This window comes from Nicotiana tomentosiformis, chromosome 6, assembly GCF_000390325.3.
Source record: "Nicotiana tomentosiformis chromosome 6, ASM39032v3, whole genome shotgun sequence".
In the NCBI taxonomy this organism is placed as follows: Eukaryota; Viridiplantae; Streptophyta; class Magnoliopsida; order Solanales; family Solanaceae; genus Nicotiana; species Nicotiana tomentosiformis.
The window spans coordinates 74,382,377-74,454,465 of NC_090817.1; the positions used below are offsets into that span (position 1 = coordinate 74,382,377).

Genomic DNA, 72,089 nt, shown 5'->3' on the forward strand with positions numbered 1-72,089 from the left:
ATTTCTGTACAGATTTGAAGACTGTCGTGGAAAAGGGAAAGTAAGAATAAGACTGTCTGATGTCAACCTACCAAACTATGCACTACTTTCTTTTATTAAAAGACTCCTATTTTATTTGAGATATTTTATCTTATGATGATAAAAACAAAATAGGGAAAAGGTGCATATACCAATTTACTACGATATATTGTTCGGCCGTATATTGTTAACATTTGCCCCATTATACTTTGGGAAAAGGGCCAAATATATCCCTCTATTTTAATATATTATTTATATTTATTTTTTGTTATATTATCGGGTCATATGTATCCTTACCGTTAGTCAAACTTTTTAAAAATACTCTCCACCCTACGAAAAGCCATCAAATTAATAAAATAATTATTTATAAAAAAATTTATTAACCCAAACCCGTTAAACCCATCATTTAAAAATACGAAACCTAGATTTCTCATACTCTTAACGCATTTTATTCATTTAGAGAGAGACCGAGAATGGTGGTGGAAGTATGATTAGTAAGAACTTATATTTTGGTTATTAGTTGTTCATGGTGGCATTAGGATGTCATGTTATCACTTTCGGATTTTTTTTTTGTGTGTGATTATAATATGGCATCCCTTTGTCTAATGTAACATACTTGATAGTTGGTTTGTAAGTTGGTAACAACTGATATATATTTTAATAATACTTGTATTTGGTTAATATATGAAGGTAGTGTACTTAGGTTGTTAAGTTACTTTTCAACTTGTTGGTGTACTTTCTTTCATTCTTGATGAATTCATTGGACTGTAACTTGATATTAAATTGAATCTTCTCTAATTATTTTTTAATTTTTGTTGATTATAAGTTCAATTGTTACTAAATATTATGAGTATCCCATCGTATATCTTGGAATCTAACTTTAGTTCTTAAGGCGTAATTTGGCAATAATTACTTGTTGCCCAAATGCTTAAAGCAAAATAAGAAAATCATGATGCATGAATACTCATCAACAAAGGCTCACTGTTGGAGGAAGAAGTACTTCGGTAGCTGCCTTAAGATTTTAGAACTGGCAATCTAATAAGATGCTATAAACATTTAAGTCATGGTGGAAAGAAAATCATGATGAATACTCGGTACAACTCGGCATGGTGGAAAAAATAAAGTAAGAAACTAGAAGAAAAAAGAAAATTGAAAAAGGTAGAATATAATAAGGATATTAAAAGAATTGAGACTCAATGTATAAATGAATATATGGTTACCAGTATTTTTATGTTTTTCACTTCTTGAGTTCAACAAGTGAACACGAAGGAGATGATTAATATGCAAGGAAGAAGTGCAGTAAATAAAAGGGGTTTAACGGGTTATTAATAGGTTTTAAGAAAATATGTATTAATTTGGTGACTCTCCGTTAGGTGGAGGGCATTTTTGAAAAGTTTGACTAACGATAAGGATAGATATGTCCCGATAGTATAACGGATGGTAGATGTGAACAATATACCAAAGTAGAGGAGTATATTGGACCTTTTTCCCTTCTACTTTTTGTCCATCCCCCTACCATTAACAAACTTGATATAATTAATCCTAGTTGTAACGGTCACTCCACTATAGCAGTCAACCCCTCTAATTTTTTGTCTGCATCTTAGTCAACAAGTCCTACCAACTTAATAAGATCCATCTCCATAAACTTGACCCATTCTACCTGTTGACCCAATTATCGTTGGACCTGCTTTACACCACCATTTCCACTACCGAGCTACTCATCGCATGAGCCCTTTAACCCCAAAACCTGTTTCCGCCGTAGCACCGCCTCTGCCGTCGAAACTCTAGCATTACCTCTAGTGACCCCTCAGCAGGGGCGGCTCAAGGATATGCGGGGCATAAGGCCAAAGTTTAATATGGGGCCTAAATTTTTAAAAGATAGTTATAACATACGTTTTATTTGAAATATATTCTTCTAACTTTTTGAAATACAAAGTTGTTAATAATCTTTTTTATAATCGATTTTCTCTAATTATCTTTATTCAATTGATAATATAGCCAGCTCATTTAATTTTTCTTGAGATATTGTTGATATTAGATACTCCCTCCGTTTCAATTTATGTGAATCTGTTTGACTGGACACGGAGTTTACGAAAAATTGAAGATTTTTAGAATTTGTGGTCCTAAACAAGTCATAAAAGGGCTCAGAGTATTTGTGTGGTTATAAAAGCTTCTCATTAAGGGAGAATTGTAAGTTTGAGATAAATTATTTCCAAATTTAGAAAGGGGTCATTCTTTTTGGAACGGACCAAAAAGGAAATAGGTTGACATAAACTGGAACGGAGGGAGTAATATTTTATAGAGCAATAGAAGTATAGAATTATTGGAAGTTTAAAAGTAATGTTGAACAGTGGAGCTAATGAAATCTTGTAGAAATAAAGTGAGTAATGAAATATTGAAGAAAGAAGGTGAGTAAGAATATTAAAGAGAAAGACAGAAAATATATAGGGGTTTCTGAAATATAAAGAGAGTGGAGAAAAGAATGATTGACTTGGACATATTAAGAAACGGAGAGTTAATTTTTGTATATATTATCTAATGAAGGAGTAAAACTGAAACGTTGCGAAAACTATTCATCTATCCATTTTTAAATATGTCAAATTATTACTTTATTTACATATCTAAAGAGCTCTATTTTTTTTATATTAAAAACTCTAATTTTTATTAAAAAGTACTAAATATTATTTTTTAAATACCTATAAACTTTTTTTTTTTTTTTTTAAATGGAGCCTTTGTGTGCCTTACCCCTCGTCACGTTAGAGCCGGCCCTGCCCCTCAATTGCCCTTCCTACCTTTTTCATCCATATAACAGTCTTGGAATAATCGGAGGCCTTCGAATCCTTTCTACTGTTTGTGATATTCTTTATGCAAAGTGTAGTACTGTATTCAAGTTAGTGGTGCACTCTCCAAGGAATTTCTGATATATGTAAGACGAGAGAAAAGAGCTCTCCCCCCAACCCCCAACCCCCAGAAAAAAGAATCCAAAAAAAGGAGGAACAAGAGAAGTGTTTCTCTCTTTTCATTGATCTCTAGTCTTCCTAAAATTTACTTGCTTATTCATTTGTTTCCATCTTGTTTTCTGGGTTGATGGGTGAATCACACTGAGTTGAATTTTTGTTTTGCAGCAAATTTCTTCCGTAAGCTGATGGATTCATTTAAAATCTAGAGAATAATGAGAATCTTTACATTATTTTCAAAATAGTAAAAGGAATCAGTTAGTGTTGCCTATTTTTCACTTTCTTTTTTTGTGAGTTCTTCTGCTAAGTAACAGCAGGGACCGTGTACTTAGTTGCTGCAACTTTTAATAGCTCATCTTCTTCATAGGTTTCTTGCTGGGGACGAATTAGTAGCGATTCTGGTGGTGGAAATGGTAGTTTAAGGCATGTCCACCAACTACACTTGGGTCAATTGGGTAGAATGGGTCAAGTTTATGGAGTTATGCCTTTATAAGTTAGTAGGATCTGCTGACTAGGATGCTGACATTGACAAAATATGACAGGGGTCGACTGCTACAGTGGAGGGTCGTTAGGGCTAGGGTAAGTTATAACGAGCGAGAAATATAAACTATATACTATAGTAGAGGGGTAAATTTCAACCTTTTTCCTAAAAAATATGCTACTATTAATTAGCTACGGAGTATTAGTTATACCTAAGTGATACTAACATTTAAGTAAAAATTACTGACACATGATATTTTATTGTATTTGTTTAGATGTTAACTGCAGATAAAAAATTTATTACATGCAATCCTAGGGGTTTAGGCTTTCTGTAGATGCTTAGAAAATGGAAAAGATTATACCAAAGCAAATGGTGTGGTGCATAGTGCACTGAATATAGAGAAAATTACACAGTTTATTTAGAGCAAAAATACTATCAATATTAATTAATTTATGAAATACTACCAATATTAGCCATTACTCATAAAATCCTACCACCATTAGTCCTAAATTCTTTTTTTTTTGGACTAAAAGTTCCTTCCCTGCTTCATTTTCCCCATGATCCATATCAAATCTTATTTGTTGCTTCTTTTACGGAAAAATGAGCGTATAGTATTCAAGTAAAATATATCCTCTTTAGCAATAAAAAGAAAATTAGTATGCAAGGGAAAAGGTCGCATCCCCTTAAGTTCTCAGTATACAAGACAATCATAACAGGGAAAATACATATCTTTTATAAGAAGAAAAAAAATGTGTAATCCCAAACTTTCTAAACGTTCAAGAAATCATAACAGGCCATACAAACCCGGGGAAACAACAGATAACTGTCAATATACCCACACCGATGTTTGTCAATGCCATTCAACTTTGACATATGGGTCTAACCTCTGCTCAATCCTGCTCTTTACGCCTACATGTATCTAGAAATGCTGGTACTTGAAGATCATGACCTAGGGAAGGTACTGCTGATAATACTGTTGTTGACCTTGAAGGCTGAGTAATAACACTTTTGCTCCTTTGTTTGAATTTTGGGTAATTCATCTCCTTGTGGTCAACAACACCACACTGATAGCCTACACTAGAACCATATTGGCATGCCCCTGAACCTCTTTTGTCTTTTCCCACATCGACTATAACGAGATCGAGACGACCTCTTTTGTTTCATACTACTCTGAATCTGTGGGCCCAGTGCCCTAGAACTTTGACCCTGTTTTGGATTTTTTCTGGTAAGATTGGTAGAACCACCTATTTTTCCTTCAAGTAATATTCCTCAAGATTTTTTTTTCCACAAGGGCAACAAACCCTATCTCGGGTACAACAGATGTTTTCTTATTACAATAATAATATTCCCTGCATCGGGTAATAGTTACTGGAGTAGCGCTCCTTACATGTAGCCCAACTTGGGTAATCGGCACGATGAATCTTTTCTTATACTTTTGCTCCAAAAGCAACTCTGCTTGGGTTCGGAATGGTATTAGCAGGAGTGAAACAAGAGCATATCCTTTCGAAACTGGAACTTCAAATATACGTACGGCTCGGTCCATTCTTTCCATGAGTCCCTGTGGAATATGGTCTACACTGGACGGCTCTTATCTAAATATAATAATACATTGTCAAAATTTAACTTTCCTCTTCCTCTCCCTTATAGACGAGGCATATGTGGTAGAAATGAAACAATCACGAGTCTGGATGATCTCTTAAAACATAGCTTTATCGATATAAGACATGAAGAAAGGGTAACATTTTCTAAATACCCGGTAGACTCCTAATTATAAGTATTGCGCCCAACACACCCATAAGTAGCACTCGACTAGACACGGCTTTATAGACTCCCTATGAAACAAACCTACCCTGATACCAAATTTGTCACGTCCCAAATCTAGATGAAGCGGACCGGCACCCAGTGCCTTAACTTGACCGAGCAAACTATCACTACTAGAAATCCGGTAAAAACCGACCAAAAAAACCGACCAACGTTGGTCGGTAATGGCCAAAAACCGACCAAAACGTGACCATTTACGTGTGGCCGGTATTTTTGTGGTCGGAAAGGAATACCGACCAAAGTTGGACGGAAATTACCGACCAACTTTGGTCGGTCAATTAAATTCAAAAAAATATATATTGCAAAAAAAATCGACCAAAGTTGGTCGGTATTTTAATTATGTAATAAAAAGATTCACCATCTGAGAATTGAATCGGGGTCTGTACTGTGGCAGGATACTATTCTACCACTAGACCATTGGTACATTTTGTTTTAAGACTGTCTTTTATTTATTTTATACTCTTTAATTATATTTTCGCACAAAAAGAACCGACCAAAGTTGGTCGGTTTTATTAAAAAGTAAAATTACCGACCAAAGTTGGTCGGTTTTTTTAAATGACCCGCCGAATTAACCGACCAATTTTGGTCGGTTTTTTAATATTAATTTTTATTTATTTTAATTGAAACACCGACCAAAGTTGGTCGGTTTCTTGAAACATAAATTTCGCGGGACTCAAAAATAGTTTCCCGCATTTTTGCGCCAAAGAAAAGTTGGTCGATTTCGTAAAAATAAAAAATAAAAAAAAAATATTTTGAAAAATCGACCAACCGACCAAAGTTGGTCGGTCAACCTTGATCGGTTTTTGCCAAATTTCTAGTAGTGTATCATGTCATATATTTTATAATAATTTCATATGAACCTAGAACATTTATAAAAAGAAGATAATAATATGCTTCTATACAGAACTGTCTGTATATAACACAAATTGAGGGTCTAAATACAAAAGACTGAAACATTAACACCTTTGAAAACTAAGTCATAGCATCTATACATATCTAGAAGTGTCAACATATGTCTATGAAGCTTCTAGAATAGTCTAAAACTGTAGAAGTGTCGGGATATGGCGATCTACCCAAAATATCTATATACATAACAAAACTCTAGACTCGACCCAAGTAGTAAGTGGGGCTTACCAACTGTAGCTTAAGTGTAGCAACTGCCTAACGGGAAGGTTTGCTGCTTTGCGCGTCTGAACCTGCATCGTGAAATGCAGTGTCCTAACAAAAGGAACATGAGTACAGATAGAATTGTACTCATATGTAAGGCAGACATAATAACATATAAAAGTATTTATGAAACAAATAAAGCATAACCAAATAAGTAAAACTTGAAGGGACGGAGCTACGAAACAACATATAGAAACAAATAAAGCACAATCAAATAAGTAAAACTTGGGGGGACGAAGTTACGAAACAACATATAGAAACACATGTCAAGTCTTACAAATGTCTTTTGGAGTGCTTGTTGAGTTATGAGAAATCATACGGTTTGTTAATATGAACTATTACCTAACTTTTAAATTCTTTCAATTATGAAATATGATAAGCCACGTATGACACATAACATGTGAAAGCATATATATATACCCGGGCGGGCCTCAGGATCCATGCGAGGCATGAAATTCCATATATCACGTATAAATAGACCCTATTGGGCTCCGTTCGAGGCATAACCTTCATATATCATATAGTAGATAAATAGACCCTATTAGGCCCCCTGCGAGACACGACCTTTATATATCATATAGATAAATATACATAATGGTAAGTTAACAAGGTTCTTGTTTAACATGTTCATAATTTAGTAAAGTAATTATCTATGTGAATGGTTCGTCGATACAAGTATGTTGCAGATCCTTCATATAAAGAAATCTAAATACTTTGAAGACACTAAGAATTGTTTGAAGTTGTACGAAGGTTCGACACTATAGAATCAATTTCACATGAAGTAAAATGAGGAATATTGAGTATATGAATAGAGGCTTCACGATATTTCGTTCTTTAACATTTCTATTAGGAGGAAACATGTGATATGGACTCATGCCAAGGAAACGGAGACAAGATAGCCATTATATACCCCGATTCCAATCCTTAGTGTATTACACAATCAAAAAACTTCTTTGCAGCTTCAATCTATAACAATAATGATAATAGTAATTCATGTTCACAACCAAACATTGGTTCCAACCATTTAGACAATTCGTCAAATACTTAACGAGTGTAAAGCTCTGAGGTTCTTTAACAATGGTGTTTTACCACACCCTTCCTCTCTCATTACTCACAACAACACACTAAACATCTTATGAGGCCAACCAATATATTCTTTATAGCATCAAAATACAAAAAGCCCTCTAATCATCTCAAATAAATAGCAAAACTTGGACTCACGGCTTTCGATCACCATCTCGTGAGACCTCACCGTAAAACATACTAGAAATACTCATATGAATCCATGTCGCTTAGAAGAAGATTTCTTACCTTGTTGATAGAACCTTAGAAGTTCTTTACTCTAAGAAGTGGACCTTTAAAACTCAAAGATAGATCAAGGTGCGATTCATGTCCTTGATGACGATTTAAGCTAGAGGAGTAATTGTAATATTTACCTTGATCTTGGAGGGTGAGAGAAGAGGAGAAAATGGATAGATTCTACTCTAAAACGTTTAGCAAGTGACTAAGAATGAATTTTTAAAGTTTCACCTTATAAATTATAAAGTTTGGCCAATTTAACTTAGGATGTGTCACATGTCCGTATTTATAGGGTATTGCACGGGTTCATAGTAAAACGCGCATGACTTCTTGTACCCAAATCAGGTTAACCAACAATTTGTTGTGTTGGAAACTAGACCTAATGAACTTTAATCTGATATGTAATTCACTACCTAAATCATCATACACATATAGGTATGCTTGTTTGAAGTTGAATCTTGTGCGAGGTCCTTTTACATACGGATCCGTTGTGTAACTTTTCATTTGACTTTATGCTAGTGCTCTCCTTATACCTTAATTAACTTTTAAAACACTTTATAGACTTATTTTTACAACCATATGATATTGTATCAGTATGTAGCCTTCTTGGCACGCAAAACAATATATCTAACCATTATAGTCGTAGTTTAAAGTCTTAAATTATTTAGTCACTTTTGACTGTATTATCCTTGTTGGTTCCCGCATTTCTAATTTTGGTGCCATTATATCCACATCGTACGGGTCAAACCTTAGCCCGATAGAAAGGGTTGTTACACCCTTGGACCACAATCTTCCCAATCAACTACAATTGTGGTGTTAGAACTCATTCACCACCAACGACTATCACTCAACCCTTTGGTGTTACAAGCTCACCAAAGAAACTCACCGACATAATTTTTCTCCGTTTACTTCTATTCTTATTTTTATAGTTTATACACTCACAATACAAATATTTGATATGTATACGGTCAAAACCGATTTCGACCTTCATATGATTAGTCAAGATTGGAACATAATGGACCGAAGGTCATCCTCGTAATATCAGGTATGAGATCCAAAGTCAGGTTACCGAGCTCAAATTTTTGAGACTGATCAAATACCGAACTCAAAATCATTACCAAGCTCGAATCCAAATCGAACTATGATGCGAAGCGGCGCTATCGAGATTTAGAGCCAGAGACCGACCAATATCGAGCCCAAGTCAATACCGGTCCCCGAGTCAATATCGGGCTCTAAATCTGAAAACCAACCAATACCAAGTCCGATCAAGATCGAGCCATGAGACAAGAGTCGTTACAGATGCACTCAGGAGAGAGAATCTCGATGGGAATTTAGGAAAAACTATTCTATCATAGATTTTCCACTATGTATTTTTAGTTATATCCAAAGTAGGATCCATCCACTATAAGAGGGATGGCTATTATTTCTGTAAGGATCCAACATTAAGGCATACATACACTCTTATATTCAGATATTACTATTGATAGAGAAATACAGTAGAGATTATCCTCTTGTGAGCTTTATACATTGATTCATCTTGCTAGTTCATAAAATTATTTTCTAATTCAATATTGGTTTGTATATCATTCTTTACAAGTCAATATTTGATATATTTCTACTCACTTTTCGATTTGTGCCAAGTTGTACCACGTATCCTTAGAACTACGTATAAATTCAACTCTATCCATTTTTTGGGTAAACAATTTAGCGCCCACCGTGAGGCTAAGGATAACAGTGGTTGTTTGGTACGAATCTCTACATAACACACCATTTTACACTTGCTCTTGGAAGTATCTTTGATTTCAGATTGAAAACGACGAATTCTCAATTAATGGCCCTACCGATCGACAACGAATCTGGCCTTCAAGATAAGAACAACAACTTAACCCCAGGGGCGGAAGGCCACTCGTCGATCCCGTTAGAGTTCGGGTCGAAGAGCCAATAGACATTAATTCATATGCGGCCATCGAGGCGAACCAACAACTTGAAATGGAATCAGTTTACGTATGATCTTCGAGATGTTGCAAGATCAACAAGTAGTAATTCTTTTGCTATGCTTGCAGATTATTTCATAAAAGCACATGCTGGGGCCATAAAAGTCGAGACGAGGAAGTCGGACCTATTCAAGGTAAGACAAAAGGATAACGAGATGCTAAGAGAATGCGTATCTCGTTTCCAAATGGAACGAATGGATCTACCACCAGTCACAGGCGATTGAGTTTTTCAAGATTTTAATCAAGGTCTAAATGAACGAAGCTCGATGGCTTCACGATGGCTGAAGCATAACCTGATCGTGTACCCAGCTATTACTTGGGCCGATGTGCACAATCGGTATCAATCCAAAATAAGAGTCGAAGACGACCAGTTGGGTTCTGGGTCCAATTTTAAAAGGGATATCGACCGAGAACCAAGGTCAAACAAGGATCGATACATGCCGTATAATGGAGATCATAGGGGTAGCGAACATTCATGCAACCCCATACGAGGCAAAAAGAGAAATGATCGAGGCCAAGGGTCTCCGGGGATGATGAACGGGAATGGGTTTGACAGGCATACCGGACCTAAGGAAGCACATCGGTTATCGGAGTATAACTTCAGCATCGATATCCGCTATCGTATCGGCTATCGGACGTATCAAAGATACTAAATGGCCTCGACCTATGCAGACCGATCCTGCCCAGAGGAATCCCAATCAAATGTGCGAATATCATGGCACTCATGTCCGCAGAACGGAAGATTGCAGGCAACTAAGAGAGGAGGTAGCTCGGTTATTTAACAAAGGGCACCTTCTAGAATTTTTAAGTGACAGGGCCAAAAACCATTTCAAAAACAGGAATTTCAATAGACAAAATGAACAAGAAGAGCCACAACACATTATCCACATGATCATTGGTGGAATCGATACCCTAGGGGCCGGTGCTTAAACACTAAGATGACAGTTGTAAGGGAAAAGCGATCCCGGACTCAGGATTACACCCCTGAAGGAATGAAGACACAGAAGGAATCATGCAACCACATAACGATGCACTGGTAATATCTGTACTTATGAATAAAACTCAAGTTAATCGTGTGTTAATTGATCCAGGTAGTTCGGCCAATATCATTCGATCGAGGGTCATAGAACAACTCGGCCTACAGAACCAGATCATGCCCCCAACCTTGGTACTAAACAGATTTAATATGGCATGTGAAAAACTACTAAGGGAAAAATAATCTTGCCAGTTAACGTGGCCGGAACCATCCAAGAAACGAAGTTCCATGTGATCGAAGGTGATATGAGATACAACGCCCTATTCGAAAGACCGTAGATTCACAATACGAGGGCTATACCCTCGACCCTCCACCAGGTTTTGAAGTTCCCAACATCGGAGGGAATCAAAATGGTCTACGTGGAGCAACCGTCCGCAAAAGAAATGTTTGCTGTCAATGAAGTGATTCCGATGTCATCATTATCATCAGCAAAATGATCGGATTCGAAGGAGGAACATAATACCAAATAGCAATTACAAACGTCAGCTTCGACCCAATTAGAGAATCAGAAGACTGATGGAGATGATGAACATAGGATCCCTCGATCTTTCGTGGTCCCCGATGATTCCGATGCCACCCAATCAACAATCGAAGAACTGGAGCAAGTCATACTAATCGAATATCTGCCAGAACGAAAGGTATACCTGGGCACAGGGTTAGATCCCGAGCTCAGGAGAAAGCTTATTCCATTTCTTATAGCTAACATAAACTATTTCTCTTGGTCCCATCTTGACATGACAGGGATCCCACCGGGAATCACCGCTCATAAGCTAATATTAGACCCAAAATTCCACCCGATAAAACAAAAAGGGAGGCCCCAGTCCGAGGTCAAACATGCCTTCATAAAAGACGAGGTAACCAAACTTCTTAAAATAGGGTTCATTCGGGAAATAAAGTATCCCGAATGGCTAGCAAATATGGCGGTAGTCCCTAAAAAGGGGAACAAACTTAGAATGTGTATAAATTATAAAGACCTGAATAAAGCATGCCATAAGGACTCTTTTCCTTTGCCTAATATCGATCGTATGATCGATGCCACGGCCGGCCATGAGACTCTCAGTTTTCTCGATGCCTATTCCAGGTACAACCAAATACAGATGAACCCGGAGGATCAGGAAAAGACCTCATTTATTACCAAGTATGGGACCTACTGTTATAATGTAATGCCATTTGGCCTAAAACATACTAGTGCATTTTACCAACGCCTAGTAAACAGAATGTTCGAAAAGTAAATAGAAAAATTAATGGAAGTTTATATTGATGACATTTTGGTTAAATCCCTGCGAGCAGAGGACCATTTAAAATATTTGCAGGAAACTTTTGACATACTAAGGGAGTACAATATGAAGCTCAATCCCAAAAAATGTGCTTTCGGGGTTGGCTCAGGCAAGTTTCTCGGTTTCATGGTGTCCAATCGAGGAATCGATATTAACCCCGATAAAATCAAAGCAACCGAAGACATCACAGTGGTAGATAATGTAAAGGTCGTGCAAAGGCTAACGGTACGGATAGCCGCCCTGGGACGATTCATTTCGAGATCCTCGGATAGGAGCCACCGATGTTTCTCTTTGCTTAAAAAGAAAAGCACTTTTTCATGGACTCCGGAATGTCAGCAGGCTTTGGAAGAGCTAAAACGGTATCTAGCGAGCCCTCCATTGCTTTATACCCCAATGACAGACGAACAACTTTACATGTATCTAGCTGTCTCGGAGGTAGCGGTAAGTGGAGTCCTAATTCGAGAAGAGCGAGGTACACAATTCCCTATTTATTATGTCAGTCGAACTCTAGGTGAAGCCGAAACTAGATATCCATACTTAGAAAAATTGGTGCTTGCTTTAATAAGTGCCTCTAACAACTTATCCTTTACGAAATATTTTACATAAACCTGAGCTTTCAGGTCGATTAGCCAAATGGGCCATCGAGATCCGCGGGTACGACATCAAGTATCGACCTCGAACCGCTATCAAATCCCAAATATTAGCAGACTTCGTGGCTGACTTTACGCCGGCCTTCGTACCCGAGATCGAAAAGGAATTACTGATAAAATCAGGTACCTCTTCAGGAATCTGGAACCTCTTTACGGGCGGTGCCTCGAACGCAAAGGGGTCCGGACTGGGCATCTTACTAAAATCGCCCACATGTAATATAGTTAGACAGTCTATTAAAACTACAAAATTGACTAACAATGAGGTCGAGTATGAGGCCGTGATTACAGGTCTCGAACTAGCTAGAAGCTTGGGAGTCGAGGTCGTGGAGGCCAAATGTGAATCCTTCCTCGTGGTAAATCAAGTCAATAGGACTTTTGAAGTCCGGGAAGATCGAATGCAGAGGTACTTGGATAACTTGCAAGTGACTCTACATCGATTTAAGCAATGGACTTTGCAACACGTACTTCGAGAGTAGAATAGTGAGGCCGACGTTGTTGCAAACTTAGGGTCGTCGATCGAGGATGACGAACTCAACTCGGGGATTGTCGTGCAACTCATGAAATCAGTAATCGAGGAAGGTCATGCTAAGATAAACTCCATTAGTCTAACCTGGGATTGGAGAAACAAATATATAGAGTACTTCAAGAATGGAAAACTTCCATCGGATCCAAAGGAATCGAGAAATCTACGCACAAAAGCTGCACGGTTCACCTTATCCAATGATGGAACGCTGTTTAGAAGGATGTTTGATGGTCCACTGGCAATATGTTTGGGACTAGGAGATACCGACTACATCCTACGTGAGATTCACGAGGGCACTTGTGGGAATCATTCCGGTGCTAATTCATTAGTCCACAAAATAATTCATAGCAGGATATTATTGGATCGATATGGATAAAGATGCAAGGGAGTTCGTTCGAAAATGCGACAAATGTCAAAGACATGCACCCATGATTCATCAACCCGGGGAACTTCTCCACTCGGTCCTAGCTCCTTGGACATTCATGAAATGGGGAATGGACATCGTCATCCCCCTCCCATCGGTCCCAGGTAAGGCTTAGTTTATTTTGTTTATGACTGATTATTTTTTTAAATGGGTTAAAACACAAGCTTTCGAGAAAGTAAGAGAAAAAGAGGTGATAGATTTTATTTGGGACCACATCATATGTCGGTTCGGGATGGCATCCGAGATTGTATGTGACAATGGAAAGCAATTCATCGGAAGCAAAGTAACCAAATTTCTCGAAGATCACAAAATAAAAAGGATCCTATCAATACCTTATCATCCCAGCAGGAACGGACAGGCCGGATCGACCAACAAACCATCATCCAAAATCTTAAGAAAAGATTAACCAACGCTAATGGAAAATAGAGAGAAATACTACCCGAAGTTCTATGGGCATACCGCAAAACATCGAAATCGAGTACCGGAGCGACACCATTCTCGTAGGTTTATGGCGCCGAAGCTCTTATCCTGGTTGAGGTCGGAGAACCTAGCAATCGGTTTTGATATGCAACAAATGAGTCGAATAACGAGACGATGAACACGAGCCTTGAATTATCTGATGAAAAATGAGAAGCGGCCCTCGTCCGATTAGCCGCCTTAAAATAGTGGATCGAAAGGTATTATAATTGAAGAACCAATCTTCGATATTTTAAAATCGGGGACTTAGTGTTAATGAAAGTTATCCCCAATACCCGAAATCCAAATGAAGGAAAACTGGGTCCTAACTGGGAAGGACCATATCAGATTCTCGAAATCGTCGGAAAAGGATCCTATATGCTTGACGTGATAAATGGCAAAAAAGTACCAAGCAATTGGAATGTGTCGCACCTAAAACGATACTACTGCTAAGGTACGACTCTCCCATGTTCATTTATATTTTGAAACTAACCCTTGTAGGAGTTCGACCAGGAACAAGGATGGATTAGTCAACTCGAAGCCTTCAGGCCCGAAAACACGTGTTGCACTCTTTTTTTCTTAGATCGGTTTATCCCAAATGAGTTTTTCGGCAAGGTTTTTAATGAGACAACCATTGATCGTGCTAACTTAGAACAATTCGACAGTATCCAAGGCCTCTTTACAATCAACCTCGAATACTGGGGGGCATTACCGTCGAATATATCAAGTTATATCAAGTTCGATAATCAAGTTCGATGCAAAGAAGTTACTTCACGTCAACAGGGTTTCGATAGGAAAAATTGTAAGAGCCAAATGGTCAAAACGAACCATGCTCGTGTAGTTAGCTCGATCCCTGGTACAAAAGCATGAACACATGTATAATGGAAAAGAGAAAAATTTCCTTTACCGATATCTCATATCTCAGAATCCATCCCCTATTTCGTGATCTATTATACAAACAAGCTCAAGGACCGACCATTACCCCATAAATCGGTGACTGCCAAACCGAAAAATCAACGAGATCAAGCCCCACATAAAGCCCACGGGCTACATTACTTCAAGTTCGAGCAATCACTCACTCGACTACTAAGCCTAAGGGATAATCTTATTTCGAGTTCGAGCAATCACTCACTCGACCATAAAGCCTACGGGCTATATTACTTCGAGTTCGAGCAATCACTCACTCGACTACTAAGCCTACGAGCTATATTACTTCGAGTTCGAGCAATTACTCACTCGACTACTAAGCCTAAGGGCTAATCTTATTTCGAGTTCGATCAATCACTCACTCAACCATAAAGCCCACAGGCTACATCACTTCGAGTTCGAGCAACACTCACTCGACTATAAAGCCTAAGGGCTACCCCAACTCGAGTTCAAGCAACACCATTCTCACTCGGGGACTATCTACGAAGCCCAAGGGCTACCTTATTTCGAGTTCGAGTAAACACTCACTCGACTACTAAGCCTATGGGCTATATTACTTCGAGTTCGAGCTATCACTCACTCGTCTACTAAGTCTAAGGGCTAATCTTATTTCGAGTTCGAGCAATCACTTACTCGACCATAAAGCCTACGGGCTACATTACTTCGAGTTCGAGCAATCACTCACTCGACTATTAAGCGTACGAGCTACATTACTTCGAGTTCGAGCAATCACTCACTCGACTACTAAGCCTAAGGGCTAATCTTATTTCGAGTTCGATCAATCACTCACTCGACCATAAAGCCCACGGGCTACATCACTTCGAGTTCGAGCAACACTCACTCGACTATAAAGCCTAAGGGCTATCCCAACTTGAGTTCGAGCAACCATTCTCACTCGGGGACTATCTACGAAGCCCAAGGGCTACCTTATTTCAAGTTCGAGTAAACACCCACTCGACTACTAAGCCTACGTGCTACATTACTTCGAGTTCGAGTAAACACTCACTCGACTACTAAGCCTACATGCTACATTATTTCGAGTTCAAATAAGCAATCGCTCGACTATTAAGCCTAAGGGCTACGCTTACTTCAAGCTCGAGCTAACACTCACTCGGTTATAAAGAGTACAAGGTTCGACTTCGATCAAATTGCCTAAGGCCTCGAACTTATGAAAACTTTCATAAGGCATGAATGAAACAAAATCTTCACAAGGCAGAGAATAAAATAGAGACAAGTCGGGAAAGGAAAATATCTTTATATAATGAAGAAGTATTTACAACGTCCGATCAGGACCCTACACAAAAAATCAAAATGGAAAAAACCCTAAGTTCCCTGGTTATCTCTGGGGGCAGTCTCTTCTCCATCGGGCTCCTCTCCACTCTCAGACTCACTCTTGCTCCCATCATCATCATCATCATCATCATCGGAAGCCAAGACTCCGGAATCTTCTTCAAGCTCTTTAGCCTTTTTTATCTCCTCGGTAAGATTGAAACCTCGAGCATGGATCTCCTCGAGGGTTTTCCTCCGAGATTAGCATTTGGTAAGTTTAGCAACCCAATATGCTCGAGTTTGAGAGGTATCGGCAGCCTTTTTTGCTTGTACTTGATCGACTTCAGCATCAGCCCGATACACGGCCACGAATGCATCCGCCTCGGCCATTGCTTTTTCGGCTTCAGATTTGGCCTTGGCAAGTACGGAAGCCAACCGAGCCTCGAGCTCCTCTATTTTTCTTGCTTGAACCGAGCTCTTCTTCTTCATGACTTGAAGTTGACTTTCGGCCGATGATAATTGGGCTCGAGCAGTCTCTTTTTCTGCAGCAAGACGGTCCATGCCTTCTTTCCACCCCAAGGTCTCCTCCCTTATCGTATCGACCTCATCACGAAGCAGCCCGATGGCCTCAAGCTTCTGCTGCAGCTGTGAGATCAAAATATTATCCACCGTTCCCGAATCGAGCCCATGAGTTTTTAAGATTATTATTACCTGTTCGGTAAGGTCAGTCTGATCTTGGTATGCCTTGGTCAAATCGGCTTGGAGATCTTTGATCTCTTCCTCTTTCTACCCATTAAGAAGTTTGAGGGCATTTCTCTCTTCTAAAAGCCCTCGAAAGTCAGCCTCACGTCGGCTCAGTTCCGTTTGAGACTTGGAAAACTCCTCTTGATGTAGAGCTAAAGCCTATATGAAAAAGAGAAAAAGTTAGGCAGAAAATGGAAAAATATGACACCGACAAAGGGAATCTAGACTTACCCGATTCAGGGTTTGTTGAACATCGAAAAACAGACCCGACGCGTCACTCGGGCCGGCAGCATCCTCAATACCGGTAAGAAAATCATGAAAGGGATCCTCTCCCTCATGGGCCTCGTCTACCTCGAGGGTCCCCAAAGCTCGCGCTTCCCGAATTGCCCCTTCGGAAAAAGCAGGGAGAGTAGGCGAGTCTCCGATTACTATTGCTCGCTTGGGGCGTTCTCCTCAGTTCTAAGAGCTTCAGGGCCGGCCCCTTCAGATATACCCACCGTTTGTTGACTTCGGTGGGAGGCATCCTCGATATCTAATGACTCGGGGACTTTGCCCGAGTCTTTCCCTGATATCCCCTCAAATCGAGATGGAGCCTCATCAACCGCCATCGACCCAGCTGCCTTTGGGGCATCGATGGTTTTCTTCACTCAGGCCACCAGTATGGACCCGTCATTTTCTTCTTCTTCGTCGTCTTCATCCCTTAGACGCCGAACAGATTCTTCGGTCAAATGGATGATGTTCTTCCTCGGATTACAAACTGCCCTCGTCTTAAGCTTTGGATACTCGGCAGTAGAGGCCATTTTTCCCTTGTTATCCGTCGCCGATTTTGGAACTGGGGCAAGTCTCTTCCTCACTAGACGAGGGCCTCATGACTGCATCTTTGCCCAGGCCTACACACAAGAAAATTGGTTTAAGTATAGGAAAGACATTTTGTTCGAATTATCGAAGACATGGGAAAGAGGCTTACCATGATTTTTAGCTTCCCATCGGCCCTTTTATAAGTCGCGCCACGAGCGCTCGGCATATGTGGAGGTCGAAGCCAGGTCCCGTACCTAACTCTTAAGGTTAGGAATAGCACCGGGCATCCAAGCAACTGCTACATCACGGAAAAAGATACCGGTGAGAAAGAAACAAAGGAGCAAAACAATAGGAGCTAACATTAGAAATTATACTTACGCTTCATGTTCCACTCCTAGGGAAACGACATCTTCTCGGCAGGGATTAAGTCAGAAGTCTTCACTCAAACGAACCTGCCCATCAAACCTCGATCCTTGTCCTCGTGTATGCTCGAGAACAATACTTTGGTAGCCCAGCACTGGAGTTTTATTAACCCACCTCGATAAAGGCGGGGGTTGTACAATCTAATGAGGTGGTCGAGGGCGAAAGACATCCCCTCGACTTTGTTCACGAAGAAGCAAATCAGAATAACGATCCGCCAAAAAGAAGGATGGATTTGGCCTAGGGTTACTTGATATTGGCGGCAAAAATTGATGACAACAAGGTCGAGAGGGCCCAACATGAAAGGGTAAGTATACACACTTAAAAACCATTTCACATGTATAGTAATATCTTCTTCGGGAGCCGGAACTATCACTTCTATGTCCTCCCAGTTGCAATCTTTCCTTATCTGCTTAAGATAACCCTCGGTTATCGAGCACATATATCTTGATGCTAGCTCGCATCGACCAGGGACCGGCGAAGCTTTGTCGATCTTAAAATCGGAGGTAAGAACATACCTCCCGGGAACACACTCCTCAAGTCGTGGCTCCACCGGTGTTTTGTCGCCGGCGGGCTGCGAAGAAGAAGCTTTTTCTTTTTAAGGAATGACTTTTGACGTTTTTGCCATTGGGATTTGAAGATTGAAGATAGAGGAAGATGACTAGATTTGGTATTCTAAAGAGGGATTTTGCAGTAAAAAACACAAATTTACAAATGAAGAACTCAGAAGATGCGAAAGGGAACTTAGAGAATTTGGAGATGTAAAAGTTAAAAAATGGTAAAAAGAGGGGCTATTTATACGGTTGGCAATGACGGTTCAGTGTCAACAATGGCTGACCATCATCTAACACGTATTTAATGCCTTGGTAAACTAAACCGACGGGACAACTATCACGTATGTCACGGTCGGGCTCGATGCAAACGTCAGTTTGTATCGAGTCATATCGCTTGAAAATCATGTCGTTTCTCGCCATATTCTTCCCGAGAAATGAGGGGACTATCTATATACGGTTAAAACTGATTTCGACCTTCATATGATTAGTCAAGATTGGAACATAATGGACCGAAGGTCATCCTCGTAATATCATGTATGAGATCCGAAATCAGGTTACCGAGCTCAAATTTCTGAGACCGATCAAATACCGAACTCGAAGTCATTACCGAGCTCAAATCCAAATCGAACTATGATGCGAAGCGGGGCTATCGAGCTTTAGAGCCAGAGACCGACCAATACCAAGCCCAAGTCAATACTGGTCCCCGAGTCAATATCGAGCCCAAGTCAATAACGAGCTCTAAATCTGGAAATCAACCAATACCAAGTACGATCAAGATCGAGCCATGGGACAAGAGCCGTTACAGACGCACTCAGGAGAGAGAATCTCGGCGGAAATTTGGGAAAAACTATTCTATCATAGGTTCCCCACTATGTATTTTTAATTATATCCAAAGTAGGATCCATCCACTATAAGAGGGATGCCTATTATTTCTCTAAGGATCCAACATTAAGACATACATACACTCTTATATTCAGATATTACTATTGACAGAGAAATACAGTAGAGATTATCCTCTTGTGAGCTTTATATATTGATTCATCTTGCTAGATCATTAAATCGTTTTCTAATTAAATATTGGTTCGTATTTCATTCTTTACAAGTCAATATTCGATATATTTCTACTCACTTTTCGATTTGTGCCAAGTTATACCACGTATCCTTAGAATTATGTATAAATTCAACTATATCCGTTTTTCGGGTAACCACGATACTTGTTTAAAAACAGAAAGAGAGTAGTCTTTGTTTGAGATGGAAGTTGTGTGTTGTTCAACTGAGAAGATTTTCAGTATTTATAGCACCTTTGTGGCTAGCCGTCATTCTAATCTGATGCATTGATATCGTTCGGTTCATTTTCATATATAAATGAGGGAATTGACTTGATACAGTCCCAAGAGGATGTTGGAACTGATTTTACGAGTGGCCCAAGAGAATTTTAACTTCAGTCAGCCTTGAAGAACGTTGATCTCATTTATTCCTTAACTAACTTGTCTCTTACTAATGAATCACATTAGTTTTGCTTGACTTGAAGTCTTGCGTCAGCTTTAGATCCCGATTCTTATTGGGCTTAGCTTGTCTAGACTCATCATCTTCATTTAGCTGGGCTTGATCTTCATGACTTCATTCTGCGTTAGCTGATTGCATGACTCTTTTAATCCTTCTATCTTTTATTTCCTCCTTTGGCATTATCAAAAATAGTATATGAAAAAACAAGATTTGTAAAATAACATAAAGCACATAATTATAATCTAATCCCTGTTCGCAAGAAGGATCAAAATAAAAGGTTAATCAAGTTTGTGGGTCATCTGCACACCTGAAGCAATTTTTTTTAAATACATCACCACATGGACATTAGTACTTAAAATAGAACTGAAAAGTGTGAATGATAGCCAATGCAAGAGAGTTGAGCCTCTCTAGAATTTCATCATAGGTAGCTGCTCAAACTGTCTGCGGAGCTCCTTTCTGCGAGACTGCGGCACAAACTTCTCTGAAAAGAAAACGGAGAACTCCTGCCATGTAAGTGGTGCCGCACCGATCGGCTTGCACCTCTCATAAGCCTCCCACCATCTGAAGGCAGTCCTAGAAAACTGAAAAGTAGTGAATGAGACCGCACTAGTCTCCAGAATACCTGCTATCCGAAGTATCCACTGGTACTTGTCCAGAAAACCCTGAGCATCCTCTGACTCAGCACCACTAAATGATGGAGGTGGAAGCCTCCCAAATCTCTCAAGTCTCCTCTGCTTATCATTTGCCATAACAGGGACTACAGGCAGCTGCAACTGGCTAGACTGGTAGTGCCCTCGGTATCTGAAGTCCCTGCACTACCTGCTATGGAGTACGGGCAACAGGGGTATGAGTACCTCCCCCAGCCTGAGCAGAAACCACCTGAGCAAGTCCTGTGCAAACAGTCAATATCTGTGATAGAGCCTCCTGAAGGCCTGGAATCACAATAGGCACAGTTGGTGCCTGAGCTGGTCCTGCCGGCTCAACTATATTTGGAATCTGCCCCTGAGCTGGAGCAACTGATGGTGCTACAGGTGCTGCTCCAAATGTTGTACGAGCTACACCTCGACCTCTGCCTCGGCCCCAGCCTCTACCACGATCCCGGCCTCTCGCGGCCCTAACTGGTGGCACTGGTAGCTGACCTTCCGATCCGGTAGTACGTATCCTCACCATCTGTGAGAGAATAGAATAACAGAATTTTTAATTTCCGGAATCAACAAATCCGCATGACAAAATACAAGAAAGTAAAATTTTTCTAAGGGTTCAGCAGCCTCTCGAAGATAAGTACAGACGTCTCTGTACCGATCCGCAAGACTCTACTAAACCTGCTCATGACTCGTAAGACCTATGTAACCTAGGCTCTGATACCAACTTGTCACGACCCAAAATTCTAGCTGTCGGGATGGTGCCTATCTCAATGCTAGGCAAGCTGACAACATCAATAACCCACAATTTCTTTTAAATACGGAAAAACATAATAATTTAAGTTTAAGAGAAAATCCCACAAATAATAGTTATAAATACACTCCCAAAACCCGGTGTCACTGAGTACATGAGCATATACACATTACAAGTCTGGAAAATATGGTCTATAATAGTCTGAGATCAAATACAAAAAACAAAGAGATAGGGATAGAGAGACAAGGTCTGCAAAACACTGCAGCTACCTTAAAATCTCCGAAAAATCAACTGTGCGAAAGAATCAACACCCGTTGTGTCCGGGATCACCTGGATCTGCACACGAAATACACGGTGTAGTATGAGTACAACCAACTCAGTAAGTAACAATAATAAATAAAGAACTGAAAGTAGTGACGAGCTTCACAGCTAAGTTCAAATACAGTAATTTCTAACAGGAAAAGGTAGGCATGCTTTCAAGTTCAATATTTAAAACTCCACAATAATTTCATATCAAATTTGACTGAAACAGAAATAATATCTTTCAGAGTTTTCCAAAACAGTGATATATGACAGCTGAAATGCAGCAATAATGGAATCAATGCATCCTCTCAGAGTAACAGACTCAGTCCTCCCATTCACTCCAATCTCACAGTCACTCTTTCCTCATATTCACTCATTCCTCTCAATCACTCGGCACTCGGAACTTACACTCAGTAGGTACTTGCACTTACTTGGGGTGTGTACAGACTACGTAGGGGCTCCTTCAACCCATGCGCTATAACAAACTAATAATGGCATAAATCAATGAAACATACTGCTGCGTGCAACCCGATCCCATAAATATCCTCACAATTAGGCCCTCGGCCTCACTCAGTCATCAATCTCTCCAGTCTCTCGGGCTCTCAGAAATCATGATAAGCATCCCAAACATCAATGATATGATGCATCAACAATGAACAATAGAGACTGAGATGAAATGTGCAAATAAAATTGTGACTGAGTGCAAAATAGCAATTTAGCAGATAATTCCATAAGTACACGACCTCTGTGTGTCCCAACAATGTAAACACATGGTTTAAACATGATTTATAGTTCGATTTCTCTAAAACATGAAAAAATGTACGAATATCAACAGATTATTCGACTACACAGTTCCATGAAAATGACCAAGTCATAATTCCTACGGTGCACGCCCACACGCCTGTCACCTAGCATGTGCGTTACCTCAAAACCAACCACATAACACATAATCTAGGGTTTCATACCCTCAGGACCAAATTTAGAACTGTTACTTACCTCAAATTGTGTAATTCTTTATTTTGCAATGCCTTTGCCTCGCGAATTAGCCTCCAAACGCCTCGAATCTAGCCACAAATAATCCGGTTCAGTCAATAAAAATTATAGGAATTAATTCCATATGAAAATATAAATTTTCCATAAAAATCCGAAATTTCAACCAAAAATCGCCTGTGGGCCACGTTTCGGAACCCAACAAAACTCACAAAATCAGATAACTCATTCAATTGTGAGTCCAACCATACTAGTTTCAGTCAAATCTGACTCCGAATCGACATCGAAATCTCAATAATTTGTTTTATGAGATTTCTACAGTTTTTCCCAAATTTTCATCTAAAAACACTAATTAAATGATGAAAATAATGATATACTCACGTATATTGACCAAATCCGAGTTCGAATCACTTACCCCGATATTTTTCCTTGAAAATCTCTAAAAATTCGCCTCTCCCCAAGCTCCAATTTGTTAGAAATGAAAAATGGGACAAAGTCCCCTTTTTATAACTTAAAGTTTCTATCCAGGCGCTGCCCTCAATCGCTGCCCCCGATCACTGCCCTCGATTGCTTCCCCCCATCACTGCCTCGATCGCTGCTCCCGATCGCTGCTTCCATCATTGCCCTCGATCGCTGCCTCCATCGCTGCCTCCATCGCTTCTTCGATTTCTACCCCCAATTTCCAGCAGAAAAATTCCAGCAGCTGTTTAAGTCCAAATTTTAATCCGTTAACCATCGGAAACTCAATCGAGGCCCTCGGGACCTCAACCAAATACACTAACAAGTCCTAAAATATCATACGAACTTAGTCAAAACCTCAAATCACATAAAACAAAGCTAAAATCACGAATCATACCCCAATTCACGCTTAAGAACTTAAAAATTTTTAACTTCTACATTCGATGCCGAAACCTATCAAATCAATTCCGATTGACCTCAAATTTTGCACACAAGTCATAAATGACATAACAGAGCTATAAAAATTTTCAGAAGTGGATTCTGTCTCCGATATCAAAAAGTCAACTCCTCGGTCAAACTTCCAAACTTAAATTTCTATTTTAGCCATTTCAAACCTAATTTAGCTACGGGCTTCCAAAACTATTTTCGGATATGCTTCTAAGTCCAAAATCATCATACAGAGCTATTGGAATCATCAAAACTTTATTCTGGGGTCGTTTGCACATAAGTCGATATCCGGTCACTATTTTAACTTTAGCTTTAAACCTTGAAACTAAGTGTTCCAATTCATTCCAAAAACCTCACCGGACCCAAACCAATTACCCCGAAAAGTCACATAATAACTGTAAAGCATAAATTTAGCAGTAAATATGGGAAACGAGGTTGTAATACTCAAAGCGACCAACCGGGTCGTTACAAGAACCATTCACCAAAACGTTTTAATCCCTTAAGTTTTGATGCCTCGAGGATGTTGAAGGAATGTCTATTGCAATTTCAAGCAACTACTTGGGCTGATATCCATAATCTCTATGATTCAAAGATTAGGATTGAAGATGATCCGGTTGGTTCTTCGGTGTCTTTCAAGGGTCGAAACCATGATCGATTTCATGAAAAATTCAAGAGTGATCTTGATACGGACAGGAGATTATCCAGGAGCCGTTTTCAACCTTATGTGTCAAACAATAGGTCGGATGCTCGATCAAGTCAAGGGTATGGAGTTATAGGTTTTCAGTTGTCGAAAAGACTTGGACCAGACAGAAGGAGAAATCGCGGATGAAGTAATAGAACCTTGCAAGATAAAGAATCATCGGGGTCCCCGAAATTAGGATATCTCCGGTTATCGGATTATAATTTTAATATCAGTTTGTTGGAGTTGGTTTCATCTATGAGAAAAATTAAGGAAGTGGGGTTTCAAAAACCATTTCGATTAGACTTTAGTGAAAAAGATCCTAATTTGTGGTGTGAGTTCCATGGTACTCATGGGCATAGGACTGGGGACTGCCAGAAACTTCATGAAGAGGTAGCGATGTTTTTGAAAAATGGTCATCTTAGAGAACTTTTAAGTGACCGGCTAAGAGCAACTACGGTCGGAGTCGGGATGCAACAGAACTAGAAAAACCAACCACAGGGTCTCCCCGCCTAACAATAAACATAATTTTTGGTGGGGTTGAAGTAAATGGGGTGACATTTTCGGCAGCAAAAAAGACAAAGATATAATTTATTCATGGCAAGAGAATTTGGGAAGCGTGAGAAGATGATGAAATCACCTTCACGGAAGAAGATGTAGATGACCTTATTTTAACGCACAATGATACTATAGTAATATTTTTAAATGTTTTAGATTTTATAATTAAGTGTCTATTGTTTGATCCAGGTACTTCGGCCAATATTACCCAATTAAGGGTCTTGTAACAAGAATAACTGACCGAAAACATAATTGCGGCGACAAAGATTTTTAGTTGGGTTTAACCTAACAAGCGTAACGACTCGAGGAGAGATCATGTTTCCTACCTATGCTGAAGGGGTGACAGAATCCATTTTGTTTGAAGTTGTGGATATAGATATGGGTTACAATGTGATTCTTGGTAGACCATGGATCCACGAAATGAAGGATGTACCATTTACTTATCATCAATTGTTAAAACAACCTACACCAGATAGAATTCAGTAGATTAGAGGTGATCAACCTGCTACAAGGGAAATGAATGATGCCACTTTGTCTAGTAGTAAGGCGGAAGGAATCATTAACTATCAATTACAGGAACCAGTGTCAACGTCTGTTTCAGTCCCAGTGGAATATGATAATTAGGAGGAGACATCGGATATTTACCAGGTGCCTAGATCATTCCAGGTATCGGAAGAAACGGATGCAACAAAGTCAATTGCAAAAGATCTTGACCAAATTTCTTTGTTCACGGAATTCCCGGAAAGAAAGGTTTACTTGGGAATGTGGTTGAGCCCGAACTCAGGCTTAAAATTGTTAAATTTATTAAAACTAACACTGACTCTTTTGCATGGTCTCATTCAGATATGACATGTATTCTACAAGAAGGGGCTGTCCACAAGCTATGTTTGGACCCTAATTTTCCTTCGATAAAGTGAAAGAAGCAGCTGATAGTCGAGTTCAAATAGGTTTGTCAAAGAGGAGGTAACCAGGTTGCTAAATATACGTTTAATACGTGAAGTAAATTATCCTGATTTATTAGATAACGTGGTATTCGTACCCAAAAAGAATATTAAATTTAGATTGTGTATATATTATAAGGATTTAAATAAGGTTTGCCTTAAGGATTCTTTCTCATTGCCGAACATCGACCAAATGATCGATGCCTTGACTCGACATGAGTTGATGAGTTTCCTTGATGCACTCTCCGGGTATAATAAAATTAGGATGAACCCAGAGGATCAAGAAAATACTTCATTTATTACAAGTTCTAGTACATATTGTTATGATGTGATGCCTTTTGGGCTTATAAATGCTTTCACTTATTAGAGACTTATTAATAAGATGTTTTAATGCCAAATTAGTAAAACCATGGAGGTCTATATTAATAACATATTGGTTAAGTCTCTCGGTGCAGGGGTTCATTTGACCCATCTTCAAGAAATATTCGACAGCTTAAGGAAGTACAACATGAAGCTTAACCAGTAGAAATATGCCTTTGGAGTTGGATCCAGGAAATTTCTTGGCTTCTTGGTTTTCCAAAGAGGAATTAAAGTAAATTCTGACAAGATTATAGCCATAAAAGATATTCCTGACCAACTGAAAAGTGTAAAGAGGTGGAAAGGTTGACCGACAGGTTGGTGGCCCTTAGCAGATTCATATCAAGGTCATCAAAGAAATGTCACCGATTCTTTTCACTATTAAAGAAGAAGAATCACTTCTCGTGGACACCGGAGTGTCATTAAGCATTAAAAGACTTGAGGAGGTATTTGTCTAGTCCTTCATTAATGTCTAAACCAAAGGATGGAGAGAAGTTGTTAATCTATCAGGCGGTATCGAAAGTTGCAGTGAGTGCAGTTCTAGTTCGGTAGCAAAAAAGTACACAATTCCCTATATATTATGTTAGTAAAATACTGTCAGGTGCGGAAACACGATACCCACACCTGGAAAAGTTAGCTCTAGCTCTTGTAGTCGCATCTCGAAATCTTTGACCATACTTTCAGTGTCACCCAATAGTCATTGTGACAACTGTTTCTTGAGGAACATCCTTCATAAACCTGAGTTATCAGGTCGATTGGCTAAATAGGTTGTTGAAATTAGTGAATTTGATATTGAGTATAAACCACAGACTGTGATTAAGTCACACGTTTTGGCCAATTTTGTGGCTGATTTTAGACCAGGGATGTTGCCTTTAGGTGCAAAAGAAGTAGTTCTGATATTTGGGACTATTTTCAGTGTGTGGACCTTATTTACGGATGGCACATCCAATATAAAAGATTTTGGTCTTGGAATAGTATTAATCACTCATTCAGGAGAAATTTGAGATTGGCCATTTAAACTGTTCCATTGACTAACAATGAAGCCGAGTATGAGGCTATGATTGCATGACTTTAATTAGCCCGGGGACTTGGCTCTAAGGCGATTGAAGTAAAGTGCAATTCCCAATTGGTGGTAAATTAGATATATGGGAACTTTGATGCCAAAGAAGAGCGCATACAACAGTACTTGAATAAAGTTCAAATTTTGCTTTGCCAGTGGAGGGAGTGGTCAGTGATCCACATTCCATGAGAGTAAAATGTGGAAGAAGATGTGTTGGCTAATTTAGGTTTGTTTGCAGAGATAAAAGGCGCAGATTCCCATGCAGTTGTTCAGTTGTTGCATTTGGTCCTAAACGTGGATGGCTATTGCAAAGTTTACTCAACAAACTTAGTTTGAGATTGGGGAAATGAGTTTATAAAGTATTTACGGCATGGTAAACTGCCTGATGACTCTAAACCCTCTCGGGCATTGCGAATAAAAGTTGCCCGTTTGGCTCAATTCTTAGGACAAACATAAGCTAATTATGTGATTAGGGAAGTTTATAAAAGAGTTTGTAGCAATCACTCTAATGCAGACTCATCGGTGCTCAAATTAATTAGACCCGATCATTATTGGTCGCATATGGAGCAAGATGCAAAGGCGTTTATGCAAAAATATGATAAATGCCAATGTTATGCTCAACTGGTACATAAACCGGCAAAACTATTGCATTCAGTGGTGTCACTGTGGCCGTTCAAGAAATAGGAGATGGATATAGTTGGTCCTTTGCCATAAGGACCCGGACATGTAAAATTTATTTTTGTTTTGAGTGATTATTTTACTAAATGGGTTAAAGTAGGTGCTTTCAAGAAGTTTGGAGAACGAGAAGTGATTGGTTTAATCTGATATCATATTATTTGCTGGTTTGGAGTGCCGAAAGAAATTGCTTGTGACAATGGGTCACAATTTATAGGTTCCAAGTTTATAAAATTCTTAGAGGAATTGAAGATTAAAAGGATCACTTCCTCCCCATACCACCCAAGTGCTAACAGTCAAGCAGAGCCGACTAACAAGGTGATAATGCAAAACCTCAAAAAGAAATTAGAGCATGCAAAAGGCAGGTGGCCTGAAGAGTTACCTGTAGTATTGTAGGCATATCGAACAACGATAAAGTTGTGCATAGGAGAAACACCTTTTTCCCTTGTGTACGGTGCGGAAGCTTTGATTCCGATGGAGATAGATGAAACGACCATGAGGTATTCCTGGATAAACGAATGGGAGAATGATGAAGCAATGATAATTAAGTTAGATTTGCTTGAGGAGCATCGAAACTTGGCTTATGTAAGAATGGTGGCACAAAATAAAAAGGATGGAAAGATACTACAATCGTAGAGCAAATCTCCGTTATTTTAAAGTCAAAGACTTGGTCTTACGGAAGGTAACTTGTAATATTTGGGAAGTCAATGCCGGAAAGTTGGGACCGACCTAGGAAGTACCTTACCGAATTTTAGCTATAACCGATAAAGATTTATATCAACTGAAAAATCAAGATGGAGTAAATTACCAAGCAATTGGAACGTGACTCTCCTCAAAAGGTACTACTGTTGAAGATCCTTGATTATATTGAAAGTACGCGCTGCACTCTTTTTTTCTTCATCCAGTTCTTATGTCAAATGAATTTTTCTGTCTAGGTATTTATTGAGGTAGCAACGTAAAGCATACTCTGAAGAATGATTGTTGATAGCAACAAGAACTCTAGTGTTCAAATTCTCATACTGTGCATCTGAACACTGAGGAGGGAGAGACTATGAAATACTGTATATCAGAGCACTTAAAGTGTCAATGCTAGCCTCAAAAAGAAAATGTAAAAATGATACCGGAGACTGCTAGAACCGGGAACTATTTCTTGAATGTGAAAGTTTAGTTGTTATGAAAGACCTCGAGTCAGGTCCAGGGAATGTATGTCTAAGTACAAATTAGCGGCTGCATGTATGCAGTTTTATTTACTTAAGCTAATATATAAATTCTTTTGGCTTATGTAAATGTACTTTTGGAAATAGAAGGAATAAGTAAGAGTCCTTTTGTTTTTATATCTTATTTCTTGTCCGAATGATATGGATTTTCTTTCATTTGAATGTTACTTAAACTTCAAATGCAAGTGAAAGAATGAACGACGCCCTCTTCAAGATCATCATAAACATAAGGTCTTTCTCTATGAAACCTTCATAAATAAAGGTTAAAAATCGAAAGTATGAATGCCTGATATTAAAGTTAACTGGAAGTAAAAATTCCCGGACTTTATCAACAGAAAGATAAGAGTTCAGAAAAGATATCTTTTATTTCAAAACCTCGCACCCAATAGAGGTTCTGGGATAATTACAAAGGATAAAAAAAATAAAGAGGAAAAATACATTACTCTGCTTTATCAGCAGAAGTTGAAGGATTAGAGATCTTCACTGCATCTTTTGAAGATGAAGGTTTCTCAGCATCGGGTTCAATATCTTTGCCCTTATCTTCATAATCTTCAACTTCTTCCTTAGTTTCCGAGCACTCAAAGCAAGTGCTCGAGAAGCTTGAAGCAGTGAGCTGAGCAAGAATATTTTCGAAGGCAGTTGTCTCTAAGGCAAGAGCTTCAGCGATGCAGTCGTCTATAAATGCCATTTTCTGGCATCCTACAATGTCTTCCTCTTCATGTGATAAACAACATGTGTTTTCTCAAGCAAGAAGATGTCTTCTTGGTAATGGAGTCTGGCCTGGAGTCTTTGGATTTTCAATTGCAACTGCTCGTTGTCAATCTTCAAGATATCATAAGCCCCGGAAAGGTCAGTATTAGTCTTAGCATGTTCACAATTTTTCTCCATGACCTTTTTAAGCCTCTCTTCCATTATGTCCCTCTTCTCTTCAACCGCGAAAGCTTCCTCGGTTTTGGAGAGTAAGTTCACTTCTAGGTTGTTAATTATTTACATGAAAGTAGACTTACATTTTGACGCCAAGTTTACGGCATCATGCAGCTCTGCCCACTTGATCTTAAATTCAGCAAGCTCAACACGAAACTAAGTGGCCTCTTGGCTATGGGCCATCTTTCAATGCTCCGTTTGCTTCAATCAAGCTTTGAGTTCACCCATGTGAGCAAGCCATGCCTCTTGAGCTAGGAAGTGCTCAACAAGCTGATCCCCCTCAATCTTAAGTGCCTCTTTATCCAGGATCATCTTCTATAAGCCCTTAGAAGCAAGGAGATTAGCTTGTAAATTCAAAGATTAAAGTTATCAAAGATAGTGGTTAAAAAATATAAAGGGAGGAGAGAAGGATGAAAAGATACCTGAGCTGCCAGATGCATGTTGTTGTTGATAAGACATTTAGCAGAGAGAGCATCCATTTTTTCCCAATCCTTATCCGAAGCTAGATGCTTCAAGTTGTTGGCTACCCCCACCGGCTTGGAAATTAAGTGGAACTCATCCGAAACTGAAAAGGTAACACTACATTAGCATTTTTTATGTTCCCTTAATCGGGGGAACGTACATCTTCATTTTATGTTCCCTTAGTCAACAATTTACCACCATTGCAGTTTATAATATTTACATTCAGATAAATCATAGTAGAAATACATTCACATTCACCGATTAAATCACAGTAAAAACACATGCACATTTAGATAATCATGAAAATAATAATATACTTCTAAATTATTTGTATCCATAAAAACAACCAATATATATGCAGTTAAGCCACCAAATTGTTAGATCCACATCTAAACTATTTGTATCCATATCCACCAACCAAAATATATGCAAAACTTGAAAATCAGTTAGTTGTTGCACACCCCAGGGACACATATTACATCACTATTTTAATGATCCATCACCCACTTTTTCTCCAACTTTCTGTTCTTCAATATTAGCCACAATACCTAAGACATCAACTAGTTCACTGCCAAGCTCTATGTTGGTTCAACCCAAGAATTAGCTCCACTAATAACTCCACATTTAACTTCACGATCAATATCATAATTTGCTTCACCACTAACACCAGAATTAGTGTCACCAGTCTTGTCGTCCTAGGACAGTGCATGGACCTCACTTTCCTTCTCAGGAATACTTGGTTCTTGTAACTCAATCGCCATCTTCATATCTACAGCTGGATCATGGAATTCAGTTGTATTCTCATCAGCACCAGGTTCCTCATCTAAATTAGTTAGCTTGTCATCAAGAGCAACCAAGCTTGGCTCAGTATCTACATTTTCAATCATAGCCTTTTCATTCTCCTTGTTGATGACATAATCTTGCGCCTCATCAACGATACGTTGAGTTGGTCAACTACGTTGAGTAGGAATGGCTACAGATGAATTGATTGTATAGGCATAAAAATAATTACCATAAATGTATTTGACATTAAACACATACCAAAAATATTACACATTTTTAAATTATTTACCTTCTTGGTCAGTGTGGATAGAATCTCACGGCTAATTTTTCTATCCTCCTTGTCATAATGGAGAACCTTCATTGACTTATCCTCAATTCATACCAATTTAATCAACATTTCCTCCAAGGATAGTTTCGATTTTGGTCCCGCATAATCCCTCAAATGCTGTTCACCAACTTTTCTTTCCCCTTCATGTCTCTATGCTAAAACATACCATGCATTGTCACCTATATCTTTAATTTTTTTTTATCATCAATAAAATCCTCTATTCCCAAACTCATACGAGCTCGCTTTGGTATGATAATGATAGTTACTCCATTTAGTTATGTAACGACCCAACCGGTCGTTTTGCTTTCTAGATCCCCATTTTCCTAAATAAGACTACCCGTATGTGCTTTTAATATTTTATGACCTGCGGGGATGGTTGGTTCGGGTTTGGAAGGGTTCGGGTTGAAATCGGAACTCTTAGTTCCTTAATTGGCTTTTAAAAGGCTAAGTTTGACTTTGGTCAACATTTTTAGTAAACAACCTCAAAACCGGGGGTTTGACGGTTCCAATAGGTTCGTATGATAATTTTGGACTTGGGCGTATGTTCGGATCAAGTTTTGGATGATCCGGGAGCGTTTCGGCGCTTAATGTTGAAAGTTGCCTCATTGAAGGTTTAAATGTTCTTTAAATTTGGTTTGGAGTAGGTTGTGGTTATATCGAGGTCCGTTTGGGATTTCGAACCTGAGAATAGCTCCGTATAGTAATTTAAGACTTGCACACAAAATTTGGTGTCATTCCGAGTAGTTTAGGTATCATTCGGCGCGTTTAGAGCGAGTTGGAAGAACTTGAAGTTCATAAGTTGATCCTATTGGTTTTAGGTTGCGATTCTTAGTTCTAATGTTGTTTTCCACATTCTGAGGGTGCGAGCGAGTATGTTTTATGTTTACGAACTTGTTGGTATGTTTGGATGAGGCCTCGGGTGCAATCCGGACTATGCACGGATCGAATTAGAACTCAAAAGGGTTGCTGGTGCACCAGTTCTGGTGTTCCTGCACCTGCGAGCTTATGGCCGCAGGTGCGAGCCCGCATATGTGATCTTTTGTCCGTAGAAGAGGCTTTGAAGCATTTTTCCAGAGGCAAAAGAAGCGGAGAATCACGCGCAGAAGCGGCCTTGCTTCTGCGATGACTAGCCTGCATGTGCGATAGGGCCGCATGTGCGCTTGACCAATCACAGAAGCGGGACTGCAGAAGCGGTATGCTGTCCGCAGAAGCGGCCAATGATGGGCCTGGGGAATTTCGCAGAGGCGGACCTTTCTCCACAGAAGCGGTGCCGTAGATGCGGCCCATGGACCGCAGATACGAAAGTCTTGGAGGCAGTGAGGTCCATTTATTTCGGACTTAGGTCATTTTTGGTTCATTTATTTCACTTCTTGGGGCGATTTTCGAGCTTCCTAGAGAGAGATTTACACCTAGCTATTGGAGGTAAGTAATCTCTATGCAATGTAAGTTTAATACATAGATTATGGGTAAATTTTAACGTGAAAATTTATGAAAATTATCTGTTTAGATGAACAACCCTAGGTTTTGATAAAAATGGGATTTACCCATGAAAATGGTTATAGGATTGAGTGAAAATTATATATTTGTGTTCGTGAGATTATGGTAATAACGTTCTTCGAAAATTTTCGGAATCCGGGCACGTGGGCCAGGGAGTGAATTTTAAGAATCTTCCAATTTGGGTTGGGTAATTACTCTAATAGTTAAATTATAAAATTTGAAACATATATTGATTAATTTATACAAAATTTGACTAGTTTCGGATTTTTTGGCATCGAGTTGAGGCTTTAGAGAGAATTTGATATCGGAAAGCGAGCTTTGAGACAAGGTAAGTCTCTTTCCTAACCTTGTAAGAGAGAATTTACCCCATAGGTGATTTGAATTGCTATTTGCTTCTAATTGTGGGGGCTACGTACGCACGAGGTGACGAGAGCCCGTGTGTAGCTACTAACTATGCTTATGTCCGGGTAGCTTAGGACCCGAATCATAAAATACTTGTAATGTTTGCACCCTACTTGTCAATTAAAGTGTCTAAATTATATCAAAACTTATTAGATGAATTATAAAAGACCGAATTTCACTTATTGAGTTTTGGCGGGTTGCTTGACCTTAATAAAAGAAATTGTGTTTCATTGTACATTAGCCTTGTATTAGCTATTAAACCGGATGTTTATAAAGTATCCTCTCTTCTTGTGGAGCAGGCCGAACGCCTTGGCAGTAGATTGCTGCATCTATGGTTCATACCGCTCGACCCTCAGCAGTGTACATATTATTCTTGATCGGACCGTACGACCTCGGCATAATCGTACGTGATAACACTCAAAGTGTAATCATATATTTAATATCTTTTCCCTCGCTTGAGAGGCTAAGATTATATAAGACAAAAATTTATTTGGGACTTTCCATGCGTGAAAGAATTATTTACTTTATGCTTGTTATTGAGTTATCATTATTATTTACATAACCCATGCTTATTTGGATTTATGTATTTCTTTAATGTTAGCCCATAGTAAGTGTTGATGTCGACCCCTCGTCACTACTTCTTCGAGGTTAGACTTGATACTTACTGGGTACATGTTGTTTATGTACTCACGCTACACTTCTGCACTAACTATGCAGGATCTGAAGCAGGTACATCTGTCGGTCACACCGGCGCGCATCCCCGATACCCTGAAGACTAGTGGTGAGCTGCTTCCTCATCCGTTCTGCAGCACCTAGAGCCTTTCTTTTATACTTATTTTCTGTCCATGTTATTTCACACAGTAGTTAGAGTTTTTTATATTCTACTAGTACTCATACACTTGTGACACCAGGTCTTGGCACACACTCTAGTAGACCTTATGGTTTTGAAATATTTATATATCGATGATTGCACTCAATTGTTTTCATTTTATTTATTAAACTCCCTACTTCTTAAATCTCTTAATAAATAGAATTTAAATTACTTGGAAACCTATTAAAAAGAGTAATCACATAGTTATTTTATCGTTGGCTTGCCTAGCGGTGACGTTGGGCCCCATCACGGTCTATAGGAGAAATTGGGTCATGACAAGTTCAGTCTTTAAAGCGTCCACTAGGGGGTGCACGATCGGTACTTCAGTACAGTATTTATGAATTACGGTTTGGTACTTTGATATTCGGTTTATCAATTGTGCATATCAAATACCGTACCAAAGAAGTTCGGTACGATTCAAAATTTTCTTATTTGGTTCGCTACGATTCAGTATGGTTTCGATATCACACTGTCCCTATCTAACGTGACAAGAAGTGGCAGTGGCTAGTGGAAACCATCAATGACGTAAACCAACTCTTTTGCCACTTATCCTTTAAAAGTTCATAGTTAAAATGACGAAAGCATAATTAAAAGCACTGTGTTATAATTAAAAACTATAGTCTTTTAATGAAATGGACAAGGAATATTGTTAAACATTGTGAACTCACCTAAGAAGGTATATCCATATATAGACAGCAGAATCAAGAGCCCTATGTATGTTCTGCAGTCCAAGTTGATTGATCTGCTTTGAGGGAGCACTAAACATTAAAGATTCGATCACAATGCTTGCATTTTACTTTACGAACTTCTTCATTATCTTCTACTACCTCAAAGTATTCCCAAACATGTGAGCACATTTTAGGAGCACGGGGCATGATTGAACTTGAACCTAACAAAAAATAAGATAAAATCATAAGTTAGAATATAATTTTTTATGATAAAAGAACAAAATTACAAAAGTATATCACCAAACAAATAGAGTATTCAACTTACCACTCAAGTTGCAACTATACTTCAACAATGCTAGCAATGCTTCCATTATTTTTCATATCTAAAAGATAATTCAACCAAATATGTCATACAACATAAATAAGTGGAATATATTATTTTGAACTAATACACACATAAAATATTAAAGCTTACCAAGTTCGATTTTCTCAAGATATTGCCGCTCTTGTTCAACGCTAATAAGATTCTTCTCTTCTCTAAGCCAATCTTGAACATAAACAAGAGCTTGCACGCATTTAGGAGTCAATGAAATCCTAAATGAATCAAGAATACGGCCACTGGTGCTAAACGCATATTCCGACACTACACTAGAAATTAGAATGGCCAACACATCACGAGCCAACTCTGAAAGAATAGGAAATCTAGGAGCATGTGTTTTTCACCAACTTAAGATATCAAATTCTTCACTATAAGGCTCTTGTTCTTCACTAATGTATTTATCGAACTCCGATTTAGCATCCCCCCCTCCACTGTCTTCCTTTTGTTTCTTCAAATGAAGTTTCGTCCTTATTGATGATGCAGTTATAACACTCCCACTAGATGTATTAGATATTTTATCATATGAAGTACATCTAGATGGCGACTGAGGACAAAATCCTGTTGAATACGTTTTTAGATACTCTTCAAACAAAGAATTCATATAAGTATACACCTTATCATTTATTTTCTTCCCTTTTTCCTTCCCAAAAAGTTCATCAAGTGCAAGGCTAATATATTCAAACTTGTTACGTGGATCTAAGACGGGAGCAATAAAAATTATTTTATTCATCTTTTCAGGCTCACCCTAATATTTCTTGAACTTTTCTTGCATCCGCTCAATTATTTTCTTAAATTCTCATCCTCTCTAATTAAAAATATTTTCAAATGACAATAAAGTTAAGATACATCCTCAAAATGAACATTAGAAGTGACATAAACGTGAACCTGAAACTTTTTTTGGTGAGCTCGTGAAATCTTGCAAGAAACTTTATTATGTTCCTCACATTCACCGCATCATCAGATTCAAGAGGACCTGCACTACTATCGTCTTCACAAAGATAAGCAGAAAATCCATTATCAAAGAGATGAAACTTGGTCTTTTTCAAAATTTTGCGCCGTATCCAACATCAAATAGGTGGAATTCCACCTAGTAGGAACATCCAAACACAATATTTTGGTACATTCTACCTTTACAAGTGCACAACACAGTTTAAATTTTAAGGTCCTTGCAAGCGACAATCTCACATACCTCACATATTTCTAACACGTGTAACAGAAGCATTAATTTATTTCAAACCATCTTTCATAATTAGATTAAGTATATGAGCCATGCATCTCACATGAAGATACTTACCACTCATCATATTAATTTTCCACATATCTAACGTTTTAGACAATTCTTTGATTGTGACATCATTTGAAAAAGCATTGTCCACGGTAATAGTGAACACTTTATCTAATTTTCATTCAAGCAAACAATTACAAATAGCTTTAGTCATCTCTTCACCCTTATGACTAATGATAGGATAAAAATTTAGTATTCTTTTTTGTAATTTTCAATCCCTATCAATGAAGTGGGCTGTCAAACACATATAATTTATTTTTTACAATGAAGTTCATGTATCTATTGTGAGGCAAATTTTTGGTTGTGCTTCTCTAAAAGACATTCTTAGATTTTGCTTCAATTCACCGTAAACATCATAAAAATCCCTTGTTATTGTTCTACGAGAAGGAAGACGAAATAGTGGTTGAGCTATTCTCATAAACTTCATAAAGCCTTCATTTTTTACAAAGCTAAATGGTAGTTTATCAATAACTATCATCTCAATTAAACCCCTACTAACCATTTCTTGATCAAATTTTCCAATTCTCCATCATTTTAGCAAGATTGAAAGTTTATCCTTGTTTGAGTATTATCTTTATCAATGTTAGGTGGGTATTCTTTACATCTAGTCAAATGATATCTCAATCTTGTTGTTCATTCCTAGATGAATTAGCCGCATAAGCTTGCTTACAATATCTATACCTCACTTTACCGACCCCATTTTCCTCAAATTTATCAAAATATTTCCAAATAGTGGATCTAGGTTCTATGGCTTTTTTTTTTCTTAGAATCCTGAGTATCAATTGTGTTGGCATTGCTATCTTCAGTAATAGGTAAGCTTTCAGTTGAACCAACATCACTTACTCTACTTTCATCCTCCATCTATACAAAATTAAAACAGATACAAACACAAATTGAGATTCCAAGTGGTTGTCAAGTTCAGTTGCAAGAAAATGAAAGGTTATTAAAGCTTTATGATAAGATTTCTTAGTTGCTTATTATTTTTCATATTTGCTAAAACTGGCTTGTTTAATTACCTGTTATACCTGATATGGTGAAGAATGTAGCATCCTGTCAAGGAGAAGTATTTTATGCTAAATTGTACCAGTTTTTTTCTTGTCCATGCGTTAGCGCGATAGTGTTCTCTCATGTCTCAGAAATAGTCAAAGCTATAGTTGACGTGCCTTTTCTTATTAAATATATATTGAAGTTTGGATAGTGTTATGTATAAGTAGCTATTTTGAATGGAATAACCTTATCCTACTGTAGAATCTTATTATGAAAATAAGATGTGTAGATGAAAATGAGCGACAGAAGTATGATCGTTATGCATCAATTGCATACCAAAATTGTTATGATATTGCCTCACTAGATCTGATGCAATGTTTAACCTCTACCACATTCTTAACTTTTCATAAATCAAAGTGGTGTCATTTTATTAAACTAAAAAAGAAACTAAAACATGTTACACAAGCACATTTCAACAAGTCTAAAACTCAGATCTTTTCACTAGCTAAAACCCCAAAAATAATGATTCTTTAAATGCTCAAAAACTGATTATAGTCAACATAAGAAACTAAATAAAATATAACAACTTCAAACTAACATAAAACATGAAGATTGAAAAATGAAGAATGAAGAAGTTGTGAACCTGTTGAAGACTTGAAGATTGAAGAATGAAGGTCAACAATGTGCAAACAAGCAGTCGCCGAGGAGAGGAGTCGCGGCTACCAAGGTCATGAAGTCGACGTTGCTGTCTCTGCTATTGTAGTCATGAATTACAGTAGCAGCCAAGCAATTGTTTCAATTTTTGAGAGAAATTTAGGGTTAGAAAATAGAAATAAGGGAAAGGGGGTAAGCACTAAGCAGAAGCTATTGCCGACGTCGTAACTCTAAGTCTCTAATCCTAAGGGACTAAGGCCTAACTGATTAGGGAATTAGGGGGCTTGAAGTGTTGGGCTTACGCTTATTGGACTGGAAAATAGAAATAAAGGTGGGCTTATACTTAAATATTTTGGTATTTTGGTATACCGAAATATCAAAAACTCAATATCGAGTACCATACCAAAATATTGAAATACCGAAAAATCTATACCGAAGAATACCAAAATACCGAATAAACTAATACTAAAATACCAAATTATTTCGGTCCAATGAAGAATTCGGTTTTTTGAATTTTATGCTCACCCCTAGTAGCACCTTCCAGATCTAGTCATTCCATGAGCGATCGCGGTTTCTGTGATCTTTCCCTTTCCTTTCGACTAATAAGTCCACGAAACTGCCTTATACTCTTGATTCCCATCCTCTCTAATGGCTACGATGGGCCGTTGTTGATATGTGAGAAGCATAACTGGCAGCTTTAATTGTACGATGATCAATGGGGCTTCCCAAGGAGTTGTCCTTGCTGCTTTGGCATTCCCAATAGTAACAATAGTCCCCTTTAAGTCATAGTCCTCATCCAAGGTAATCATGTTGACTCCTTGGGTTTTATGATTTGGTAATGGGTTATGGTTTACTTTGGGTGGATCTGGGGTACACTGGATATATCAACTTTTGATCAGCATTTCAATTTTGTTCTTCAGACCATAACAATCCTCGGTGTCGTGTCCAGAAACACCTGAATGTTAGGCATAACATTTGCTTGTGTCAAAATACTTGGTGGGTTGGTATGGGATTCTTCCTTCAATCGGGTATATCAATTTGGATCTTCTCAACCTCTTAAATATTTGGGCTAAAGGCTCAGCAATTAGGGTGAAATTTTTAGGGTTTTGTGCTTCAAAGTTTGGACGTGGTCTGGGACATAAACATGTCTATTTTGGTAGGTGGTGGTTTGAACGAGAGAATATAGCCGTGGTGGGTTTGGATGTATATTGGCTCGGGTTGGATTGTAGTATAGTTGGATATTGTAGTATGGATGAGCATTGCACACTTGGGTATAAGTGGGTTAGTTTGGAGGATGAGTGTCTGCGGGGTAGAGATTGGCTCGACAAGGAGGACTTGGTTGATAATAAGGGACGATTACCGTCACCTCTTCTTTCTTCTTCTTCCCACTTCTGATGGAATCGGATTGTATAGCCTTGCTAACAGCATGTAACACTGCTTGATTGTATCTTCCCAGACTTAATACCTTATTCTAGGAAATCTCCTATTTTGACCAGCTCGGGGAACTTCTGGCCCATCATTCCCATCATCTTCTCAAAGTAGGTTTATTCTTGAGCATGAATGAAGTACTTGGTCATCTCGTTGTCGTCCAAAGGGGGTTGTGTTCTAACTGCTTCTGATCTCTAGTACCAACTAATTCATTCGGGCGAGACATACAATGAGCATACTCTTGAAATGACTTAGAGGTCTTCTTTTGTAGGTTCACCAAAGCGAATCTATCCGGGGTGATCTCAGTATTGAACCTGAAGCGGTTCATAAAATTTTCGGCCATCTCTTTCCATTCTCTCCAGTTCCTGGGGTCCTGCCTAGTGTACCAAGTGAGTGCTTCCCCAGTCACACTCCTTATGAACAGTTTCATCCTTAACTTTTCATTCCTTCCCACTCCCACTATCTTGTCACAGTATGCTCTCAAGTGAGCATGGGGATCGCCTGCTCTATCAAAGATATCAAACTTTTGAGGCTTGTACCCTTCGGGCATATCAATATCCGAGTGTATGCATAGTTCCTCATAATCCAAGCTCTCGCTCCCTCGAACAACTTACAAGTTCTTTATTTGTTTCCTTAGTACCGTAGTTGTTCAGACATCGACTCATCTTCATTGGATTTCGCTCCCTTCTCCATTTTAGCATACTAGCCTATCTCATAAGGAATTCTGACCATGACAAGCATGGTAAAAGTGGGTTCTGATGCGGTATATACAGGTGGAATATATCGCTCATGGGTGGCAGTATGTGCCACAGGTATATACTACGTATGTGTGTTCGTGAAAGTGACATTATCATGAGAGGGTTTTGGATCAAATTGGTGGTGGTTGGTGGATTTTCTGGAGCTTGAATGTACTTGGGAACATAAGGTGTGTGTATAGGAGGATTTGGTCGGTTTGCATGAGTAACTGGCGGTATGACTTGGGTTATGGCAGGGTTTGTGGTGACAGTAATTGGGGTATTAGTAGGTTGTCGTATTAATGAAGGAAAGTGGTTGGGGATTGAATCTACTGATGGAAAATGGAGTGGTTGTGGGAGTTTCATGACGTCTAGATGTTCCAACTCCCTGATCTGTTGTACCTCCTCCCTTAATGACTCCATTTCTTGTTCCATTCGAGCGACATGTTCATCATTCCGATTTTCATCCCTTCCCTCTTGATCCCCCAGGGTTATCAGCTACCACCAGAGCATTTCCGTCCGGGTTTTCTGTAGTAGTCATCTTCCCTTTGGACCTTAGGTTATACGGTGGCTTGGCCAGTTTAGATATCAACACAAATCAACCTCTGTTTCAGGGATAAATAAATAATGCAATAAAGCGGGAAAGCAAAGAAAAAAAGAATTTAGCTCAGGGATTGCACAAATATAATCACATAGAGCATTTAGTTCACAATATATGCATTCCTAAATATTCATGGACCTCTCTTTGCCGGAGGTACGCCTATGTCGTAAGCGTTTGACAAATATCCAAATTTTGACACATTCGAATCCGGAGCAAGTTTAATTTTTCATTGATGGAAATTCACTAATTATATATGGGTTGCAAAGGCTTCATTAACGATACAAAAGATGGGGTAAGTTTCCAATGGCTACAATGTGGTTTTCCAGGATTTAAAAAGGTAGCATGGGCTTATAGAATTGCCCTTAGGAAATTTAAAAGTACAGAAAGGAAATCAACCAACAACTTAATAGTCATCCCCGGAATCTCCTCCCAAGGTCTCCTTATCTATATCTTCTTCATGATCTTCCTCGAATTCTCCCTCAACGTCATCTAGATTGTACTCCGCCTCCTTTTCCGGGTCCTCCTCCAATTCTTACTCAGACTCAATCTATATGTACTCCACTACCCAATTGTCATCATCCGGCTTGGGACTACCTACTAATGCATGGTATGGGTGACAAGATAATGAGGTAGGATCTCATGATATATCTGCAAAGCTACTCTTGAGTCTTCCATCCCAGTTAACCCTTCCCTACTGAGCATGGCCAGTTGATCTTCATCGGTAATCCATACGAAGTACTCGGGAGTGCACCATGAGTTTTTCCCCATACCCATTGTGTCCAGGTCACTCCACTCATCTTGAAGCCATCTAAGTCTCGGCGTTGGAACTTGACCACTGTAGTTGTCCTCATATAAAGCCATTCGGGATCAAAGAAGTACATCTTGAATTAAGCCAAACTATTTGAGGACCCTCAGCGGTGCATGTGGTTGAATCCCTTCCAACCCCATCAATTCGATGAAATACTTCTCTAGACCTCTGACAATTGCTCTATCACTTAGCCAAGAAAGTTTCCAGTTGATAAATTTTCCGGTTAGGTGAGTTAGGAGCTCCCGCCATTCTTCTTGACCATGTGGTATTGCCCAATGTCTCATCCTCTCTTCGTGATTGTGAATTGTGTTGCTAGTGATGACAAAGTAGTCGATGGTCGGATCCCTTTGGAAGAAGTGATCTGTAGCCCATATTTGCAATAACAGGTTACAACTTGTGAAGAAATCATACCCTCTCAAACACGCTGATAGTTCCCTGAACATCTCTACCAATAGCATCAGAACAAGAGTGACCCGTAGATTCCCTCGAAATATAGACAAGACCAGAGGTAGTATGTTAATGTTGATCCAACCCTTCCATTATGGGAAAACAGAAGTCTCCACTATACTAAAGAAAAGGTCAGGGGGCGAAGGCTCTCCCATATTGCCTGGTCACACTGAGATTTCTCAAGATTCCAATTGTAGCTTTCCCGATGCCAAAATCTATCAAACAACTGGTCCAGGCTTACCCATTCGTCCTCAACACTTCTCAAATTCTTATTACTCTTCAAACACAGTACGTAGAGAAACCTATGGCCCGACATGATGACCGGCAGTATAAACTTTTGTTCGGCAAATGGCAACTCAGTAAAGATGGTAACTTTCTCAAGTGTTGGCATCATCTCACAATCAACAAACTTGAAAACCGCCTTAGCTAGATCCCAGAACTCTATTAAAAACCTGGTGAGTACACCATCAGCTAGGACATTCATCAATGTGGTCAGTGCCCTGAAGTGTGTTCTGATTGCGTCTTCGTGCTCTCGTTGGATATTTCTCCACCACTATTTCAACTTGTGCGGTGCTCTCATGACCATGCTAATTTTCGGGATGTTGGGGTTGATTTCCATCTAGCTGGAGAGAAAGGGTTGGGTGAGTGTTTTTCTCTAAATCCTTGATGTCTTATCTGGATTGATTTGTCGTTCTACAGAAGGCATGTTGTTAGGTACATAACCCATTGACATTAGGGTGTCTTTCATACTCATGAATCAATACAAAGGATTGACCCACCTAAGGTTTATGCAGCATGACCTACGTTTGCTAAGAGTAGAGTATTTCCTAAATTTTGGAGTTTGACTGAATAACTGCGAGACGATATGTTAGTTGGACTGAATAACTGCGAGACGATATGTTAGTTGGCCTGATAAGGTCGTTCTCTGAAACTAGAGAGTTTTGAAAAGAAGGTTCGGAGGGGTGAAAAGACAACCCTCGCATGACTTGTGTGTGATTTTGTATGGCCAATACTCGATAGAAAAAATATGATGGTAGTGTATAAAGCAGTAACAAGTAATTGCGGTGAAATAGTGATAATATTAAGAATAAATAGGTAAACACATATTAGGAGGTTATAAAGTCATGTAAAATGCAAGAAGATAGGACAAAGCAGGTAAACACATATTTGCAGGTTAAACACACAAATAGGTAGAGCAAATATCCTCGAGTTCAAAGTCTAGCCTAAGTTCGCTAAGGTCAGAAGCTAAGTGAATGTCCCCAACAGAGTCGCCATGTTGCTTCACCCTATTTTGCACATGATAAAACAAAATACAACTAGTGGTTCCTATGAAGTAGATAAAAGAAAGATTTGCCACCTAATATTTAAGATATATTAGGGTACCTATAAGTCTATGAAAATCATTATCCTAATGGTCTACTAACTAGTGAGATTCGGGTAAGGGTTCTAGTTATTCTAAGGGAAAAGTGTTAAGCATCCCTTAAAATTTACCTAATGTAGCTCCTTAAACATTAGCTAGATGCGGGGAAAGAAATGTTTATATCCTAGCTGATTAGTGGTTAAAATTATTAAATGGAAATCAGTGAAAGTGAGGAAACGTTTTAAAACTTGTTTGAAAACTTATCCTTGTTTTAAGAAAGGAAGTACAATTACTTTAGAAAAAGTAATGTTTGTTTTCAAATCTTCTTATTTATGTTTTGCAAAGTAAGAAGTTACATTCATATTATATGATAAAGGAGTGTACCTTGTCTGTTTATCGAAAGTTGTTTTTGGCGGAAGAATCCGTATATTTTCAAAGCGTTTGGTTTTTCTAAAACAACATGGTTTGCCTAATTTGTTTTGAAACAATTATGTTCATTTTTGAAGACCTTTCAGAGGAGTTATTTCCGTTTAGACTTGTTCGGATTTTGTTTCCCTTTAAACTCATCCAGGTTCTGTTGATGCCTAAAACCAAAACAAAGCTCATTAAAAGATATGCAAAGGAAAGAAAGATTAGTTTCCAAAAATGTTAGTTTCAAGAGCGTATAGATTTCAAAAAGCATTAAAGTTGTTTTAAAATGATTAGTCTTTGAAGTTACAGTTACCTTTTTGTCAATTAGATTTTGATTTACCTAAAATCAGCCTAAACAGTCAAGATAGCAAAGAATATCTATTAATAGTGTTAGTTGTCTCAAGAATATATGTACAGAAGAGAAAACGATAACAACATCAATTATTTAGATAAAGGGAGGAAAGTTGGACATTTCTATTGGGCTGACCAAAGCAGCCAGGCACAGATTGACTCTAAGCAGCAGCAGATGACCAAGAAGCGACCCAGTTTCCTGAACCTGGGCCTGAGTTTCAAAAAACTCAGCAAGCACAATTATCATGCAAAGAAAAAGAGAAAACATTAATTAGCATATGCAAACATAAAGGGTAAAGTAAGATAAAATTATAATGAATAAGAATAGGACCTAAAGAATATAACAAAATCAAATTTCATTTGTGTTAATCCTGTGAGGATTAGCCAAGCTCAATGACTATGGACTTAGAGTAAGCCGTATTTATTTATAAGGTTCCCCTATGAACCCCTAACACTTCAGAGTTTATGAAGGTCTCATGGACCCCGAGCAATGCTTGTGCCAGGGAGGTTTCCTTAATCTTAAGGTCAAGCTCACACCAAAATACCCTTAAGCATTGAACCTCACTCTTCTTCAAAGGTTTAAGCACAAGCAAGTATTAACTTGGCATTTCAACCAAACAACAGACTTATACGGTCAACATAAACCACACTAACAAAGGCATAGAAGGTTCTATAATGCAATCAGGAGGTCGAATCATACAGATGCATCAATAGTTCAAGTCAGACAACCATTTTGTAAAGTGAAGTCAAGCGAGACAACCATTCTATAAAATGAAGTCATCACTAGCATGTAGAGTCACAAATAGCCAATGATTAATACTCATATCTAAGATCTAGACTATGATCATATACATGAACTCCCAAAGTCTTAACAACTTAGAAGGTTTAAAAGCTAATTTTAAGCCATTCTCTATGGCATGTCATTCACAGAGTAATCACACTTAGGAAAGGTCATCAAACACAAATGACTGACTATGTACTCCTATAGGTAAACTTTATATGCTACTTACAAATTCATGTCCATGAAGGTCATATTAAGTAGTTAAGGCATCCAACAGTTAATAAAGATAAACATATACACTTATTTTATTAACTTCACTAAAGGTCCAACACTTCAGAACCTTCCTAAAGTAGGTTCAAATCACTAGAACATGTCATAGAACATTATAACGGCTTTCAAAACAGGTTTTCTATGCAGGTATGCACACAACTAGGACTTTACTACATTGAACACCTGTGGTAATAGCCTTACTCAGAGTTCCCAAAGAGAATACCAGTCAACTAAGTCAATAGAGATGTTAACATGAATAGGAAGGCTTAGTTTAGTTTCATTTAAACCTAAGGGGCATGGTATCTAATCATGACAATGCACAGTGTATCAAACTTTCAAATTATCAGAACCAGCAATACTCAGGTTCATGAGTGAGGGCCATCTAGACAATGTTATCAAATGGTCATGAAATAACAAGTAAAGACACTAATTTTACAGTTGACCATGGCAGGACAAACAGAATACAATAAGTTATCATTTTAGGCAAGTAAGCATGTGTCACGACCCAATTCCCGCAATAGATCGTGATGGCGCCCAACGTCGATGTTAGGGGTGAACTATCATCTGAATTATTCATTTTATTACTTTTGAAATCATTAGATTTTATTAAATAAAGAAATCTATGCATTGAAAATTACGGGTACATACATTATTAGTAAGACATAAAAATAAAAGGTGACAATATTATACAAATCCATAAACATCTACCAGAATATCCCAAAACCCGGTGTCACAATTGCATGAGCATCTACTAGAAATTACAAACTAATACAACATCTGTCTGGAATGTAAAATAAAAAAATAATATAAATAAATATGATGGAGACTCTGTGTGTTGTGGGTCGTAACATGGGATGCATCTTACCGTAAAGTCTCCTCAATAGTTGCGCCCTTGCGCCCAAATGACCTCCATAAATATACATGCACAATAAGTGCAGAAGTATAGCATGAGTACGTAAATTAACGCGTACCCAGTAAGTATCTAGCCTAACCCTGGAGAAGTAGTGATGAGGGGTCAACATCGACACTTACTAGTGGTCCAATAAATTAATACATTAAATTATAAATGAATAAGAAACATAAAAGTAATAATGAGGTAAGAACTGTAACTAGCAAAAATCCTCCAACACTATGACAATATAAATTTTTCAAATCTCATATTTTATCTCAACAGATACGAAATGTCAAGTGCTATCTCAAATAGATAAGGAATATCATATAAATGCCAGGTCTTAATCAAAGGAAAATCTCATGAATATTCGGACTCCTAGCGATATTGCGCACGAGTTATGCCGAGGTCGTACTACCCGATCCAGAATAGTGTGTACACTATCGAGGGTCAACCAGTGCGAACCATAGATGCATCCCAATATACTGCTGAGGTGTTTGGCCCGATCCACAAGAAGAGAAGAAATTTATCGAATTACAGGCCACGTGTTTGCAACACAAGAACAGGAGCATAAAGTAAACATGACTTTTACCAACAATCAAATATCTTCCCAGACAACTCAAGGTAATGAAGCTCGGCCTAACATAATCCCAAATCAATTTTCAACTATAAATTCAATTAATAAAACTAACAAATTGAATTCAAATAATACAAATATTACATGATAAAATCCTAAGTCTACCCGGACATAAACATGTTGCTAGTTATGTACGGACTCTCGTCACCTCGTGCGTACGTAGCACACACAACTAGTAGCACATAACAATTTAATACTTATGGGATAGTTTTCCCCTCACAAGGTAAAACATGAGACTTACCTCACTCTGAAATCCGATAACCCGCTCTGACGCCTTTCTAACACATCAAACTGATGCCAAACTATCCAAAACTAATCAAACAACGTGCAAACTAATCAAAATATACTCTGATACTCATAATTTAATAATTAAAAATAAATTCCCAACTCCTCACGAAATGTCAACAAAGTCAACCCCCGGGCCCATGCATCCGGATTCCAAATATTATCGAAAATAAATATTACCCATAAATTATATAGTATATATCCAGAAAAACATCCAATTTTGTCCATGAATTGGCCCTCAAATCAAGTTACTATTTCATAACTTTGGAGCTTAAAACCCCAATTTCTACAATCCAAACATGGATAAATATGATAGCCAACAAAATTATCATGAAAAAATATCAAAATAAAGGTTAGATATTTATCCCCCTGTTGAGACGAGAACAACGCCGCAAAAATCACCCAAACGAAGCTTTAGAACTCAAGATATGCTCAAAATACTAAAATGCCCGGTATGCCCATTTAAAACACTTTCTAGGTGATTTTTGTTCTTCACCTTCACGGGACACCTTTGTGTTCGCAAAGTTTAATTTTTCGCATTGAACAGTCAACCCATAAATCCTTCTTCGCGTTCATGGGACCTCTCTCGCATTCACACCATAAACTAACAATCTTTTCTGACACGGTAATGGGCATAACTCTCTCATACGACCTCAGAATTCGATGATTCTTATTGCTATGGCTCCGTAATTATGATACGGATCTAATGGTTCAATCTAATCACAAATAAAAGGTCGTTTGATAAATATAGTACCCTTTATGCCCAAAGAAATGACGCTGAAACATCAAATAATAGTGTGACACACCCCAAACACATCTGAAATACACCCGAGGCCCCCAGACCCTGTCCAATCACACAAACCAGTCCCAAAACATAATACAAACCTATTCGAGGTCTCAAATCATACCAAACAACATCAAAACCATGAATCGTACATCAATTCAAGCCTAATGAACTAATGAACTTTTAAACTTCTAAAACTTATGCCGAACCATACCAAATCAACTCGGAATGACCTCAAATTTTTCATGCAAGTACCAAATGATACAACGGGCCTTTAACAATTCCCGAAACCATAATCCGAATCCAATATCAATAAAGTTAACTCTGAGTTAAACTTATCAACCTTCTAAACCTTCAATCTTCCAGCTTATGTCAAAAAGCATCAAATCAACCTACGGACCTCTAAATCCAAATCTGGTCATACACCTAAGCCTAAAATCATAATCGTAACAGAACCATCAAAAATCCGATCCGATGTCGTTTACTCAAAAGTTAAACCTTGATCGACTCTTCTAACTTAAAGCTTCAAAAGTGAGAATTATTCTTCCAAACCAACTCTGATCTTCCCGAAAATCTAATCTGACTACATGTTCAAGTCTGATCGAGGCCAAACCTACACCACTATATAGTAGCAAAGAGTGGTCGATGAAGTTTTACCCGATGAGGTCGGGATAGATTTCCACAGGGAGTTAATTTGGTTTGGAGTCGGGTATCTAACTAATCTAGATGTGCGTGTTATTTCTAATTGCACTTCCAAGCATTGTTGTGATTGGTTCTATTCTAAATTTATACTATTGTATGCCAAGTGTAAGCTAAGTACAATATTTTTGGTGAAAGTTTTCAAGTGTTAAAAGGCACTAGGGTAGTGACTTTCGCCTAGGTGAGTATCTAATGGATGTCAAGAATTTAGGACAATCTTGTTACAATTGGGGTCTTGATATAACCATCACACATAAGTGCTCACTCTATACCTCTCGGTAGTTTGAGTGACTTTGCCTGATTTGGCTTTCTCAAGCCCAAATGGGTGTTCGCGCAATCCAAATAAAATTGGCTCAAGTCGGGTATTACTATCTCTAGGTTTAACCCTTTAATCGGGGCTATCAATCTCTTGAGTTCACTCCAATTCCTTGTTAGCCTAATTTTCCTAGACTTATTCTCTCTTTCTCAAGAAGAGCCTAAGTCATAAAGGTATGAATCAGTGTTTGCAACCACTAATTCTACAATTTTAGCATGAATTAGGCTAAATATCACTAACCCATAAATAATTAAGCCCTAAAATTCAAGACCCATTAAATACCCACACTAGGATTGGGTCACCACCCTAGCTATGGGGTCTAGCTACTCATAAATACAGCAGAAATCAAAGGTGAAGATGAAATATGAGCCATAATATTAAAGTACAAGATGAAAATCTAAAGTTTGAAGGTAAGGGGAAAAACCAGCCGTTCGCGTGCTCTGCTCTACAAAACTTGACCTAAAAATGTCAAAAAGATCTATTTATACACAACTAAAATTTCTGGACAAAAATGCCCCTGCGGAGTATTCACAGACGCGTAATTCTGACCGTGTCCGTGCTTGAGCTTTCGCAGCCGCATAATAATAAGCGCGGTTCGTGTTTTTTCAATACTGGGCTTGGACTGGATTAGGTTTCGCGGACAGCATAAATACATTCGCGTTCGCGTTAGCTTCAATCGTGGCCACGATTATATTCGCGGACCGTGTTCTTCAGTTAGGTTTCACTTGCCAAGTCCTTGAACCTTTTATCACGCTCCCGGCAGAATTTCCACAGCGTCCGCGCCTGATAACTTTGTGGCCGCGTAATGTAGACGCGAGCAGCAGTGGTGTTTCTCTGGATTGCAGCTTCTCTGAACCTCTATCTCGCTGACCGCGGAATATTATCTGCCTCAGCGGTGAACCCTACGCGACGGCGCTTTTCCATCGCGGTCCGCGGTTCAGTTTTAGCCTTTGGCTTGTGCAAGTTTGACTCCTTCATGAGCTTATTTTGGCTTCTTTGCCTCATTTTGACTAAACCCTGCAAGCAAGCATATTATGTTTGTTTTTGGGACTACCTTTAGCATTTTTTTAACCCAAAACCAAAGCAAAAGAGAGCAAATAATAGGCTAAAATACCTAGGTGTCAACTCCCCCAAACTTAAGCTTTTGCTTGTCCTCAAACAAACAAGGTAATTCCCACCTCCATAAGAAAAAGAAAGGAAAATCTCAGCTGTCCTAAGGTGACTTCATCAACATCAATTGGAACTAACAATTACCCTCAACACAAATGCATTATCAACAACATTATGCTACGACTTTTTGAGTTTCATAGGTCTAATATGACACAAGAGCATCAAGAGTTGACTCAAGTCATCAAGGAACCTCGCTCTCACGTAGGTCGTTGTGGATCCTAGAATTCTTCTCCTCTAATCTCTATGAGCTCATCTCACCTTATAGAATGTTACACTCAAAACCGGGATTGTAAAGAAGTGCGCTCATCACTCTCAAAAGAATGCCACAAGTCCGACTCTAAGTACCATAGGCTTGCCCCTCATGTAAATCACCACTAATGTAAGCTCACTCAACTTGAAATCCTATAGGGCTTTAGCGAGATGTAATGAAGGCTTTTTGGATCAAGGTCAGACCTAATGAACTACGATGGTGTCATCTTTCCTTAAACACTCTATTTTCTCAATTCGGCTCATGCTTTCTTGACTCTTTGAGTTATTTTCTTCTTCCTTGCGGGAACTAGAGAGATACTTTGTCACTCTTTCTTCTTTATGATGATCATTTTTCTCCTTTTCTCATCATTCTAAGCCTTTCAACATTGTTTTCTTGAATCCTTTCAACCTTTGCTTTTCTTTTGACATACTTTTTTTTAATCATCATTTTTATATCCTTTTCTTTGCCTTTCCTTTTCATCAATTCCTTTTGTTCTTTGCATTATTCATCACTTTGAGATTCCTCGTCTCTCCCCCAAATTTATATTTTTTTATTATTGTTCATCATGAATGCTAAGGAAAGATTGGGTGCCAAGAGAGGGTCATTATAGAATGGATGGAGTCTTGTAATATGGTTATTGAATGAAAAAGGCTTAGGCTCAAAGGGGTTGACTAAGGACATCATAGTGGCAGGATATGGAAGTTTCTAAATTCACATGGAACCAAGGAGAGACTATAATCACTTCTCAAGTCGAGCTACACTTAGAATTTCGCCTAGAAAAATATCCGGGGCAAGTTCTAGACTTGTTGGCACGGGACTTGGACTTGCAATGCAATACCTCACCTCTCAAGCTACTGGATTATTAAAGAGAATAGAGTCGATGCCCACAACAACCTTAGCTAAGATTGAAGATCACAGATGGCTCACAAAAACCATTTGATGATAGTTTTAGTCAACTCAAGAGTCTAAAGGTCACAACTAGAGCTAATCTCTTCAACCAACTTGTCTCTAACCATGAGGTCAAAGGTAAATGTGTTGGTACCAAGTGAAGCCTGCTTGAGACACTTTTATTCATTACTACTATATATCAAAACAGAAAAAAAAACAGACTCAATCCCTTAAGAAGGTTATCACGCCATCTATCGTTGGGAAGAGCCACCCGGTTCACACAAATTCCACCTTTGGAAAGAACCGTGGCATTAAGAAAACCAAAGGCTTATTGATCACGAAAAATTGTAGAAAAAAGCTACAAATTCAAAAAGAAACTACTAAATGAAATAAGAAGCTAAGCTATTAAGGATAATTTCAAAAGAAGTTATAAAGTAAAATATGGAAAGTAAACTGAATATGTACAATAGGGGATTGAAACGAATATACACAAAATGGGGATGAATATATACATGGAATGGTAATTTTATATACATACCAAAAGTGAAAAGTACGAAAATAAAAGTAGAATAAGTAGAGAATAAAGAAAAATAGTATCAAAGTTATTACAGACTAATCATAAAAATCATCATATCAAAATAAGGCCACCCCCAAAATAGAAATTAGCATTGTCCTCAATGCTAAAAGCAAAAATAGAATAGGGGAGGGATAGAGAGTAAAGAGAACTCCCTATGAGGCCTCTGTCTGTATGGGGTCACTGGTGGGGTCCTGTGGCTGGCCAGACTCATCACCTCCCTCAGGGTCCTCCAGCTCAATCTCCAAGTCCTCCGTCTGGGGTATCACCACTCTCCTCACCGGCTCTCTGTCAGCCTTCTGCTCTGGTACCTGTGCTGGCTGAGCTATCTGTGCTGCATGGGCAGTCTCTCCCATAAGGAGAGCTAGAGGAATATCGCTGGCGGAAGTGAGCTTCGCCACCTCCTTCTTCAACTCTTCTTGACCCTTCTTCACTTTCCTCACCTATTTACCCAGCTTCTTGATTACCTTATCATGCACACCCAGAGACTCCAGAATCTTCTTTTGGTTTTCAAGAATACTCTTCAATGATTCCTCCACTGATGGAGGCATCTAGAGCTGTGTTGGAACTGCTTGAGCTGCTGCTGCACTGGATAAGGCAGATAGCTTTGATGTAGCTACCTGTATCCAGTTGTTGATGCCGGCCAAAGTTTGATTTACCCTCAGTGCAGTCTGAGGGTAAGCTGGTGAAGAAGGCACTGATGGTGGGATAGAAGTGGATGGCCTGGAGGATGGATGTGACATGGCAGCAGATGACCCCTCGGCTGTGGAAGGCACGGACCCGGTGGCCACTACCCCTGGCTCTTCAAACTGGCCAGTAGAGGTGGTGGATTTGCCCTTGGACTTGGGGTTGCCTGGACCCTAAAGGTTGTACCAGGAGAAGGGACTTTTTGGCTTCACCTTCGTATCAAAGTGTCTCCTCTCAACCCGCTGGTCCTCTAGGTACATAGTGATGAAATTGGGGTAAGGGTAAGACCATTCTTCCTTCCCGGATGCCTTGGATATATTCTGGGCCATGAGGTTCCCCACATTTATCGGGTACCCTTCCATGATGGACGCTATGAGGATCGCTCGGGAAAGTGGAATGTCACTGTCATGCTAGCACAGAACAAGGCGGCTGCAGACGAAGGTGGACCACCCTTTTGCTTGAAAGCTAAGGGTGTTTCTCGCAATTGAACTCCCGGTGTAAGCCAGGGCGGTGTTGTCCCTGGTATGGCTATTACCTCTATTAACCATGGATGGACTGCTTCATCTAATGCCAACTTCTGTATGTATAGAGCAGCGTCTACATCATCAAACCCGGCATATGTATTCAAAATTTTGCCATCGAACCGAATCTTCTTGTTTCGTACCTTAGTCACATGGTTGCCCTTTTTGGTGTGGGCAACATTGGCATAAAATTCCTTGACTAGGTACTCATTTGCTTCCGGCAACTTGCTAGTGAAGAATTTCCTTCCCACTCTTTCATCAAATTGTCTCTTCTCATTCGGTCTGTGAGGGAGAAGGTCTCTTTCTATGAAATGACGCTCAAGGGTGAGCGTCCTTTGTGGCCACCATTCCTGAAATTTGTGGTAGGCCTTCTCACTCACAAACCGATCTTGCCACACTGCCTGCTTCCTTGATCTACTCAACCCCCCTCATGTGTATCACCTCCTCTCTCGTCATCCGGAACCTCTTTTTCATCATCCATATCAATAGGAGCAGCTGTTGAGGCCGGAGTTACAGCAGGTGGGGGAGGAGGTGCTGAAGTCTCACTATCTCCTTCTGATCTATCATCCGACTCAGATGCGGAGGTGGGTTGATCGATGAGACGGAAAGGTTGAGATTGCACCTCGGGTTATTGTTCAGATTCTCCCTAGGAAATCTCCCGGGAAGGGAGGTATTCACTAATGTCCTAGGAGTCAGCCTGAGGTCTCACAGGTGGTGCTTTTTTGCCAATAGTCTTATGAGGTGCTAAGGATGCAATCTGCTTCTCTTTGCCTCGGCCGCGGGAGGATTCTCCCATCCCTTTGGATTTGTCGGGACTATCACGAGATCACACCATTATCTGCACACATATTTAGTGAAAGATCATTAGTATTGTGGTTCAATGAATTGGCAGAGGATAGCAGATGAAATGATCAAAGTGTTTCTCAAAATAGGATTCCGCTGACAGCGTAAAAGAGGCGCGGCCGCAGAAGGGTCAACGCGGTCCACGTAAAAATGAGCGCGGTTCGCGAAAGAGTTGGGATCAGACTACCAACTCTCTGAACATTGGATTCCACTGATAGCAAAAAAAAAGGGCGCGGCCGCGGAAAGGTCAGCGCGGTCCGTGTAAAAATGAGCACGGCCGCGAATGAGTTAGGATCAGACTACCAATTCTCTGAACAATTAGCACCAAACGGAGTCACGTGCACTACCTCAAAGGGGCCACTCCAGTTTGACTTGAGCTTTCCCGGAAACAGTCGTAACCGGGAGTTGAATAGAAGAACCAAATCACCCTCTTTGAATTCTTTGTTCCGGGCATATTTTTCATGTAAGTACTTAATCTTGTCCTTATACAAGGGCGAGCTGGAATAAGCATGAAACCGGAATTCATCTAGTTCATTGAGTTGCTCTATCCGAAGGTTGGCTGCTACGTCCCATTCAAGGTTTAACTTCTTGAGCGCCCACATGGCCTTCTACTCTAACTCAACCGGAAGATGGCATGCTTTCCCAAATACCAACCGGTACGGAGACATACCAATTGGAGTCTTGTACGCAGTTTTATAAGCCCACAAAGCATCGTCAAGTTTCTTTGACCAATCTGTCCGGTTTGCATTTGACAGTTTTTGATAATATGCTCTTTATCTCCCTATTGGAGACCTCAACTTGTCCACTAGCCTGGGGATGATAAGGGGTTGACACCTTATGATTAACACCATACTTGGAAGGCAAAGTGTCAAAAGCCTTATTGCAGAAATGAGAACCCCCATCACTGATGATTTCCCGAGGGGTGCCAAACTGTGTGACGATATTTTTCTTTAGGAACGCCACCATACTCCGTGCCTCGTTGTTGGGCAAAGCTACAGCTTCAACCCACTTGGAAACATAATCAACAGCAACCAGAATATAAGTGTTACCACAGGAACTCACAAATGGCCCCATGAAGTCTACCGCCCACACGTCAAAAATATCGATCTCAAAAATAGTGGTGAGAGGCATTTCATCCTTCTTGGAAATTCCACCAGCTCTTTGGCATTCATCACACCTCTTAATAAGCTCACTTGCATCTTTATACAGGGTAGGCCAATAAAATCCACAGCTAAGAACCTTTGAAGCAGTTCTCGCCCCACCATGATGACCACCGTAGGGCGAGGAATGGCAAGCATCAAGAATATTCATTTGCTCCTCTTTCGGGACACATCTCCGAATCACACCATCATTGCAAATCTTGAAAAGATAGGGCTCATCCCAATAATAATCCAAGTTGTCCCGTTTGAGTTTCTTCCTTTGGTTAGAAGAGATCTCACTCGGGACAATGTCGGTCACAAGAAAGTTAGCCACATTGGCGAACCAAGGCATACCATTCAAAGACACGGAGAAGAGTTGTTCATCCGGGAACGAATCATTGATTTCGAGGCCATTGTGGGCCCTTCCCTCCTCTTCTAAGCGGGACAAGTGGCCCGCCACTTGATTATCACTTCCTTTTCTATCAATGTTTTCAAGGCCAAACTCTTGAAGCAGAAAGAACCCATCTCATCAACCTAGCCTTTGAGTCCTTCTTGGTCATCAAGTAACGGAGTGTCGCGTGATCGGTGTGCACAATCACTTTGGCACCCATGAGATATGGCCTGAACTTTTCCATGGCGAAGACAATGGCTAATAACTCTTTCTCGGTCACCGTATAATTTACTTGGGCATCATTCATCGTTTTTCTTGCATAATAGACTGGATAAAATATCTTGGTGACCCTTTGCCCCAAAACATCTCCTACCGCAACGTCACTAGCATCGCACATGAGCTCAAATGGTAAGTTCCAATTGGGTACAGTGATGATGGGAGTGGTTGTCAATTTATACTTGAGAAGCTCAAAAGCTTTCATAAAATCTTCATTGAACACAAACTTTGTATCCTTTTCTAGCAGCTTGCATAAGGGGTTCACCACTTTTGAGAAATCCTTAATGAACCTTCGGTAGAACCTCGCATGCTCAAGAAATATACTAACTCCCTTAACGGAAGTAGGAGGAGGGAGTTTTGAAATAACTTCAATCTTTTCTTTCCACTTCAATACCGTCCTTTGAGATCTTATGGTCGAGGACAATGCCCTCCTCAACCATAAAGTGACATTTTCCCCAATTAAGCACTAGGTTGGTCTCTTCACATCGGGCCAACACTTTGTCAAGATTATCCAAGCATTCTTCAAATGAGTTCCCCACAACACTAAAATCATCCATGAACACTTCGAGGACGTCCTCCACCATATCCATAAATATTGCCATCATACACCGCTGAAAGGTAGCCGGTGCATTACACAAATCAAACGGCATCCGTGAGAATGCAAATATGCCATACGGACATGTGAAAGTGGTTTTCTCTTAGTCCTCCGGTGCAATGAGAATCTGGTTATATCCTGAGTACCTATCCAAAAAGCAATAGTAGGCACACCCGGCAAGCCTGTCCAATATTTAATCAAGAAAAGGCAATGGAAAGTGGCCTTTGCGGGTCACTTATTCAGCTTTCTATAGTTCATACATACCCTCCATCCGGTGATAGTACGAGTGGGGATCAACTCATTTTTCTCATTTGTGACCACAGTCATACCCCCCTTCTTTGGCACACATTGTACCGGTGAAGTCCATGAACTATCTGAAATTAGGTGCACAACCCCTGTATCAAGCCACTTGACAATTTCCTTCTTGACAACCTCTTGCATATCCTCGTTCAACCTCCTTTGATGCTCCACGAAGGGTTTGGCATCATCCTCTAGTATAATTTTGTGCATGCAAAAGGCGGGGCTTATACCCCGAATGTCAGCCAAAGTCCATCCAATTGCCTTTTTCCTTCTTTGAAGCACCACAAGGGTGGAGTCTACCTGCATGTTAGTTAGGCAAGTAGAAAGAATAATAGGTAATATGGAAGAAGGGTCTAAGAATTCATAGCTGAGGTGTGAAGGCAAAGGTTTCAACTCCAATATTGGTGGCTCCTCGATTGAGGGCTTTGTTGGTGGAGTCTTTCGGTTTTCCAAGTCCAATGAAAGTTTATGGGGCCCATATAAGTAGTATCCCATTCTTTGCAACACATTTGCACATTCAACCAAGCCTTCATTTTCATCATCCTCATGGTTTAGCAATACAACTTCCAAAGGGTCTTCCACATTGATCATGGCATTCGTGTCATCAACTATCACCTCCGTCACAAGATCCACAAAAGAGCAAACTTCATTGCTATTTGGTTGCCTCATTGATTTGCACACGTGGAATATAACTTTTTCATTGCCCACTCGGAAGGTGAGCTCCCCTGCTTTCACATCCACCAATGTCTTCCTTGTTGCTAGGAAAGGTATCCCTAAAATTATAGGTACCTCATAGTCGACTTCGCAGTCGAGAATCACAAAATCAGCAGGCAAAATAAACCTGTCGACCCGGACTAGAACATCATCAATAATACCAAGCGGCCTTTTCATTGACCGATCCTCCATTTGTAATCTCATGGAAGTAGCTCTTGGTTGCCCAATACCTAGTGTCTTGAACACGGAATATGACATCAAATTAATACTTGCTCCCAGATCCCACAAGGCTTTTGCAAAATCGGCTCTACCAATGGTGCATGGAATTGTAAAGGCATCGGGATCTTCAAGCTTTGGAGCCATCGAGTGCACAATGGCACTAACTTGATGAGTCATTTTGATGGTTTCACAATTCATATATCTCTTCTTAGTTACCAAGTCCTTCATGAACTTGGCATATCCCGGCATTTGTTCAAGAGCTTCCACCAAGGGCACATTGATTGATAAACTTTTCATCATCTCAATAAACTTCTTGAATTGGTTTTCATTATTTTGCTTTGCAAGCCTTTGAGGATACAGTGGAGGAGGCCTTGGCAAAGGGGCCTTGGCTTTAGGCACTACCGTTTCCGGTATGTCTATCACGTGTTCCCTAGACGGGTTCACATCATTTTGAGTCTCCTCCATGTTGTCATTATTATCGATCCTCACTTCATCATTCACATTATCATCATTGGCTTGAACCTTATCATCTTCTTGCAACATAACATCTTCATTCACAATCTTCTTTAAATCAGAAGTACTTGCATCTCCACCTCTACCGCTTCTTATGGTCACTGCTATAGCATGGCCTGTATGGTTCCCTCCCTTCGGGTTTACTACCGTATCACTTGGTAGTGCCCCCTTAGGGCGAGTATTCAATGCTTGAGAAATTTGACCCACTTGTACTTCCAAGTTGCGAATAGAGGTAGTATGGAAGGCTATTTGGGGATCAGAGTTAGCATTCCTTTCCAGCATTTGTTTGAACATATTCTCTATTCGCCCCATCTCATTGTTTGAAGAACTTTTCCCTTGAGACAAATATGGAGGAGGATTGTTTGGTTGTTGATACATCGGGGGCCTTTGGACACCCGACCCCCGGTTGCCTTGATTATTATTATTCCAACCCCCTTGGTTTCCATTTCCGCCCCAATTGTTATTGTTGTTCCCCCAATTCTGATTATTGTTGTTTCCATTATTCCAATTCCCTTGGCCTTGGTTGCCCCAATTTTGATAGTTCCCTTGCGATCTCCATTGTTGATTTGGAGCATTGCTCCGTTGACCTTGGTAGTTATTGACATATAACACTTCCTCACTTTGATCATCATAAGAATCATCTTGATTGTCCCCACTACCACTTTGCTCATATTGATCTTGATTGTTTTGCACTTTTTGACCACGTTGTTTCCTCCTGTTGACCATGACATTTACCTATTCCATGGAATTTACTTGCTTTGTCCCTTGAACTTGCTGAAGTTGGGCCTTTGCTAAGTGATTCATAGTAGTTGTCAACTCGGCTATGGCTTGTCCGTGATCATGAAGTTCCTCGTGAAGATGGATGACATTAGGGTCACCCTGAGGAACATTTGCCCGACTCTGCCAAGCTGAAGATGTGTCAGCCAACTCATCAAGTATGTCACAAACCTCGGCATAAGACGTCTTCATAAAATTTCCCCCAGCTAGCTGATTCACCACACACTGGTTGGTCGTGTAGATGCCCCTATAGAATGTTTGCTGAGTCATTGCTTCAATCATATCATTATTTGGGAATTCCTTGACCATTTTTCGGTATCGCTCCCAGATTTCATGTAGGGGTTCATTAGGTTCTTGTTTAAAGGCTAAGATCTCATCCCTCAATGCTGCCATATGACTCGGTGAGAAAAACGTGGCTGTAAACTTTTCTGCCAACTCATCCCATATGTGTATGGAGTGGTTAGGTAGCCTATCGAGCCAGTCCAAAGCTTTCCCTCTAAGTGAAAATGGGAAAAGTCTCAATCTTAGAGAGTCCTCCGACACATTCGTCTGCTTGCTCCCCCAACATGTGTCTACAAAACCCTTTAGATGCTTGTATGCGTTCTGATGAGGAGCTCCAGTGAAGAAGCCCCTTTGCTCCAATAGGGTCAGCATGACATTTGTAATTTGAAAATTGCCCGCCCAAATTCAGGGCGGGACAATTGCACTTGCGTAACCTTCGTTGGGTAGCACCTGGTGTGCTACTCGTGGAGGAGGTGGGGGAGGGTTTGGAATGTTTTCATTAGCCTGGCGGCCTCTTCTTTGGACTTGAGGTTCTAGATTAACCTCATCCTCACCATTCTCATCTACCTCCTCCCCCGGAAGAATATGTCCGAGAGCATCATTATGAGCCATTTGGTACCTAAAGCGATAGATACACAAAAAATAGAAAAACAGAAGGAAAGAGAAAAACAAAACAAGACATGCAAATAGTTAGATAGATAGTAAACACCATCTAACTCCCCGGCAACGGCGCCAAAAAGTGATCGAGGCCAAACCTACACCACTATATAGTAGCAAAGAGTGGTCGATGAAGTTTTACCCGATGAGGTCGGGATAGATTTCCACAGGGAGTTAATTTGGTTTGGAGTCGGGTATCTAACTAATCTAGATGTGCGTGTTGTTTCTAATTGCACTTCCAAGCATTGTTGTGATTGGTTCTATTCTAAATTTATACTATTGTATGCCAAGTGTAAGCTAAGTACAATATTTTTGGTGAAAGTTTTCAAGTGTTAAAAGGCACTAGGGTAGTGACTTTCGCCTAGGTGAGTATCTAATGGATGTCAAGAATTTAGGACAATCTTGTTACGATTGGGGTCGTGATATAACCATCACACATAAGTAATCACTCTATACCTCTCGGTAGTTTGAGTGACTTTTCCTGATTTGGCTTTCTCAAGCCCAAATGGGTGTTCGCGCAATCCAAATGAAATTGGCTCAAGTCGGGTATTACTATCTCTAGGTTTAACCCTTTAATCGGGGCTATCAATCTCTTGAGTTCACCCCAATTCTTTGTTAGCCTAATTTTCCTAGACATAGTCTCTCTTTCTCAAGAAGAACCTAAGTCATAAAGGTATGAATCAGTGTTTGCAACCACTAATTCTACAATTTTAGCATGAATTAGGCTAAATATCACTAACCCATAAATAATTAAGCCCTAAAATTCAAGACCCATTAAATACCCACACTAGGATTGGGTCACCACCCTAGCTATGGGGTCTAGCTACTCATGAATACAGCAGAAATCAAAGGTGAAGATGAAATATAAGCCATAATGTTAAAGTACAAGATGAAAATCTAAAGTTTGAAGGTAAATCTATTATAAAATTGCCCAAAAGGGGAAAAACCAGCCGTTCACGTGCTCTGCTCTACAAAACTTGACCTAAAAATGTCAAAAAGATCTATTTATACACAACTGAAATTTTTGGACAAAAATGCCCCTGCGGAGTATTCGCGGACGCGTAATTCTAACCGCGTCCATGCTTGAACTTTCGCGACCGCATCATAATAAGCGCGGTCCGCATTTCTTCAATACTGGGCTTGGACTGGACTGGGTTTTGCGGACAGCGTAAATACATTCGCATCCGCGTTAGCTTCAATCGCGGCCGCGTATTATGTTTGCGTACCGCGTTCTTCAGTTAGGTTTCACTTGCCAAGTCTCTGAACCTTTTATCACGCTCCCAGCAGAATTTCCACCGCGTCCGCGTCTGATAACTTCGCGGCTGCATAATGTAGACGCGGGCAGCAGTGGTGTTTTCTCTAGATTGCAGCTTCTCTGAACCTCTATCTCGCCGACCGCGGAATATTATCCGCCTCAGCGGTGAACCCTACGCGGTCGCGCTTTTCCATCGCGGTCCGCGGTTCAGTTTTAGCCTTTGGCTCGTGTAAGTTTGACTTCTTCATGAGCTTATTTTGGCTTCTTTGCCTCATTTTGACCAAACCCTGCAAGCAAGCACATTATGTTAGTTTTCGGAACTACCTTTAGCATTTTGTTTTACCCAAAACCTAAGCAAAAGAGAGCAAATAATAGGCTAAAATCCCTAGTTGTCAAAGTCATAATACATGAAGTGAAGCTACGCAAGGTCTCAAACCGCCGAACGACATGCTAGAGCTCAAAACGACCGGTCGGGTCGTTACATTCCCCCCACTTAAACATACGTTCGAGGAGTGCAATCTTTGAGGTAACAGAGGTGGTGGCCTCGCAACTATTGGTTGTGCTTGCTTTGCCACCGCCTCTTCAACTGGATTTTCTGACACCTTTGCATTTTCTGATTCCGCTTCTATGGTAGCCTGTTTTTCATGAAAAGTCACTTACTTTCTCTTTTTCGATGGGACTTCTTCTAACTGTCTCCCATTCCTCAGTGACACAACATTAATAGATGCCTTAGGATTAGCCTTAGTTTCGCTAGGAAGAGCTCCAACTGGTCGAGTATTTTGGGCACAAGCAAGTTGCTCCATTTGTCTCTCCAAATTCTGAATAGCTGTTAAGTGGGCTACTGCTTGGGCCTACTGGTCAGCCATCAATTTCTTTGGATCTCCTCAATGTGACTCATTGAGTTCGTGGGTTTCTTGGCCTGTGGTGGTCTATATTGTTGTTGAGGAGCTTATGGCCTGTACTGATTACCTTGATTTTAACCCCAAGAAAAGTTTGGGTGGTTCCTCTAGTTAGGATTGTAAGTATTCTCATACTGATTTTTTGGCCCCTATTTACAGTACCCACAAAACATACAAACTCTGGATTTGCTGGGCATAAATCACTCGTGTGACCCTCTCCACATACTTCACAAAATATCTGACCATGTTGCACTGGCTGAGCTTGTTGCTTATTAATAACCAAGGTCATCTTATCGACTTGGTTGGCCAATGTGGCAACCTATGCTAATAATATAGAAATAGTGTCTAACTCGAGAATCCCTGCAGATTTTTGAATTGTGTGTCTTCCCCTCTCTCCTTGCCAGTCAGGATTACTTTTGGAGAATTTGTTCAATAATGCATAAATCTCATCAAAGCTTTTCTCCAATACTTGACCTCCCGCTGCAACATCTACCACAAATTTTGTCTTTGGATATAGCCCTTCTATGAAGGTGTGAGCCAACGCTTCATTCGTCTGGTTGTTATAATGACAATCTCTGAGCAGCCCCCTAAAACTCTCCAATGCTGAATATAAAGACTCACCCGACTTCTGTTTGAAGGCTACTATCTCACTTTTGATCTTTGTAGTTTTGCCTGAAGGAAAGAACTGTGCGAAAAATTTTCTTGCTAGTTCATTTCATGATGTACTGGAGTTAGCCGGTTCCGCCTTCAACCACCTTTTTGCTTCGCCCAACAGAGAAAATGTGAGTAGTGTGAGCCTCACATAGTCTGTAGTGACTATATTAATGATATAAGAATCACTAATCTCTAAGAAGATCAAAATGTGTTGCTGTGGATCCTCATGTGGAAGACCCATAAATTGCCCGTTTGCATTGAGCAGATGGATCATGCTCTGTTTCAGCTTAAAGTGCCCAATGATTCTGGGCTTCACAATGATAGAAGTGACATTACCAATGCTAGGCATCGCCATCTCCTGAACAACTATATGTTGCTCGTCTGCCATGTCCACAGGTAATTGAACAAGTTCCTGAAGATTATCTACGTCCCTTGCTTGTCTCAACCTCCTGTGAAATGTCCTCTCAAGTTCGTGGTCGAAGCCTTGAAGTCTATCTTGGCTCCTTACCATTCGCATTCAAACAAAGTTCCTGAGAGCAAAGCAATCAATAACAAACGTTAGACTTGATGAAATAGACAACAAAAGTATAAGCTAGTAAAGTAGGCAATATTCAAGTCCCCAGCAACGGCGCCAAAAACTTATTGCTCCCAAATGCACACGCAAGTATACGTTGTCGTACAAGTAATAAAATGATAAGTCGAGTGTCGAATCCACATAGACTTGTGTTAACAACCTACTAATTTTACCAAGAAGGTTATTCAGTAGAGTCAATCAGAGTTGAGTAGTTTGATTGTAACTAAGCAATGAATGTAATAATTAACTAATTATTCTAGTAGAAAATGGTTGTTGAAAATTCAGTAGAGATGAACATTCCAGGGTTGTGATCGATTTACCAATCCTATTGCGTTCTAATCAACTCCCCTATCATATAGTTCTCTCATGGTTGCTTATTAATTGAGTAATTGCTTTTGCAGTATTCTCCCAAATTACTACTTGCCTATTCAAAATAGATTAATGCCTATATTCCTATGGAATCATTCTATTAAGAACGCATTGAGATTACAATATTTAATTAAGCATGGTGACTAGATATATTTCCTATCCTAACCACAAATCCCCCTCCCCCTCCCCCCCCAACTCAGAGTTAAGATCATGACCTCTTCAATTCTTCTCTAATCTAGACGTAGCTTTCCTAAGCATAGCATAGATAGTAAATAAAACCTAACTGTTGGCCAGACAATTAAGAAATTAATCACAGAATTAATGAAACAACCATATATTAGCGAACTACAATCAAGGTCAAGTCAATTTCAAACAACAATACTCATGGCTAAATCACAACCCCATAACTTATGAGTTTTAGCCACTCATGATAAAGTTAAACAACTTCACAAGTGTTTGAATAGTTGAAAATACTAAGAAAAATGAAGAAAAATTGAGAATCGTTGCTCCCGAGTGTTCTGTGTGCGTGTTTTCCTTTCAAAGTGGCGTCTCCCCCTCCAAAATAGGTTTAGACTTTTTTTATATGAGTTGAGGTGTGTAGGGCCGTCAAAACCTTGTCCCGGACTAAATAAGAGCGAAACACGTCACCCACCGCCCAGGGTAGCGCGTCGCGCTAGCCCTGGCATTGGACTGTGCCAGAAATGTTTGGGAATATAAGTTGTGCCCCGCTGCACTGTCCGGTTGTTTTCTTTTGTTCTCTTTTTGCTTCAATTCATGCACTTTCATCCCACATTGCATTCGGGTGACTCTTACACATACAAATACCATGAATTAGAATAATTTATTATATTACATATTCGAAATTCACAAAATATAAGTAAAATGTGAGGTAATATGCATATAAATATACATACTTTAAGCCCCGAATATCACATAGTATCATCTCTTTCAGAATTTTCTTCATGAGGACTGTCATGACCCGGAATTTCCACCGTCGGGACCGTAATGGCGCCTAACATTCCACTTGCTAGGCAAGCCGACATTAGAGAATTATTAAGCCAATCCTTATTCAATTTAGTAAATAACAACAAATAAGCTAAAATGAAATACAACGAATGCGGAATAATATAAAAACTTTATTAATTACTACCACCCGGATCCGGAGTCACAATTCACGAGTTACTATGATTTACTGCAAACTAAGTCTGAAAAGGAAAAATACAATGTTTTGAAGTAAGAAAACATTAAATGATAACACTAGGAAGAGACTCCAGGGTCTACGGACGTCAACAGATCTACCTTGGGTCACCTGACAGCAAATCCAAGCTGCTAAGCCTCACGATCAGCTAGCGCCGGTACCAAAATCTGCATAAAAAGTGCAGAGTACAGTATCAGTACAACCAACCCCATGTACTGGTAAGTGTCAAGCCTAACCTCGACGAAGTAGTGACGAAGCTATGACGAGACACCTACATAACAAACCTGTGCAATTTAACAATATATGTACAAATAACAGCTAAACATGTACTATTGGGAGGGGGAAACTTGCTGAGGGGAATACGAGATAGAGAACTACAGCAAAATGGTAACTTGAACAGCCAATATACTATGAACCAATAAGAACAAGTAAACATAATAAAGAAAAAATGCGCGGCATCACCCTTTATGCTTTTACTCTCAACCTCACCATAAGATCAATAGAAATGGCACGACATTACCCTTCGTGCATTAACTCTCATAACATGGCACGACATCACCCTTCATGCATTAACACTAACAATGTGGCACGACATTACCATTCGTGCATTAACACTCACAATATGGAACGACATCACCCTTCGTGCATTAACACTCACAATATGGCACGGCATCACTCTTCGTGCATTAACACTCTCCCTTATCATAATGAAATAAACAAATAACAACAGGGAGATAGAATAACAAGTACAAGCCTTACTTCAATATTTGGTTCCACAATATCAACCTCAACTTCGAAATCAATACTCAATTATCACCAGAAGATCCGTAAACATGATAAGAACGATCAATTTAACAATACTAGTCTAAACATGGATAACATGAACAAATGAAGTTATAATTGCAAGAAACCAAGCCCCGCCTGCATGCTTTAACCCGACTACAATGCATAAGTACTTGTCACCTCACATATACGTTGTTCCCCAACATTTAAACATGTAGCAAATAGACAAACAAGTCCTATTCCCTCAAGTCAAGGTTAACCACGACACTAACCTCGCTCCAAAAGTCACTCAATGCTCAATTACCATTTTTCCACTAGAATCCACCTCCAAACAACTCGTGTATATATATATATATATATATATATATATATATATATATATATATATATATATATATATATATATATTCACAAATGACTCAATAATATCAGATATTGCTAAAGAAATTAATTACATTGCATAAATTTAGATTCTCCAAATTTTCTCCCAAAAAGTCAAAAATCGACCCCGGGCCCGCTTGGTCAAAACTCAAGGTTCGGACCAAAATCCATTTACTCGTTCACCCCCTGAGTCCGATTATATAATTAGTTTCAGAATTCGACCCCAAATTGAGGTCTAAATCCCCAATTTGCAAAAAATCCCAATTCTTCCTAAATCCCTAGTTTTCTACCATGAAAGAACAAAGATTAGGGCAAGGAATTTAATGGGTGATGATAGAAATGGAAGAAAATGTGTTAAAGAGTAAAAACCTATGAATTGGTGTTGAGTTTTCCCTTCAAAATCGCACCTAGGCCGAGTTCTAATGGAGAGTTTATGAAAAATGGGTAAAATCCCGTTTTTGAAATGTTTTAAGGTCTGGACGTCAGGCCTTCTTCGCGTTCGCGATGGGCCTGCCGCGTTCGCAATGCGCAACATCCCACATGGCTTTCGCATTTGCGAAGGCTATTGCCCCTGGCCTTCGCGTTCGCGAGCCATTGCTCGCGTTCGTATAGAAGAACGAGTGTCCCCTCCCCCAGGTTCCTCAAGCTTCGCGTTCGCGAGAAGCTGGTCGCGTTCGCGAGAAGCTGGTCGCGTTCGCGAAGGGTAAGCCCTCATTCCCTCGCGTTCGCGACCTAGCTACTACGTTCGCATAGAAGAAAATCATCCTGCCCCATTTTACCTTTCGCGTTCGCGAGAGTACGTTCGCGAACGCGATGAAGGAAACAATAGATAACAGTTGAAGCCAAAAACCAGATTTTTCTAAATTTCAAAACACTTGTAGCCTATCCGAAACTCACCTGAGCCCTCGGGGCTCCAAACCAAACATGCACACAAGTCCAAAAACATCATACAAACTTGCTCGCGGGACCAAAATACCAAAATAATGCCTAGAACTACGAATCAAATACCAAATCAAATGAAATTTTCAAGAAGACTTTAAAACTTCTATTTTCACAACCGAACGTCCGAATCACGTCAAACTAACTCCGTTTCTCCCCAAATTTCACAGGAAAATCATAAATATAATAATGGACCTGTACCGGGCTCCGAAACCAAAATACAAACCTGATATCAATAAGGCCAAACATCAGTCAATTCTTAAAATCATTAAACTTTCAAACTTTAAATTTTTCATCAAAATTTCATATCTCGAGTTAGGGACCTCAAAATTCTATTCCGGGCATACGCCGAGGTCTCAAATTACAATACGGACCTACCAGGACCGTTGAAACACGGATTTGGGTACGTTTACTCAAAACGTTGACCGAAGTCAACTCAAATTAATTTTTAAGGCAAAAATTCTTATTTTTATCAGTTTTTAACATAAAAAAGCTTTCCGGAAAGACGCCCGAACTGTGCACACAAATTGAAGAAGGCTAAAACATAATTTTTAAGGCTTCGGATCACATAATTAGGTTTCAAAATATGAGATGACCTATCGGGTTATCACAAGAATTTTGGGGTTCGGCTGTTGTTGCTATATTTTCATAGCCGATAACTTTTGATCTCTTTCCAGCTTTACCAGATGGGTTTTCATTTGATTTACATTTCATAAAATGGGGTTTTATCTTTTATGAATAATGTTTTTTGATTCCATTCCTAGCTCTGGTATTTACCATTTTATAATCTGCATTACATTAAGAGACTACAATTGGAGAATTAATCGATCACCAGTCTAAAAATATACCAGTTGCATCTAGGCAACAAGATAACTTTAACCCGAACTCAAACCTAGAAATTCATTCTAAGATATACATCATGGAAGAAAAACACCATTGCTGAAAGTTCCAAATAAATCAGAGAAAATGTGAAAAGATAACATTAACGTCCTACTCGACACTAATACAACAAACATAATCAACCAAAAAATTTCAAATAACACACCCAGGTACATATCAACTTTATTACCCTAAAAATCGAAAAAGATGTGAAAAACTTGTAACATTAACACATTAGAATTTCTCAATATTGGAACTCTGACAAAGAGGTTAATATCAACTTTCTCGCAAAAATCGACCTTCAAAAGGCAATGCAATAATAGAGAATACGATTTTATGCTCAAATACCTGAAAAACGAATGACGACGGTGGGCTTAAAATGTTCACAAACTGGAGAGAGTGGAGACAATGGAGAGCGGAGGCTGAGAGAGGAAGACTGAGTTTGACTTATACCTGTTAATCGGGCCGGGCTGACCCGTTTACAACCCGGTTCAGCCCGGGTCAGCCCGGTACTGTAGCGTGGGGGGCGGGCTGGGACGGGTTGGGAGGAGCGGGTTTCAAATGAACAGTTTTTTTATATCGGTGCACCGGAACCTCCTAAGCCCATTAACCCGTTAACGGGTTTTTAACGGGTTACAACCCGGTTCAGCCCGTTTTTTAACGGTTCTTTTTTTTTTTGACCGTTGCCAACGGTCAAATCCAAATATTACAAATTATCCTACTATTGCAAATGGTTTAGTTCATATTTCTGAAATTTCTCTTTTACTATATAATTTGAAGAAGAAAGAAGGATATACTTCTGTTGTTGAATCTATGCTAGATAAGTTTAAAAAATATTTCTACCTAATTTCTCCTATTTACCTAATTGGTGCTATTTTAAACCCTTCTATTAAAATGGCCACTTGTCGCCAATTAATCACTGCTTTATATTCTTATATGGATATTGGACTAACTGAAACTCCTGATATTGACACTTGTATTTCTGATCTACACAAACATTTAGAAACATTATATAATTATTATGCTAATATTGTTGATGCTTCTTCTGCTGTAGATGCAAATATTCCTTCAAGTTCAGTTTCAATATCTGGGACCAATGCTTTGGATGATAATGATGGTGTTGAAGATTATTTAATTTGGTTTACACTAGGGGAGCATCAACAAACTAGTAGCAGGAATATTGATGAACTTCAATTCTACTTGCAAAAGTCAGCAGAGCCCCGCACAAAGAGATTTCTACCACTGGGTTAGTGGAGGAGCAACTCAAATCAATTTCCTGCTCTTTCGGCCATGGCTCGAGACATGCTAAATGTGGCAATTTCAACAGTCGCATAAAAAAAGAACCTTACATATTGGTTTATGGTTCTGATTCAACCAATGTCGAAAATCAAGAACTTCATGTTGACATGGATGAACTTACAAAAATGATGCAAAGCATGTGATGTACTATTTTTTTTTCTTTTTTTATAATTGTTGTAAACTTTTACTTTGCAAGTTCAAAAATAACAAAATTATAAAAGAACTTGCAACTTAATTTGAAGTATTATATATTATTCAATAAAAATATCAAATGAAAGTTTTCGGAGCTTGACCCTTACATATTGCCTATTGGTCTTATTAAATAATTTTTTGTAGCCACTTACTTTCAAATTTTAATTTTAAAATTGTAAAATTCAAATTTAAAATTTAAAACTTTAAACTTCAAAATTTAATTCTAAGACTTAAAAGTTTGCAAACACTTAAGTATCAATAACATTGAATAAGAAAAATAAAATTTACTTAAAAAAAAAAAAAATTACACGGCCCGGTCCAGCCCGCTAAGCCCGGACGGACAAAAAAAATTCGAAAAAGTACAGCCCGCTAACTCACCCCGCTAACAACCCGCAACGTTAAACGGACGGGCTGATTTTTTTTTGTGTCCAGCCCGTCCCAACCCGCCCGTTAAACACCTATAGTTTGACTTCATATCAAAAGAGTATTAAATAACTCTTAAAATCCTTCTACTATATTTTAACTCTAGACCCTAAAGTTTTTAAAATTCTAATAAGGACCCTGCCCAACTTTAATCCCATCTTTAACAATTTCAGGCGCCGATGATAAAAGAAAAAGAAAAAGAGGGTCAATTCCTCGATTTAGGTTTTTAGAGGGTCAGAAAGCCAGTTCTTCTAGTAGTTTTTAACAGTTCTTTATGGATTCACAGAAACAAATTTTTAGATATTCTAATTTAGCTTGTGACCAAACTGACTCATCGGTAGATTTATTCACAATTCAAGCTACCCAAGATGGTAAAATTATATGGTCGAATTTGACAACCCAAATATTTACTACTTTTTGATTGCTTATTAATATTTTTAATTTCTGTACTAGAGGATAAAGAGAAAAGGAAATAAAAATTTCATTTACATTGCTTTGTGAATAAAATGCCTTGGCATGTATTGCTACATTTTTAAGATTCAAGGTAGGAATTATCAAAGTAAAATTGTCATTTAGTGTATTGAAATAAATAAAAAACAGTAGAGTGTTTACTTTATAGAGCTTTTATTTTATTTTTATTTTTTTGTGACTTGTGAAGGGCATAAATAGGTTCTCCAAGTTTACTTTATACGTGTTTAGCTGCTAGGCCAGGAAGGAATTTGAAAAGGAAACCAAATCATATTTACGCTGTATACAATACAACTAAGAAAATATTCATTGATATGACTAAAATTAGTTGGTAAATGGTATGTCTCCTAATTTTCTTTACAGTTAAGTGCATTTATGTTTAATGGAAAAAAGAACATTTAGATTTAAGTAAGCTCATTGAAATACTCAGTTTTGGCTTCATTCACATGCAAAAACCAAATTACTTGGTTGTTACTTACAAGTCATGATTAATGCGTAGCAAAAGACAAATTATTAATACTATTAATCTGTCCCCTAATGCTTGGCGACTTAACACTGTTTGTAAAGTTTAATTTAAAGAAAGATCAGTCAAATGTAAAGAAATCTCTTCTTATAGTGGAAATTAAAAAGGACAAGAAAGGTCAACCCTGAATTTATTTTGTAAATATCCATGTCTATCATCGTTATAATTTAATTGCACGGTTTGAGTTAATCATATTTGTCAATTATTTAATCTAAAACATGGAAAGCTTGTGATTCTGTTAAAAATTAAAGGATGTATATATTATTAATTACTAATAGATATAAAGAAGAATTTCAGTAGTACTATTCAGTCACCAAGAAATCATAATTCGACGTGGATTCACATTTAGTGGTCGTTGTTAATATCGTATTATTTTCAATTCAAACTATACATTCATAATGAATATTTTAAGAAATACAGTAGAGTTATACAAAACTTGAATTTAGAAGATATACAACAATTTTGTGTCCATTGACATAATCAGAATTAGTATGAGTTTAAGTTGTGTATGCTTATAGTATCTAAATTTTTCACACAATCAAGTAAAATTAAACAATCTTATAATAACAGGTAAATTTGATAAGTTAATATAGAATAAAAGTAATAACCTACTATGATGGATTAAATTTGATTATTAGTAGTAGTAAAATAAATAAATATTTAATGTGAGTTGGAATATTTTAAAGAATAAATAAATTGGAGAGAAGAAAGGAGAGAAGAGAGTGGTGGGTCATTGTGTTGAGGCAAATCCATGTGCCCACATGGCGTTGCTCTGTGCTCATAATACTCTCTTCTCCTTCTATAATCCATACATACAATTTTTCACCAGAAAACACTAAACTTCCCCACCCCTTTTAATTTCTTCCATTAGAATTAAAGGCGTTATTCAATTCTGTCTCTGCTAATAAACTTGGAAATTGAAAGCAAGAATGGAGAAGGGGAGTGAAGGGTTTGTAAGAGCAGATCAGATAGATTTGAAGAGTTTGGATGAGCAACTGGAGAGGCATCTTAACA

General features: G+C 39.1%; 4 protein-coding genes across 21 annotated transcripts in view; 1 reads left to right on the top strand and 3 right to left on the bottom strand.

Moving 5' to 3' along the window:
* The window catches only part of LOC104110345 (E3 ubiquitin-protein ligase SIS3-like), a 6,136-nt gene extending 6,067 nt beyond the window's left edge, over window positions 1-69 (bottom strand). The window contains exon 1 of one of the 2 annotated variants that reach the window (XM_009619810.4): window positions 1-69. This exon is cut by the window's left edge and continues 134 nt beyond it. The gene's annotated coding sequence lies outside the window, so the exon portion shown is untranslated. The other variant, XM_009619811.4, reaches the window with a different exon arrangement.
* Window positions 70-20,513: 20,444 nt separating this feature from the next.
* Window positions 20,514-38,904, bottom strand: LOC138893340 (uncharacterized). 17 transcript variants are annotated; one of them, XR_011408672.1, is made up of 11 exons: window positions 38,632-38,902; window positions 36,602-36,704; window positions 35,813-35,985; window positions 35,663-35,720; window positions 35,338-35,558; window positions 30,749-31,742; window positions 29,846-30,650; window positions 23,425-23,712; window positions 23,016-23,083; window positions 21,986-22,052; window positions 20,514-21,491 (listed from the first exon to the last, which is right to left on the bottom strand). XR_011408672.1 is itself a non-coding variant. In XM_070177484.1 (6 exons), the coding sequence occupies exons 3-6, from the start codon at window positions 35,514-35,516 to the stop codon at window positions 30,534-30,536; spliced, it is 345 nt and encodes a 114-aa protein (XP_070033585.1). In that variant the 5' UTR covers window positions 35,517-35,558; window positions 35,663-35,720; window positions 35,813-38,894; the 3' UTR covers window positions 30,029-30,533. The 17 variants fall into 17 exon arrangements, 1 of the variants encoding a protein (XP_070033585.1); XR_011408669.1 differs by having other exon boundaries at window positions 30,749-31,761; window positions 35,338-35,411; window positions 35,497-35,558; window positions 35,813-38,904; XR_011408668.1 differs by having other exon boundaries at window positions 35,338-35,411; window positions 35,497-35,558; window positions 35,813-38,903.
* Window positions 38,905-56,006: 17,102 nt separating this feature from the next.
* On the bottom strand, window positions 56,007-58,901 carry LOC138894221 (uncharacterized). The gene is made up of 3 exons (XM_070178903.1): window positions 58,413-58,901; window positions 57,042-58,241; window positions 56,007-56,567 (listed from the first exon to the last, which is right to left on the bottom strand). The coding sequence occupies exons 1-3, from the start codon at window positions 58,899-58,901 to the stop codon at window positions 56,007-56,009; spliced, it is 2,250 nt and encodes a 749-aa protein (XP_070035004.1).
* A 12,896-nt stretch (window positions 58,902-71,797) lies between these two features.
* Window positions 71,798-72,089, top strand: part of LOC104106445 (serine/threonine-protein kinase 52-like) — a 4,353-nt gene continuing 4,061 nt past the window's right edge. Inside the window, exon 1 of the mRNA XM_009614994.4 lies at window positions 71,798-72,089. This exon is cut by the window's right edge and continues 249 nt beyond it. Within this exon, the coding sequence (XP_009613289.1) occupies window positions 72,005-72,089 (85 nt within the window). The 5' untranslated portion in view covers window positions 71,798-72,004.

What these genes read in the sequence shown, in the direction of transcription:
- LOC138893340 (XM_070177484.1), bottom strand. Translation starts at nt 35,516, where the DNA reads ATGTTTGGGAATACTTTGAG. An exon ending in ATATGGATATACCTTCTTAG is followed by an intron (nt 30,892 to 35,337) that starts GTGAGTTCACAA and finishes TTACCTTTTCAG; the next exon opens with TTTCGGATGAGTTCCACTTA. An exon ending in ACATGCATCTGGCAGCTCAG is followed by an intron (nt 30,642 to 30,748) that starts GTATCTTTTCAT and finishes AAGGGCTTATAG; the next exon opens with AAGATGATCCTGGATAAAGA.
- LOC138894221 (XM_070178903.1), bottom strand. Translation starts at nt 58,901, where the DNA reads ATGTATCAACAACCAAACAATCCTCCTCCATATTTGTCTCAAGGGAAA. An exon ending in TGATAGACATACCGGAAACG is followed by an intron (nt 58,242 to 58,412) that starts GTAGTGCCTAAA and finishes GGATATGCCAAG; the next exon opens with TTCATGAAGGACTTGGTAAC. An exon ending in GTACTATCACCGGATGGAGG is followed by an intron (nt 56,568 to 57,041) that starts GTATGTATGAAC and finishes ACGGTATTGAAG; the next exon opens with TGGAAAGAAAAGATTGAAGT.